General features: G+C 35.1%; 3 protein-coding genes across 3 annotated transcripts in view; all 3 read right to left on the bottom strand.

Moving 5' to 3' along the window:
• The window catches only part of LOC127842098 (uncharacterized), a 7,497-nt gene extending 526 nt beyond the window's left edge, over positions 1-6,971 (bottom strand). Inside the window, exons 1-6 of the mRNA XM_052371421.1 lie at positions 6,845-6,971; positions 5,282-5,497; positions 3,675-3,803; positions 862-3,000; positions 611-733; positions 1-36 (exon numbers count right to left, since the gene is read on the bottom strand). The exon at positions 1-36 is cut by the window's left edge and continues 70 nt beyond it. Coding sequence (XP_052227381.1) covers positions 1-36; positions 611-733; positions 862-3,000; positions 3,675-3,803; positions 5,282-5,497; positions 6,845-6,920 — 2,719 coding nt within the window. The 5' untranslated portion in view covers positions 6,921-6,971. The remainder of the gene's footprint in view (positions 37-610; positions 734-861; positions 3,001-3,674; positions 3,804-5,281; positions 5,498-6,844) is intronic.
• Positions 6,972-21,477: 14,506 nt separating this feature from the next.
• Positions 21,478-61,410, bottom strand: LOC127840517 (adhesion G-protein coupled receptor G6-like). Its single transcript, XM_052368932.1, has 19 exons — positions 61,213-61,410; positions 55,839-55,923; positions 52,612-52,737; positions 52,123-52,339; positions 51,575-51,774; positions 51,112-51,213; positions 47,171-47,316; positions 45,404-45,553; positions 40,575-40,669; positions 39,258-39,529; positions 38,598-38,770; positions 37,958-38,113; positions 37,452-37,576; positions 33,005-33,131; positions 28,416-28,551; positions 28,091-28,160; positions 26,760-26,959; positions 23,595-23,722; positions 21,478-22,910 (listed from the first exon to the last, which is right to left on the bottom strand). The coding sequence occupies exons 1-19, from the start codon at positions 61,408-61,410 to the stop codon at positions 22,755-22,757; spliced, it is 2,862 nt and encodes a 953-aa protein (XP_052224892.1). The 3' UTR covers positions 21,478-22,754.
• Positions 61,411-68,572: 7,162 nt separating this feature from the next.
• LOC127840515 (uncharacterized) lies at positions 68,573-70,320 on the bottom strand. Its single transcript, XM_052368931.1, has 3 exons — positions 70,266-70,320; positions 69,352-69,588; positions 68,573-68,796 (listed from the first exon to the last, which is right to left on the bottom strand). Exons 1-3 carry the CDS (start codon positions 70,318-70,320, stop codon positions 68,624-68,626), a joined length of 465 nt encoding a protein of 154 aa, XP_052224891.1. The 3' UTR covers positions 68,573-68,623.
• Between the last annotated feature and the right edge of the window lie 1,769 nt (positions 70,321-72,089).

Genomic DNA, 72,089 nt, shown 5'->3' with positions numbered 1-72,089 from the left:
GTATTACAACTTCAAGCTCAACACCTGTCTTCTTTTCTGTGAATGATTTGTAAACATGTATAACAGGTATGTTATTAGATTATAAAGAGCTTTAATGTTGTTTAAGAATATGCGCACCTTACAAAAAATGAATAAATACAATCGATTAACCATTTTGATTGCAATTTTGTTCTTTCTACATGTATTTATCTTTGTCCACTCAATAAGCATATCTGTACTCAGCACTTACATGTGTATAATACATTGTGTGTATAAGAGTAAAAATACGAACTAAAACACCAACTATGACATCGCAAATATTCCCGGTATGCCGTTTATAGACAATAAAAATGGATAATATGTACGTACTACATACATTGTATTATGGTGATATCGTTTAACTCGATTGATAGTGCTCGAAACACAATAACTGTGTTATGGTCAATTAGGAAAAGCAAACATTACGTGAAGCAAAGTAGTTTCTTTAGACAGATAATTGCACAATATGTATACTTTTGCATTCATAGTTATTTATCCATTAACATTCATATGGCGAATGAAAATCAATGTTGTTACTACGTATGAACAAGATTTGTACAAGAAAATAATGCTCTGTAATATGACTATATACCATTAGCATAGTCCATATTCACACTGTCATCTTGATCTTCAGATGTCTCATCGTCAACAATAACCGCTGTAGTAATGGTAGTGAAAAGCGTGGTTCTGTCGTCGGTATTGTAAAATACATTCTCTGAAGATGGTAACAGTGCATGTAAAAAACGAAGTAATAATAGACGAAGCCATAAAAAGCTTATTTTGCAGTTTATTTTTTTAACAAACTTAATAACAATACACATACGAAACCTAGTTATAACTTACCCAATACCGTCACGGATGCTTCGTCAAAAGAATAATTCGCAACCAGATTTCCAGCAACACAATGGTACGCCCCAGCGTCGTCGATCGTTGCATTTAAAATGGTCAAGGTCATTGAATGTTGATCTGACATAATATGTCTGTCCTTGTACCACCAAAACAGGGGCTTTGGGTCGCCTGTTGCATTACAAACTAGATATATTTTCTCGCTCGTCTTTACAGTTCGATTTTGAAGAGGCTGTAGCATTTCGGGAGCTTTTGAACAGAACACACCGTGTTCGTTTATCTGTCGCAGTGTTGTTAATAAAGTTATCGACATCGAATCTACATCTTCAATAGTATGGGAACTGTTGCCGACTAAAAGTATGAAAAGTTCTTCAAAGTTCGATATATAATCGAGGCTTTCAGTTTGGTTTGTGACATTTACAGCCATATACTGTTCGTACAATGTTGCTATGGCAAAATGAGCGCAGTCTAGAAATGAAGCGCACGTTTCATTGTCAAAATATTCCACCGTGACATTGTTCATGGCAGCAATCCATTGGTTAACAATCATAATTTTGTTCGCACCATCAGCTTCATTGTCCACAAACGTCCAAGCATCATCTGCAAATGCAGCTATGTTAGCCAAAAGTTGATTTGTTGCAATATTTTCTCTTGCTCCGTCAATAGCTTTCTCCATATCGGAAATGCTCATGTTGAATTCGTCTTGGGCAACCTTTTGGTCAATACCAATACTTGCGGACGATACATTGTCTGACATAGCGTGAGTATTAAAGGTTCGTAGGGATATTTTGAGTGAGGTCATATTCTTTATTGAAGCTGCAGTGTCGTGTACCAATTCCAACAGTGTGATTGTCGTGTCGTAGAAAAACCGATGAATACTTGAGAACATTATGCATTTTTCAGTAAACAACTGTTTCCTTAAATTATACTCAGCCGACTTATATTGGGGCTTTTCGTATCTTAAAAAAATTTCATTTAACGTTTTATTTGCAAAGATTTCAAAATGCGCATCGTCTACTTCTGAATTGCGAACGAATCGCATCGCTTTGTAAAGACCAGCAACTGTTTTATCCAGTATTTCACGCCTTTGTGTTCCAGTAAACAGGTTGTCCATCTTGTTTAGTGTCATTTCGATTGTTCCTTTTGCGGCATTCCAGATACTTTGTATGGGATCATTAAAATTAATGTTCATATGAATTGTTTCGAAACCAGCATTGAATGCATTCATTTCACACTGGACATAAAATATTGGAAAATCCTTCGTTGAACCTATTTCATAGCGGCAATTCCTGACCACAAACAACGATTGCAAACTGTATTTTATTACAAAATTCAGGGCCATAAATCCGAGTCGAACAACTGCCTTTACCGCTTCAAGAGCTATCTTTGCGTCTTCTAAAATAGTATTGGCACTTTCTAAAGCAACATTTGCCATAGACAGAGCAACCTTAGCAATGTCCAGAACAAAGCGAGATTTATCTACAAGTACCTGTGCAGCAGACACAGCCGTTTTTGCTGCATCGAGTACGAGCATCGGTACACGCAATGCAAGTTGAGCAACCTCTAGAGCTGCATAGGCTATTCCACGCAGTACATAACAAAAACCGTTTTCGGCAGCACATATCGGGTCAGGAATAGAAAACATACAGCTCGTAAATGAACAGCATGGATAGTATATTGTTACAAACCACACTTTCTTCGAGCAAATACTACAATGTATTCCTGGAACACATACATTGGCGCATGTTTTAATTTTACAAAGCCGATCGACATTTTGTTGAGCCTCTTCTAATGCATCAAGTGCATTTTGAAAAGGTTTTTTTGCTTCCTCAAGTTTTACTTTTGCAACTTCCAGTGCTCGCACTGCGTTGTCAAAAGCAGCATTTGCTGAACTTACGGCTGATTTTTTATTTTCAAGCCAGCTTTGAGCAGCAGATAAATCACGTTGAGCAGCCGTGAATCTGTTCTGTACTCCGCTTAAACGAATATTTGCGTCATATGCGAGGAGCTGTGTATACTGCGTTAGCGCCGAATGGTAATTGTTTGCAAAATCCTCGATACCGTCAACATCCGCAATAAAACGACTCATTTTGTTTAAACCTGTTCTTTCCAGGACAGGAATTGCGTTCTTGGTTTCTGGAAAAATAGTGTAAGAGTCTCTCGAGAATAAATTGTAATCTGTATTAAACCATTGTGATACGGTCTGACAAATCTCAATGTCTGTAAAATTTTAAAATATCAAACTGCACGCAGATTTGCCAAAGAATTTCATGGTGTATATAAACACAAATATAAACTAAAAATATTCATATTTTTAATTTTTGGTATTTCTGTTTGTGTACCTGGTAGAATGATTATTGTGGATAGATTGCTCGAAGACCGACGTTTATTTAAATTGATTAACGGGCGCAACTAACTTAAAACAAAATTACAAACCGTATTTCAGTGTTTGTTATTCACATGCTATCTGTGCCTTATTATTTAACACAGAACGGTTATTCCATTCACCACTTATTTAAGAATTCGTGTTTGACCCCATGTTATTAATTTTTATTTAAGCGTAGAATCTTAAGCGTTATTACTAACAGGGACCATCCAAATATCTTTACGCTTTTGAAAAATGTCTTAAAATGTATTTCAATGCAAATTTACTATTGGTCTTTAATAATGATAAGTACAAGAAAAACACTTTCTTTCACATGATTTAAACGCGGGATATCTGAAAGCAAACATCCCAACATATACCTCTTTATATTTACATTTATTAATTATTCTCAGCAAACTTTAAACAATACCAAATCCTACAATACCTATGCAGCCTTTTCCGTAACCACCAGGTATGTAGCCGTATTCACATTGGGTGCACCGGATTCTATCGGGGTAACCACCACATTCTTGTTTTCCGGGTAGACAGTGGTCGATTGCGATTGGGTTGCAGTCTTGAATCAAACAATCTGTATTTTATTTCTATTAAGTGCGATGCAATTTTGATTTTGTGTAACTTGCCTCTAGTAATGTGCGAAACCATCGTAAAATGGATTTTATAGTGGAAGCTTCAAATGATTGGTTAAAGCAAAACATGTGCAGACAGCCAAACAGGACGTTGCTCAAAGTGTTGAAACAACCCTAGAGCTTCTTAGTTTGGTTTCGTTTCCAAAAGTGACGGTGCTTTCTGAATAAGTTCCCAGAATATAAGTTATTGTGGCAGATAATCGTCGGAAATCTAAGCTGATGAAATTATCGTGTAATTTGTAAATATGTACATGTAACGTCTGTCAAGACGACCAGATTTTTTATCATTTCTTTTATCTGGCAAGATTATTGACTGAATACAGGAAAGGGCAGACAACTTCTTTCCTAAATGTCTTCAACCAAGCACGTGATTAATATGTTGTTTAAATCACTGACTTAAATTAAATGTATAGTTTAGTTGTCGCCCGAAAGAATGTATTTATTGTTGTTTAAAGACATTAGGGTCATTAATTTGTCATAGATGAATTTGAATAGACACAATGCATTATGATCTGTCTTTTTACAACCATCATCGTGGCCATTTCCTGATATTGCGAGACTATTTTCTGGCTATTTAACTATATGGTGTAATGTCTCTAAAGCATTTTAATCAAAGACACAATGCGATGACATATATTTTATTCATTTGTATGTGTGTTTAATGCCATTTCATTTTTCTTCTCATCTGACCGGATTTTGGTAATTTTCTTTTTAAAGAAAGGGCATCGTGTTATTTATAGTTCATGTATGCATTATAACTGGACATATCAAAGTCCCGTTTCCATCAGTGAATTAAGAACTTTGCTTGTTTAAATCGCATGCGTCTGGGTATTGATGGAATTCAACATTTCAATAATTATATCCTTTACATATTGTTACAAAATGTGGTTATACGGTAATGATATCAAATCAGATTTTCTATGCAGGTATCTGCAACAAAGCACCTTTTGTTAATTATAACATGTTTCCTTTAAATGTCTTACCAGATAACCAAAACGCGCTTGACCTCAACATTCTGAAATTTATTCCGATTAATCAAACGAACATACCCGGTTTATACTTATCCAAAGAACCATTACGATCGCTTTCCAATGACAGCATGTGTACAAATATTTGTAGATTCACCGGATAATAAAATCGGGTTATCGTTTATTGATGCTTGACTGATTGGGTACTTGGTCGATAATATTAATATGTGTAAGTGGGACATGATAATTTTCCATCTCACCTCGATCTAAACTGAACCAAAACTTAACTAAACGAAAGTACTTTATTATTGTGTACGCAATTGTTCTCGGGTATCAAAGCAGGAAGCCATTCTTATTTTTTTTATTAAATATTTTAAACAAGATGATATGACACATTGTTTTTCCCTGAAAATTATTTAAAGTCGAAAGGTACTCACGCTCACAGCAATCCCCTGATCGCCAAAGTTGACAATTGCACAATCCACGAAGAAGCTCGCCACCATTCAAACAAAAAGCATTGCATGTTTCACAGAAAGTTGTGTCATTTCCTCTGACACATGATGTGCATGTTCGGCATCTTTCACCACCGCCGCAACTCTTAGAACAACTTGGCCACGCCGGACAATCATAATAACTCCCCGATGAACATGCATCTGCCAAAATAAACACATTGTTTTTCACGTGATTCATTTCAAATCACAAAATGTTTGGTTTATTATTTTAATAAATCTCAATATGTTTATATGAAGTAACATGTTCTGATAAAAGAAAAGTGATGTTTTATATATTAAAGATTCCGAAGTCGTATTACAGTGAAAATTACTGCACCTTCTACTATGTAATGTCGTGTCGCTATCAATATTATTATGTTATTTATTAGTTAAATTCATATCGATCTTGTATTTGCGCTGAAGGCAACACTATGAGTTTTAGGCCGAATAATAATACGACTGTCTGAAGCTAAATAATACGTCCAATTTAAATTTAATAATTACTGAGAATGCTATTTACTGACTTTAAAATAATAAACCAAGTTTTATGCACGTGATAAGCGTCAAATTTTTAAAGTCGATTAATAATACACTTTTTTAATTGACGTAAATTTACAAATATTTAAATACTTAATTGGACTATATTACTGAAGAATTTTAATTTGACCGTATTTGTGATAATTGTAATTATTTTAATTAGTGTGATATTCAAAGCCATTTATGTATTATTGTATATAAAATATATTGTAGTAATTGCGGTAAATATATTTTGTTTCCTAACTGTGTCGACTATACACGCGGGTATTCCAGAAACATAATTACCTTTGAAAAAAAAAACACTTCTGCTGTGCTTAATTTTATGCGTGTATGGAAATAAGCAATATTTATGTAAATTAAATAAATAATCGATAAATATTTAATACCCGCAAATAATTACACGGATATACAAAAAAACAACTGCACAATGTATCGTATTAAATGTTGTCAATATTTGATTTGTCTCGATATGTTATAATATAATTTTGTATATGATTTGTTTTAGCTTCACGTCTTTGTCTCATGAGAGTTTCCTAATTTACGTGAGTCAATATGACACTGTAGTGCTCAAAATCAAGCTTCAGATTAATAATTAGTAAGTTTATTATTTATACACTATATTATGTACGTATTAAAAGTATGGACGTTAGTTAATTTGTTCTTATATTCGCATCGTCTCTGTATGCATTAGTCCGAGCCCTGGGTTAGTTAACTCATGTAATTGATATTTTTGATGTATTCGATCATCCGGGTACAGCAAAGAATACAATGTTGTCTGCATAATATTCAAAGGTTGAATAAAAGTAAGTAAATCACACTACAGTTTCATGATAAAATTAGATAAAAGCATAAATGACTGAAGCTCAAAAAGAATAATTGTCCAATACTAACAGTTCAATTATGAACCGAAATTATGGATATGCCAAGTTTATCAATTTCGTATTACCGTGAAGTAAACACATGTATACTTACCTGAAACAAAAAGTAAAACACATACGACTATTCCAGTCTGCCAGAATTTCGACGCATCCCTAAAAAAGGGTGCCATGCTTAACAGCTTTACTTCTCTCTTTAAGCGAACATGAATAACAAGTGTTAATCGAGCGGTCTTCTTTTATTTGATTTAGTACAAACACCGCCTTATATAGATCCGAAACTCTATGTTAACCACAAGAGGGGAAACACCGCTATTGTGATTTATATACTAGTAGTTTTTCAAATGTCAAGCAGTTTATTCAGGGGTTTGCATGCTTTGATACAACCTTTAAAGTTGATAAACCAAACAAGCAAAGACAAAAATTTATATACCAAAATTGTTCAAGTGTATAAACACGCATATTTATCAACTATAAACACAAAATTCAAATATTAAAATTAAAATGCAAATATGAAGTCAAATGTAGTAAAACAACATTAGTTTGTATAATATTATTACATATAAAACTACATATATTCAGTTTTATTTACGAATGTACAGTTCGAGGGATGAAAGCGAAAGGGTTCTAATTTACTTTTCTTCAGAAAATGAAAGTTTGGTATATATTTTTTAAACATCCATATCCGTCTTGAATACAAAACACTATATCAGGCAATCAATTTAAAACCAAAATCGGTTCATAGGTTCTTATAGACAAGTAGTTAAAAGTCTGAATGCGTAACAGAATTCGTTCGCATGTAAGAGATGTATGTAATGACAAATTGAACTTTAACTGTTTTGCTTGCAATTAATGAGGAATATAGTTAAAACATAGTGTCTATGCTTATTAAAGAAATCACCAGAAGACATAACATTTTGTAACAGGTGTCCAATTAGAAAACAATTTGACAAATTTAAGATCTTTTTCACACTGCAACTGAATGTGTTTTTTTCATTTATCATTTAATGCTTAGCTTGTGGTGCCGTTCCTTGTCAGGATGTATTAAAAGGTCCTTCATTTATATATTCATTACGTGTATGCTTGGTGAAAATTTTGGTAGAGAACCTGGTTGACTTTTTAAATAATTTCACATAACTCTGAAATAAAGGGACCAAATAATGTCTGGTTACTAACTTGGTCGTGTAATGTTTCAGCGTTTTTTTTCTAAACATGTTTTGAATTAAAATCATCACGAACAATGTGAATATATAAATATTTTGGAATATTAAATGGCTTCAAGACGCCGATAAAAATGCGGCGATGAACATGCGTTTGTTAGTCGTTTATGTTACCGCAAGCAAACATTTGTTTAATGTGGCCTTTTATTGTTTAAAATATATATCAGTATTACACAATTTGTTCTAAATTTTGATCATACAAGTTTCAGTTCAATTCAGTTATTATTTTGTATTACATGTTGATGACACACATTATAGGTTGATTCCTTTTTTTCCAAACAAACTTAAAAGTATACATAATATATTCGATTATTTTCTTCGGATTGTTTTTCTAAAATGTGTAAAGACCCAAACTACTGTGTCATCAGTATGTAACATGTATTACAAGATGTCTAAATACAACTTGTCTTCATCTTGTTATTTACTGCGGTAACATTTTGTGACCAAGAATTATTGCACCAGTTTTTTTAGTAAATTCTCATGATTGATAAGACATTGGTTATGTTCAACAAAAACGACGAGCAAGAAGAATCGTTATCTATTTTAACTCAAATCTTATTGGACATACCGCAAATGATCTTTAACCCTCTATACATATTTTGAAGTGCATACAAATACTCTTCTAATGTTTATTTATTCCGTCACTAATCCTTTGTTAAAATGAATTATTTGAAATGACACATTGATGTACAATCTTTTAAATCTTGAACATGCATTCAAACATAACTAATACTGATATAATAAAAAAAATAAAAAAAATATGTTGAGCTTCTTCTCAAAAAGTGTTTATATTGAAAACGGTGAAGACGTTTTAACAACATATATTTAAAAATACCAATGCAAGTTATTCTTCAAATCCATAAATCTTGGTTTAAAACAATAAAAATATATACGATTTAACTTGAAAATATACTCTGATCATGATTTATTTTACATCTTCTTGCACTGACTTGGTTATTTATGCTCAATGCACATACTCATACGTGCCATAATGCATTTAAGTTTAGGTTGTTTAAATATATAAATCTTTCTCCACAGGAGATCTAACATCCTGCAGGTGGTCGCCACAACCCGGCAGTGATTCAGGCAGCACGTTCATTTTAGGGAATCATTTCGTTAAACCAACCACGGACTGTTACAGGCGAACCCAGGTAGTAAATTGTAAGGAAGAGCGTATGCCCGATAAAATATCAGTTTAATTTAACTGACTTTGATTGTCCTATAAGCTATATATATTCATGTCACTATGCATTTGTACAGGCGTAAAATGTGCGTATGTAATTTCATGAAGTGCGAAAGGAAAAGTTCCAAAACATACAACTCCCGTCATGTTACAAATATAGAGACCGATCATCATGTAATGCATCTTGTAGTTCTATGCATGGACATGGATCCGAAATCTGAAATAAAAATCGATGATAGTAAATAGATTCCCTTTTCAACATGCTCTTTGTAGCGAAAGTAGACAACGATATAAAAAATTTATTACTTGTTTAGGTCATAGGTTCATACACGTTATATTAGAGTTCTTCGAGAAAAAATATGCGGAGTGTTTTGGCAGATGGTTTCTTCCGAAGCCATGTCTAACATTGCGAATGAACAAATGTGTCACTTGACCCCAAGTGCAAATGACCACTGCTTTTACTACCCGTTCCTTAAATACCTGCGACAATGCGATTGCAATTTCAAATTGTATTAACGACGTATGTATCGTATCGTAATTTGTGCGACTGGTGAGTATTTAATGAGTCTTTGAATAAACATAAAAAGAATCGCTTAGTAAACGAAAAGAATTCACGTTTGTATTTAAAAATTAGATTTTACTATCAAATGCTATATTTATAGCATCGGTAAAAAACATATTGAATCTTTTTCCTACTGCTTGTCGTACATAGCGAATACTATCATTAATTACTATAATAATTTATTAATTAACTTTATAATATTAGACGAGAATGCGTTCAATTTGTTCGCCTAATACAAGTTGAGCCTCGCCAATAAAGCTCGAAACTCGCCTTATACGAGAAAAAGGCGGCCAATATGGAAAAAAACGGCCAAATATACGGAAAAAGGTCGGCCAATACAAGATTCAGCCAATCAGAAACCTGGAAAAACTCGACCTTATATGAGAAACTAAAATTTCGACAATTGTGGACGCCATTTTGAAGTTGTATGCTTAGTTGTGGTGCAAAAGTTTAAACTTTTAAAAATATACTTAAAGTACTCAGCCCCTAATATTTTCAGCTCAAGGTTTCGATAATAAGAAGAGTGCAGTGTAACCAAAACAGTTAGGTTCAATATTTGAGCGTATATAAATAACAACGCTACAATCAACAATTATCAAGCGTCGGAAGCAAAACTAATTAGAAATCATGGAGGATTTATACATTACAAATGCAATTCCTAATGGCAATAAGTAAGTTTTCAATCCTTATTGTCTTTCTGAGTTGTAATAAAAACAACGGTAGTGGATCCAGTGTGGCTGGAATGTTATTCAGGTAAATTTTGCATAATTTCGCGACCTGTCAAATTGTGTTCCTGCATCATGTAATGTCTAGAAAGAATCTTTCGTCCATACTGATAAATATTATAAAGTTAATTAATAAAATTGTCATTAATTAGTTGAATTCATATTGGCTTTGTTATTGAGCTTCAGACAGCCGTATTGTCCTTTGGCCTGCGGCCTCAGGCCAATACGACTGTCTTCAGCTCAATAACAAAGCCAATATGAATTCAACTAATTAATAACATTATATTATAAACACCAAAGCAGGTTATTGTATTATCAAAGTAATGCGCGAATCAAGCTTTACAATGTTATATCAAAATGGCTTTTAACGTATTGTTTTTATAATTGTGTACATTCCAACTACATCCCCTCGGATAATTAGTTCTTTTGTTTCCATGACTTTCCTTTGACGGTCATGTTGACCCTATGACTTTGAGATTGTTACAAAAAATAATGAACAAGAAAGAAAAACAGCAAATAATCTGACCGACACTCATAGAGATTTGATCCTCAGGCTCAGTTTTGAAAGTCCCGTTGATGGTAAAGTGTTGTTGCATTTTTTAACAGTTTAACTCTGAAGTTCACAAACGTGTTCAAGTGCTATCAAGTATTCGTATTGCTTTACATGTTTGGGGCTACCATAAGTGATTTTCACAATATAAGTTGTTTGTCTGGGAAGTATAAGTTATAGTTATTTTGTTATAAAAATGTATAAATTAAAAATACAAAGTTTATTGTAACACCAAGTTATAGTCCTTGCTTACTTAAAAGGTACTGTGCACACATGTTTATTCATGTTCACATTATATTTAATGAAATTTGAAAAATTAAAGTTAGTATATTTGCTGTCAAAATATAAAAATAATGCGCAAGCTTGTGTTCTAAATTATAATTTGACGAACATATTTCATAAATCCTTTAATGGCTATTGATAACGCAAATAACGTTAAATTTGAACAATTCAATTCTATAAAAGGATATTCTTACATGAAATTGAATTAATAATAACAGTATATCAATAAATTGAAATTCACTGTGTTACAGCAGACAAGCACATATTGTTGTATCAACGTTTTTGAAACGAAGCGGCAGTTTTGTTTAACCCGCAACTACGCTTGCTACATTCTATATTTTCTAATGTTAAATGATATGTCGGAACCACATATTTCTCATGAAAGACGCAATATAGGCAATACAATCGAAATCGGACCACAACAACCTGCGACTTATCAAGGTTAAACTGCTATGCGTTTAATATTTTTTTCAAAATGTTTGTCAGTTTGGGCGAAGCTTGAGGCGTCATTTACGTGTAAATGGCCTCCCAGATTCTTTTGATACAAATACACCATAGTAATACTTTGAGTGTAAGTGCGTAACCAAGTTGTTCATGAACAGAACGAAAATAATACGTTAGCTAAAAACAACTTTTTTTTTCTATATTTTATACAACATAAATGCTGTAAAACCGTGCGTTTACTTCAATAACAGCTTTTAACTCATACTGGGTATAGTATATACTGAGGGACATATTGTTTTTGCCCTGTCTGTTGGTTTGTTGGTTTGTTGGTTTGTCTGCGTCAAACTTTAACATTTGCGATAACTTTTGCAAAATTGAAGATAGAAACTTCATATTTCGCACGCATGTGTATCTCGTGAAGCTGCACATTTTGAGTGGTGAAAGTTCAAGGTCATCCTTCAAGGTCAAAGGTCAAATATATGGGTCAAAATCGTCAAACTTTAACATTTGCCATAACTTTTGCAATATTGAAGATAGCAACTTCATATTTGGCATGCATGTGCATCTCATGGAGCTGCACATTGTGAGTGGTGAAAGATCAAGGTCAAATATATAGGGGGGGGGGGGGGACAAAGTGTTTCACAAACACATTTTTTTTAATTAATTTTATTTTTATAATAAACATAATAAGTATATAACGTTATCAAAAAGGAATTAAATTCATAATAAACTATTAATATGTTTTAAATTGTATAATACAATATTTAAAGTGTTACGATTTTAGAAGACAACACACCAAATCGATATTTCTTTGTTAGCCTACAACAAGTTAACTCATGTTAAGAAACATACAAGGGTTTCAAGACGGTTAAATGATTAATGCAATATAAGTACAATTACTTAGTTCAGTGCAACTCACATCTCTATACTAAGAACGACCGAGCATTAGAATATGTTTTAGAACATTATGTTGAACAAATACGTGGTTTACGACTGAATCAGCTTGCGGCACCTCTAAGAGGGATGCAAATTGGGAAACATCGAACATAATACTCGGGACTCATGATCAGATGGTGATTTACTAGATACATCTATCATACGGATGATCTGAAGACATTCGATGTATCACGATTGAATAATCGTAAACCGATGTTTCCTAACTCCGCCCATATAACTCGGATCAGTATTTAAGAACCTCTTTGAGCTTTCTGAGTATTTTCTTATATTTCTAACAAAATCAATGCTTGTACAGAATTCTAATGCTTTAAGTAACATTAAAAAGTAATAATTCACCGATTACTTAGAACAAATTGCTAACTTAACTTTAAAATGTAAAATCAGTATAGCCGGCTCGTTAACTTTGTAAAAACTATAATACAATAGAACACAAATTCTATGAGTTCCACACTTCACAGTTTCTTAGCATTAATGTACGCCCTTCTACAAAATACTATTACTGTAGCATTAGAAACTTCATTCAAGGTTATAAAGAATCAAACACTGATGCAATGAATACCCCGTTTATTTATGCAGCGCTATTTATACACAGTCAGAATATGTCGATTTTTAGACCTTCGATTAAGGTTGCAAAAGGTAACATGTATACAAATTCAAGCATCTGATAAATGTTCACAACATTGCCAAATATATCAATGTTTTTACTCAAAATGGAAATCTTTGCTGGAAGAAATAAAACGTCGGGTCTGTTACTTAGACATAAAGTTTTTTTTTACTATTGAAAATGCTTTTAATTGCTTCTTTATTATGTTCTTCCATCAAAAGATAAACAGTGTGTTCCCATCACCAAACAGACAAAAAAACAGGAATATCGCAATTAGTTAGACATTTATTTTCTTCAAATACACAAACCTATGTAGGTATATAAAAAAACTTTGAAAGTAAAAAAAATATTTTTTTATTCTATAATTTAACGTTAGATTACATATATTGCAAATAAATAAATGCTCTATGAAGATTTGTTAAAATAAGTATAATATGTGTAATTCCATTATACTGTACATAATGTTAAATGTTAATCATAATGAGTGTACACTGTATATTGTACTTAATATGGAGAAATACTATGTTTCGTTAAAAAACTCGTTATAAACAACAACAACAACAACAACAACAACAACATAAATATATGAAACAAAAATCACACATATTTAACATATTATTACCAACGAGCTTTGATAGGCCGCATAGGCCTTCACACCTCCTCTATGCGGTGACCAATCAGTGAGATTCCGTCTGTTAACACAAAAGAGAATGTTTGTTTTCCCTCCTAAATGAAGTAGATATGGACGTGCGCATATGCTGTGTCGACCGCGCGTAAGACGTGAAGCAACTGTAAGAATTCTTAACACTCGCACGATCTACGCACGTGTCAGAATGCTGTTCTTCAGTGAGGTCGATAGAGATGTGCACATTTTATTTTGTGCTGGAATGATTAAATAGATTGAGTCGATACAGATGCGTTAGAATGATTGATCATAATGCAACAGTATATTAGAGTCGGTCTGATTCGTAAGAATAAGAGCTCGAATGCTGGCTTGTAATGAAGAAAGTATAGTAGATGTGCCAGAATTAAGAAACATATAGGGAAATACGGACGATTTTAGTTCACATTCACTCGGTATGAGTTATGTGAAAATGTTAACGATCAAGTTTACGATTGTATTCTATCGGAGCTAGTTGAAATAGAATGCCCTGTCTTAGCAATTTGTGCTTTACCACATTATAAACATTTTTTTCAACAAAAATAAAAATTGACTGCATCTTCAGTTATCTCAACAAGATCAATAAAATCTATCTCGGCAGCTGCACTCATAGTAACAATAGCTGAACGCGCACATGCTATAGCAACCAGCTGTTACGTAACGAATTTTTGGGGCATTGTTGAATACATATAATAATCGAAATTTGTATCAACGCAATAATCAAAATTTCATACCACCTTCAAAGGGCAGTCACGCCTAGACCATCATTTCATTGCCTTGGGTATAAAACGTCAACAAATGTCGGACACTCATACAGGATGAATCTTTGTTTATTTAATTATTATAATAAGCATCAACACTTCGGTCAATTCAATAGGTATTCGTTATGTGTTCATTGCATACATCATATATGTACGTTGCAATTATTAGACATGTGACTTTGCACACGGCCCGTCATGATTTGCACACGTTACAATCGACTGTTTCATCGTTTATTTCTGCAGTTTGACAAAAGTAACTAGACAGTTACACAGGCACACAACTGGGCGAAGCGGACAAACAACTTCTTGTTTCACGAGGCCCTTCCGGGCCTCGGAAGGGCCTCGTTTTATCTTGTATTTCACAAACATTTGAAAACGTTGTGTTGAGTTTAATGATCAACAATAAAATGCAAACAGGACTGACATGGAGTTGTGTACGTTTATTATGTTTCAACGACTACGTGACACAGCGAAGTAAACACTGTAGCCTATTTCACTTGAATCTTCTTTATCTTGTCCCATTTAGACATTGTCCTTGTTGGAAATTCTTTCAGAAGACGCCACAGTATAACTCCAACAATGTACATACTTTCAAAGGAAAAAAAGATAAACGTTTGAGATTAGGAAGGTCTTACACCTCGTTTTTTTCCTGGTTCCGTAACAATAGCCGTTTCATATGCTCAACATTAAACTATAAATTAATTTCTCCAACGATACATTTTAAACAATACTAAGATTATGAAATTCAAAGATGTTCTAAAGATAATTTTTTTTCTTAATAACCAATTTTCCAAAATGTTTATCACAATTCTTTAAGCATGAATCCTGACTGACGGTTATTGCCTACATTCATAACAATTAATTTGAAAATATTTCTGAGCATGAATTTACACAATTCGCATACACAAACACCTGTCGCATTCAAATACGTTTACGTTTGACAACATATTTCATTCGAAAACATGTGGCACAAAATTTACTACTAACCTATTAAAAAGTTAATCAATTAAGAAAACACATGAAAAATGTGTGTGCGAAGCACAAACATAAACGTTTGTAAGGTATTAAACAACAAATAGCTGGAATGAATAAGCATGCCTATAAAAAAGTGTAAATAGCAAATTATGCAATGTCGAACATCGTTAACCATTTTGAATATGTATCTCGGATTCATCACGGAGACATGTGTGAATAATAAACAATTAAAAATCCATAATGAACAAAATTCAACCTTCCTCATAATTTGAATTTCTATTCGACACTAATAGTAAAAATAATTAAGACATAAGTATTTTACTTGTCTGTTAAATTATATAAAAACAGGCTTGAATAGATAAAAAAATCTCATGTTTATTTGGTACGAAAGTAAGGTATGTTTTGTGTTATTTTGTTCTCAGTTCATTTACTCGATAAATTAGTAATTAAATAGCGTTTGAAATAAAAAATGCATACGTTTCGTCATGGATGCGGTGTGTTTGAATCTTTTTGGCCTCTAAAAATAAATAGTTTATACACGATGTTTTGTTTGTTTTATCCAGGATATTTCCAAATCTTAAACATGTGATGTGTACTTTACCTACCATAAATGAAGCCATTAAGTGTTTTCGATCTAACACCTAACACAAAAACCATATCGGGTATTCAATTTGATGAAATATATAGTCAAAATACTAGTGTGCAATTATCGTTAATTAGCATTTCTTTTTCATTTTAGCTATTCCCTCAAACGTGTTTTTTAATCTTGAGTATGAAAACAACTATCTTTGACCATCTTGTTAATTGATACACCGGCCTCAATGCAAATTATAAAAAGTCATGCCCAGTAGATCTGCTTTGACAACGGATCATTTCAGAGCTAATTTAGAAATGTACACATGTAACATGTTTTGAGATGGCATATTTATTACTCACGTATATGCCTTGTCGATTTACGAGCTGTAACCATTTAATTGTTTAATAAACTTAACAATTTGTAAAATTACCCATCTGGTTATTTTCCAAATTAGATAGCATTTATGCTTCAATATTTTTTCAAATCAATTCAATTGCAATAACAATGATCATGATCAAACACAATACATCTTGATACGAGCAAAGTGATTACCGCTGAGAAATTACTGCCATATGCTTACCTGTAAAAATCAAATTTAACTTTTTTAAGACAATTAGGGGTTAAGCAATGACGTAAATATGTATCACGTTTTTATTTGGTATCCCAAATATAATGAGAACTGATTTAAATATAAACTAAAATGTGGTTTCCCAAAATTTCTGTTCAATAAAATAACATGAAGTCATCGATTTTTGTATTTTAAAACAAAAGAAAAATAAATTTAAATACTGTGAATAATAGAAGCGTTACTCATATTACACAATATATAACGGATGATAATTAATAAAACTGTTTCAGTGGTATGACTGTTTTATAAGTGTATACAGTCATTTCAATTCAGGATTCAAACGTGAAAAGGCCGAATAATTAAGCCGCCATATAAGGCGAATAAATAAGGTTGACAAATATTTATTATTTTAATATTACCCGTATTTTAGGATAGTATCACATACGGTAAAATAACGCAATGTGACAATGCTTTGTATTTAATCAAAATACAAAGATAATCCAGATATTGTGGAAAAAGAAACGTTACTTATATAATAAGGTATTCCCATATTTTATGGATAATATAAATACAAATGAATCAGTGATATTACTGATAAAACATTTGCAAAAAAAGTTAATACAGATTTGAATCTAAGAAGGGCGAACAATTCAGTCGTCACAACGTTGAACTGCTTATCTTAATTATTTTCCAACTACCATGCGTGTTAATAAGGATGTTATAGCATTATACAGAAGTGCAACAGCGACATAGTATTCAGCTGAATGGTGTTCCTTACTGAGTCCCTCTCTCCTATCTGTTCAAGAAAAATGACAGTCTGGACGATTGGATTCGTCATATGTGTGTCACCTTTATTTTCAAGTGAGTATTATTTTGTACTCAAATCTAACAGCTGAACGACTTGTCCTTCTATATATTTATTTTACCGACATTGTGTAACATATGGAAAAAGAAATGACATTTAAATAATTAAATATATAAGGTAGTTAAATAAAACAATATCAATACAAGTCCTATAAAGTCATGGGCATAGGGTTAAAATTGTAAATATTGACGATGCTCGTAGGTATTAATTTTTAATGCTTGTGGTCTCTTATCGCGACAGGTTTAACTGAAGTTATAGTATATAGTACTAACTTTAACTCTATTATTCATACATGTAAGAAGTAGGTGTATAGGCGATGATGACAGACAATATCGGTGAGCGCTTTATTTTCCAATAATCTGTATGCAAAATTGGTTGTTCATAGCATTTTTGGTTCAAGTGCAATATTAACTCAAAGGCATACAGATTGTCGAATCCGAAATTTAGTCTCAACTTCGGAGTTCGATATCCATTGAAATCCTTTCATACAGGATGCTGCATTTGTTGTACTCTACAGATATATGTTATATTTTATTTAAAACAGAAGCACACACACGGTTTACATCTATTCCATCATCATAAAAGCAATCCCATGCGAAACATGTTGCAATCATGCCAATAATACACTCACTAAGGCTCGATTTGTCCTTGTAAGCTCGGGTACTACTTAAATGTACCCCGGGTACGTGAAATATACTAACACGTAGCCGGTCAATTTAGACTGTAACCGAGTATTATTCAAAATCTGATGTCGTAAAACGCGCTACGTAATACGAAACCAAATTCTGTTTGAAAAAAAAAAAATTGAGCAGGAGTTTCGATAGTATAGAGGCCATTTTGCAGAATATAGACATAAATATTAGCCCAATTAATTTGACGAAAATAGCCGACAACGACCAATTTAGCGTTAGAATTCCGGGTACGTTTCAGTATATTTTCCGTACCCGGAGTACATTTAAGTATACTTAAGATTACCTGTGGTACATTTTAGTGGTACCCGAGCCGACAATGACCAATCGAGCCTCATTGAGTGTCTTTTTTATTATTGACACGGGATGACAATGATTTGAAAAGTCAGCTAGCTAGTTTTTCGCATGCATACAAATAAAAACTACCCATACACGAACTGGTTGAATTGATTGGAGACAAATTGTGAAAATAAATATTTTACACTTAAGTCAGTTACGAATTTAATTTTTGCCTAGTGTCTACTCATTTGGGTATATATTACTTTGGGCACTTTCTTGTAGACAGGGGTGATTTTAGCTGGTAATTGAAAAAGAAACACAGAATTTCAATGAGAAATGTACGTGTACGATTGAACAATTATGTATTTAACAAGCTATATGTTTATTTATGTACAAACCGTATTACCGGTCACTGTTAGGTTTGGTAACTAACAATCAGTCATTACTTTGGTTTCCCGTACATTAGTTACTGCACATGTACATTTCGGTGCTATTTCAGCTTGGCATTTTTTAAGACGTTACTAACAAATTATTATGACATGATTAACGTTTGTCATACATTATTTAAACTTTGAAACGTAAGGTGGGTTAAAATCCTGTTAAACGTAGCAATAGATTCAAAGGGTAACATATTTGAAAGATAATAAGATACCGAGATCTTTATTGTTCATCGGTTGCCGGCAATTGATTATAATTTAATGGAGTTAAGTGCATCTACAGTAGAACTGTTTGTAATGTATCATAATTGCATATATACATAGACAGTAGACAATATCACACACATATTAATATATTTTATTGTGTTCTATATTAAACAACTGCATTAAGATTAATGCTTATATTCGTATGTCTAAGATTGCTGTCCGCACATTATTGCTTATATTCATGATTCTACGATTGCAACCAACCCAATAACTCTAGTATTCATAGTTCTAAGATTGCAACTCAACACACATACATGTTAGTATGCAATGTCTAAGATTGCAGTCCAGTCTTTAATGCTATCATTCATAGTTCAACGTTTGCAGTCCGCACAATAATCCTAGTCTAAATGATCTACATTTAAAACTATGCTTATAATTATTGCAGAGTGCTATCTCGGTTTGAATGATTTGTTGTTTGTGAAGGCTTAGATGTCTAGCTCTTAATTTCGAATAGATTTCTCGCTTATGTTATCACATTCACTAACATTGGAATTAAACTTGGAGTAACTCTAACTCATCAAGCTACATAAGAAAGGCGACCTCAGTTTATGCTCCAACTATTGAGGGATAAAGCTGTTAGTATTCACAGTAAAGGTGTATAATTGCATCCTGCTGAAAAGAATGACAGACTCTGTAGACCAAAATATCCCGGACTAACAAGCCGACTTTGGAACGGATAGATCGTGCACGGATCGGATCGCAACCTTGCGCATCATTTTGCAATTATCCTTCGAGTGGAACTAACCACTCGACGTAAACTTTATCCACTATGAGAATGCGTTTGAAAGCGTTGACAGGGAGTCCCTCTGCAGACTACAAGACATTAAAGAGCGCCAGAAAAGATCAACAACACCATGAGATTTTATAAAGGGATGATCTGCAGCCTCGTTAAAGTCAGAAAGCACACCGACGCGTTCGAAGTAAGAAGTGAGGCATTGCTGCTTACATCCACCTTTCCTGTTTCTGCTTGTCATAAACCCAGTTAAGAAGACAACGACGGAAAAAAGGGGAGCACATCCATTGAACACTTTGGAAGCTGTTGGACGATCTCTTCTTTGCCGAATGTTTTGGCTCTTCTCTCTAACACATAAAAACAGATGCAGGAAAAGACAAACATCGTTGCGGACAAATCAGCTAGACTGGGCCTCACCACCGATAGAAGGAAGAGCAAGGTGTTCAAGACCAACGCATGTATTGTTTGATGACATGACTGTTTTCCTATGAATTAGCTAAATGTGGAGTCGCATATAAAGAATTATATATAAATTAAATGGCCCGTAATATTAATAAAAAGCATAAAAGATACGGTGATATAAACAAAATATCCAGCATTAGGTTAAGTCATGCGCAACTAATAATCATTGTATTTGGCATATTCTTTAAAAGGCATATAATCAGGCATACTCTTTAAAAGGCATATAATCAGTGTCACTATATCAGATTACTATAAGTATACTTAAGAGTATATGTTAAATAGCGAATAACCCTTTTTCTTTGTGTGTGGTTCATCGATGTATGTTAAACGTACACAAGGTCTTTAAGATACGTGTTTTAGTTCGTCTGTTAACGTTAGTATTTCAAAAAGATGTATCATCTCCAAGAAGAGTGTAGCACGTACATACAGCCAATGGAATTTTTGAAATAATATATATGCTAAATTAATCAATTTTTAAATATAGTAATTTACTATCATCTGCACATAGCGGCATATGTACACTTAAATGAAAATGGAAGGGAACAGCTTCAAATTAAATATAAACAGGAGGATCCCTAGGATCTTTGAACGCTTACCTGAAAAACTGTTATAAGTCACAGGTATAATTCTCGAGATCCCTGGTCATGGAATACTTTTTACAACAGACGCATAGATTTGACAAACTTAGATTATACTGTAAAATCATTAAATTTCGTGTGGTACGAATTTTCGTTGGTCCACTGAGCCACGAATTCAAGTACCAACGATTATTTATACATTTTTAATCCGAAATCGGTCATTTCCGACATTTTCTTGTGTTGTCAATTATCCGAGATATTGTTTTTTGTAATAGTTTCTTCACTTCAGTTGGTCACATTACACTATATCTATCAGTTTTTCTTTTTTTATTCATCATCGTTCATGTACGTTTTATTAATCATGGTAAATAAATATAATAAATAGCCTTACCAATTGTGGAGAAAAACAAATTTCTTTAACGTGACGTCGTAAAATTAACAGTTTGAAGATTAATCATATATGTCAATATGCGCAAATCAAATTTAAAAGAGACATACATGTATTTTGGGGACCTTTTTACTCAAGTGTTTCTTCTAGGGGACCGATTGCGCTGAGAATTGCAAATATTGTCAAAACAACATCGATGGCAATTAGCGAGCAGGGACCCACAAGTGCGCCGCTTTATCGCTCTTATCGACAATTATCGGCAACACTTTCATGCTTCAGTGCACATTAACCTGAAGTCTTGCTGTCAACACAGATTAGCAGATTATGCTTCGTTATTACTCTGGTTGTTTAAATAAAACTTTAATGATTATGACGGTCAGTCTTCCCCAAAGATTTGAAATCCACGAAATAACGTGTCAACGAATTAGTTGTTTTTTATTAAGCCACGAAATTTCATACCGACGAATTTCTCTACATTTACAGTAATTGAATCACTTTACGATATAACTTCCCAAAATATGTACACCTTAAGGACAATATATATATTTTGCCATATAAGCTTAAATCAATCATGTAACTTAATGGGTGTGTCAACGTTTGATCCTAGAGGCATGAACATGTAACAGACTTCGAAAAAAATCACTATTTGATATGAGATAATTAATTTCAAAGCCTTGGTCCTTGTTGTTTTAGAGATTACCTACATATTTTTGTTCATTAATGCTCATATTATAAATGTGACCTCTTAGCATGGTCAGTTTACCAGTAGCGACATGATTTGAATAAATATAATATGGGACCTCTAGCAATTCTTTATATAAGAGTCGAGGGCACTGTTTGGCAACTAAAATAACTGTTTTGTAAAATTATTCATCGCGGTTCAGGTGAATATTTCATTTGAAGAAAAGATGACGGCACAGACGCGCGGTATCCAGATACCCCACCATGACAAGTTATGCTAAGATGAGCTAAAACACATTTGCAAAGTTTCAAAAAAACATAGGTAATAAACATTTTTAAATTTGCTTACACTAAAGGTAACTCCGAAAGCAGAAAAATGATGGTCCAATCCTTTGTACATCTAATTGATATGATCTACTCAGGCTTCATAACAGAATACTCGCGCTCATAGTCACTTTGAATCCGTTCTTGGCAAATATACACTAATTTATGAAGAATTTATTAACGGCGTTTTTTTCAAGCGACCGCTTTGTCAAATACACCGGTGGGCGTTTCTTTATTAGATCCCAGACATATCAAGTTCCTTGTCAGACATGCTGTGCAGATTGCTGTTGCTTTCGTCACTGCTGCATTTACGCCTGGCGTCCTCCGAGCCCGAGGTGGTCGACTTGTACTTCGACCTGCCGCAGCATAATCTCCGCCAACTGTCCCTTATCTGTAATGAGTGAAAGGTATGTAAAGGATCTCAAATAATACTGTTTTGTTCGTTTTGTTTTTGTTTCCGTTGATGGTTCATTGTACAAACGTAAGTAATTAAATACAGATGCTGCAAATTCTGAATAATTTATAAACTTGACATACTTTCCGAATTTGATAAATCCGTTTATCAACATTAATATAAATTATTTTTTACGAAGCGACATTCCGATTTTACGTTTTGGTTCAGACGTGAAGCCTATCATTAAGCATCCTTAAACTCATCATGGCTAAACACGGCTGCTCCCAAAAAAGTTAACACAAAATTGGCGTAAGGTAAGACTTAAAAGTTTATCGATCTCTTTAAATCAAGTTTAGACTTATCCCACCCACAAATGTCTTATTGTTGTCATATATTTACTGATATCCATCCGAAAAAACTAATACGTTTACATATGTACGTTTGACACATGTGTTTATATACAAATTTAACAATTAACACCATAAAGAGTCAACGGAATGCCTCGGAAATATTGAAACAAACACGTGAAAGGAACTTGATAATAGATTCGCCAAAATAACTTTATTCTTAATATATAATTATACTATTTTACAATCGTATTAGTAAACACATTAAATGGCATTGTTTAACATGCGAAAATCCATAAACACGTTCCATAAAATAACAATACAACCACTGTACCTGTTTCTCCCTGGCAGTGAAAAGAAGAAAAACAAACATTCCCTGGAAGGCGTTGAAGATGGCAAACAGGTAGTGGAAGGCGATACGGGTATCGTCCACTGTCAGGAACCCGAACACCCAGGTAAGTCCTGGAATAAATTTACATACAATAGTATCAAATTATGATCGCACTTAAAGATCGCGTGTTGATCGGGCGACCTATTTTCTATTTTTATCTCACCTCGTATTTACTCGTATTTAAAGGGCTAAGCCAAGTCACATACGTTGCTTTTCACATCAGGTAGATAATGTAAAATGACTTAACATAATTAAAAACAATGCAGAAACGCATGAGGACTAAAATAAGCTTGCTGAGCTCTCCTTTATCGAGAATTAGATTTTTACGATATAGAAAACCGTTTTATAGCTCCTTTAAGAGGCGATTTGGAGTGTAAAAACAGCGGTGTTGGAAATGAGCGGACTGTGTCCGCTATGCCACCTGACCTTATCCACTATGCCAACGGACTCTTCCCACTATGCAAGCGGACCTTTTCTGCTATGCAAATGGACTGTGTCCACAATGCCACCGGACGTTGTCAAATATGCAAACGAAACATGTCCACTATGCAAACGAAGCTTGTCCACTATTCCAACGGATGATCTCCACTATGCAAATGGACTTTGTACACTATGTCAACGAACCATGTCCACTATACCAACGGACCATGTGCAATATGTCACCGGACCCTTTCCACATTGCCAAAAAACCCGTCCACAATGCCAACTGACTCTGCTCACTATGCCAACAGACCATGTTCACTATGAAAACATGCTGTATCCACTATGCCAACGGACCATGTTCACTATGAAAACGTTCTGTATCCACTATGCCAACGGACCATGTCCACTATAAAAACGTGCTGTATCCACTATGCCAACGGACCATGTCCACTATGAAAACGTTCTGTATCCACTATGCCAACGGACCATGTCCACTATAAAAACGTGCTGTATCCACTATGCCAACGGACCATGTTCACTATGACAACGTGCTGTATCCACTATGACAACGGACCATGTTCACTATGACAACGTGCTGTATCCACTATGCCAACGGACCATGTCCACTATGACAACGTGCTGTATCCACTATGCCAACGGACCATGTTTACTATAACAACGTTCTGTATCCACTAAGCCAACGGACTATGTCCACTATGACAACGTGCTGTATCCACTAAGCCAACCGACCATGTCCACTATGACAACGTGCTGTTACCACTATGCCAACGGACGATGTTCACTATGACAACGTGCTGTATCCACGATGCAAACGGACCATGTTCAATATGACAACGTGCTGTATCCACTATGCCAACGGACCATGTCCACTATGATAAAATGCTGTATCCACTACGCCAACGGACCATGTTTACTATGACAACGTTCTGTATCCACTATTCCAACGGACCATCTCCACTATTAAAACGTGCTGTATCCACTATGCAAACGGACCATGTTCACTATGCCAACGTGCTGTATCTACTATGCCAACGGACCATGTCCACTATGACAACGTGCTGTATCCACTATGCCAACGGACCATGTCCACTATGATAACGTGCTGTATCCACTATGCCAACGGCACATGTTTACTATGACAACGTTTTGTATCCACTATGCCAACAGACCATGTCCACTATGACAACGTTCTGTATCCACTATGCCTACGGACCATGTTCACTATGACAACGTTCTGTATCCACTAAGCAAACGGACCATGTCCACTATGACAACGTGCTGTATCCACTAAGCCAACGGACCATGTCCACTATGACAACGTGCTGTATCCACTTTGCCAACGGACCATGTTCACTATGCCAACGTGCTGTATCCACTATGCAAACGGACCATGTTCAATATGACAACGTGCTGTATCCACTATGCCAACGGATCATGTCCACTATGATAAAATGCTGTATCCACTATGCCAACGGACCATGTTTACTATGACAACGTTCTGTATCCACTATTCCAACGGACCATGTCCACTATGACAACGTGCTGTATCCACTATGACAACGGACCATGTTCAATATGACAACGTGCTGTATCAACTATGCCAACGGACCATGTCCACTATGATAAAATGCTGTATCCACTATGCCAACGGACCATGTTTACTATGACAACGTTCTGTATCCACTATTCCAACGGACCATGTCCACTATGACAACGTGCTGTATCCACTATGACAACGGACCATGTTCACTATGACAACGTGCTGCATCCACTATGCCAACGGACCATGTCCTCTATGACAACGTGCTGTATCCACTATGCCAACGGACCATGTCCACTATGATAACGTGCTGTATCCACTATGCCAACGGACCATGTCCACTATGACAACGTGCTGTATCCATTATGCCAACGGACCATGTCCACTATAACAACGTTATGTATCCACTATGCCAACGGACCATGTCCACTATGACAACGTTCTGTATCCACTATGCCAACGGACCATGTTCACTATGACAACGTTCTGTATCCACTATTCCAACGGACCATGTCCACAATGACAACGTTCTGTATCCACTATGCCAACGGAAAATGTCCACTATGACAACGTGCTGTATCCACCATGCCAACGGACCATGTTAACTATGAAAACGTGCTGTATCCACTATGCCAACGGACCATGTTCAATATGAAAACGTGCTGTATCCACTATGCCAACGGACCATGTCCACTATGACAACGTGCTGTATCCACTATGCCAACGGACCATGTTCACTATGACAACGTTCTGTATCCACTATGCCAACGGACCATGTTCACTATGACAACGTGCTGTATCCACTATGCCAACGGACCATGTCCACTATGACAACGTGCTGTATCCACTATGCCTACGGACCATGTCCACTATGACAACGTGCTGTATCCACTATGCCAACGGACCATGTCCACTATGACAACGTGCTGTATCCACTATGCCAACGGACCATGTCCACTATGCAAACGGACTCCGTCCACGGGCAGTGACATCTATGTCGACGCAATTGCAGAGGATTCACACTTACTTTCATATATAGAACCAACAATTAGATGGGATTTAAAACATTAAAATGAAGAAAATAAAGGATATAGATATTAAATATTCAGACAAATGACACTCACCTAAAATGAAAAAAATTGACACGGCTGCCCGGAAATGCAGTAAGGCCATCTTTCTTTCGGACTGGTTAGACACCATACTTTTGTTCTTCCGACAAAATAGGTTGAACATCACCATTGTGAAGACTATGATATTACCAAGAATGATGACCGCTACTGGTATAATGAAGCCATATATCATTGGGTTTCGAGACAACCAACAACTGAAACATTACCGAAATAGAATAAGAATACTAGCATAAGCAAATATTGTCAAATATCTAAATACTTGCCTTGTCGTATAGTTCATGGACAAATACATTCTGATTTCATTTAATGTAAAAGAGCTTGTTCATTGACGTAATTGCAACGAGTTTCTTAAACCTCGTTCAAGAACGTTTTTGTACCAATTGCCCAACGAAGTTACTAAAATAACGTACATATTCCCCATATGGGCCTCAATGCATACTCCAATGCTCATTTATTTTGCATAATTAGTTTTTGGAGAGGCACAGGATTCAAATTTTAGTTTTAAGTTATTGATGTTACCATAGCAACAAGCATGTTTGACTGACAAAAAATACACAAACATAAAGGACATATTCCACAAACCGAGTTTCGTCATTCCAGCTTAGGTACGTTTAGGTTATTGCATTATCTGATTTGTGTTCTACTTATTTCTATTCCATATTAACTGAATTTTTTTGTCGACGATAAAAGAACTGAAATGAGGTGCAACATCAATATAAACCCATCTATCCACAAACCGAATTTCGTTAAAATAAGTACTTATTGAGTTATGGCAGGATCCAGATTTTATATCGTAACTATTACATGTATGTAACTTGAGAAATTACAATTTTTGTATGAGGAACAATATGAAAATTGAGCATTTTCTCCATTTGGCCCTTTGTTAATATAGATAGTTGAATCAATATAGTTTTAGTACTTGTTAAGTAATCACAAGATCTAGAGTGTTACTGACGAATGGATAAACGATTGCTTGCACGCCCGAACGGACGGAAAAAACGTCATATGTGTAACATTCCTAAGCCTTTAGGTAGGAGATAATTTTCCACATGCCTTAAAAAATACAAGCGGATGGTAAAACACATTAATCGTTTAATCAGGTATGTAGTGTTTCATTTTACCAATATGTATACAAAGGATTATCATATGAAGCATTTGTAAAATATTGCATGGTTGTATGTTTACAGTGTACACAAGAGATAACATAAGAACACGTTGTTATCATAATCAAATTAAGTTAGTGATTTTAGCTTGAAGCAAACACACGATAGATGTAATTCTGTCATTTGCACATTTCCAGTTCATTAAAACACCAAGTTACTTACTAGCCTTTTGCTCCATAATACATATCATAATCAACAGCCAGAATGACGGTAACTGGAATGAGTGGAATGCCTGAAAAGAATGCGATGAGAATTATACCTAATCTAAGCACAATTCTGGGTGAAAATCAATATCAGGACATACAGTAAGGTGTGATAGCTCGACAGTAAATGACGCAAAATGAGTGCACATGTTTTATATAGTCCATTAAAGAAGTCACTAACAATATGTTACCACTAAAACACAGTAGTTATTGTTATATATAGGAGTTCATAAGTATCAGCCAATATACTTTTATTAATTACTTAAGGATATAAATGTGCTCACCCCATGCTGGTATCATGGCCTTCATCATGAAATTGGGAATATAGGTCCCTAGGATCTTTATGAACCGGAGGTACTGTAGGACACCTTCCACTAACATCCACATAAATGAGACCAGGATAAAATAGTGCAGCAACACCTGCCAAGAAAATGGTAAATGCAATATTTTAGAGCACGAAATACTTCAAAAACTTGTATTGAGGTCACTTTATCAAAGTATGATTGGTTTAACTAGCTTTGTAATAATATCCTAAGTAACTTTTTTCAAATTAACTCAAATGGCAAATCAAACATTTTTAAGGAATCGAATTTAAAGTGCATTGAGTTATCATATATCTGTTTCTCTATGCGTTTCGGATTACATCGATCTTTTGAATTTGCAATCATTCTCGATCATGCCTTAGGACCATAAAGCTAGTATGACACAATATGCAATTTAAAATTTAAAAAAAAACAACACTGGTGATCCGAAAGCATCAGGAAGTGCAAAATGATAATGATTATCCAAACAGTTTAAACAAGAATGTTTAAAAATATGCCGACGATGTCACCCTTAAATTGTATGCGATCGACAACACATTCAATCGACACAGTAGCAATAAATCATAATGTACATGTACTAACATAATATATAATCCAATAACAATTCATATGGTGATTAGCATTCCCATCGGAATATCTGTAATCAGTTATTTGGTCAAGAATCTAGCAAACAAGATGCCATAACATCATGAAATCAACAACACATGGACATGGAGGGATACTCTTGCTATAATATAGTTTATAAGAGGACAAATCAGAACACCAATACATTTATTCTGAAAATCATATGTGGTTAATTTTCGACAAAACGAGTGAAGTTATATCTCTGAATCTTATTTTCCGAATATAGTTTTTATTTAACTTTTTATTTGTACGTGATGTAAAAAAATGTCGAAAGGCTATACAAATTATGAAATTAAATCACATTTTCCGACGCTGATCGTATCCAACTAACATTCATCTAAAAATAACTTGTCAGCGGTTGTTTGTTTAGATTAACTTTTGGTTTAAGTACGATCAAGTGTACGAGAACGGGAAGAGCGCACAAGTGGCCGCAGAGATAATAAAGTTCAACCTCACCATTTTGGGAATCAATGAATCATGTTAGACTGGTTCATGGCAGAAGCGACTGACATCCGGTGTGTTACTGTTGTTCTCTGGGCATGAATAAGGATGCAATTCACACCCATAGATAGGCCCTGACGCTTTCAAGGCCATTGGGTGAGAGGCGCACGGACTACGAATCCTGAAAGGCCTCTTTCCATACAAAAAAGAAGATGATCAACGTTGACATCATCCGGAGCTACGCCACGACGGACGACGGTTAAAAGGTGGAGAAGGATAACTTTTACAACATACTTTCAACCGTCATACAATACAGACCAAAGATAAACATCATTCTAATCGGTGACTTAAACGCCAAGATCGGCAGTGACAACCGAGGATATAGGGGGATATTGAAGAAGCAAGGGTTAGGTGAGATGAACAACAACGGTGAGAAAGTCTGACCTGTGCACTACAAGTAACCTGGTCATCAGAAGAAGTTTCTTTTCACAGAAGGCAACTTGGATATCACCAGACAGGTCAACGGAAAAACAGATCGACCACTTATTAATCGTGAGGAAGTGCCGAAGCTCCCTTCATGATTTACGTGTTAAGCGAAGAGCAGACCTGGCTTCCGATTATCATCTCCTTGTCGCTTGATTGAAACTTAAGCTCGATAAGAGTTTGACAGGTGGGCCCAGCAAACGTCAACATAACAACAATGCTACGCTGAAAGACACATGGAAGCAAGAAGATTTCAATGTCAATCGCTCCAACAAGTATAAGGTCCTAGAGGAGCTGTTTAAAGAGAAAACGATAGAGAAGAAGTGGTAGACATTGAAAGTAGCGGTGACCTCAAGTGCAAAGAATTACTGTCGATTTAAGCAGACACGCTTCAGAAAGTTGAAGAAATACGAGACAATAAGGCTAGTGTCAACAACAGCATAACACGAGCTTCAAAAAAGAAAGCACAGCAAAAGTGCACCGACGAAAATAGGATAGTAAAGCAAAGTATTAGAACAGACAAGCGGGACTACATAGAGACGCTTGCAACAGAGAATTCACCAAGAATTAGCAGGAAAGTTTGCCAGAGAGGCCAGTAAGAGACAAACATGTATGAGCGATAACAGATGATGAAGGGCAGAGGTACATTGATCATTTCCATGAGCTACTCAACAGGCCAGCCCCCTGCGAATCCACCGGAGATTCCGCCAGCTAAAAGCGATATGGTAATCAAATTCGCATATCCCACAAGAGAAGAGCACCACCATCAAGCAATTATAGTACGGCAGACTGCAGAACCTGACAGCATGAAGCAGAAGCGCTTAAGGCTGTCGTCGAAACCAGTGTGGTGCTACTCTAAATAAATTTGTTTCCATCAGAGTGGAAATATGGATACCTCTCCTAGCTCACCAGCAAAGGCGACCTCTGTTCCTACTCTTACTACCGATGCATCCCGCTGTTGTCCATCCAAAAAAAGGTGTATAATCGTATCCTGATTAACCGAATAAAAGACGCAGTAAACCCGCATCTCCTTGACCAACAAGCCGGTTTTCGACATGAGACATCGTGCACGGATCAGATCGCAATCCCGCAATCATTCTGGAACAATCCGCGGAGTCCATCTGGCATATGTGGGCACGACCTTTCCGTCGATCTGGCTCGTCTCGCCCACACCAAACAACAGATGCAGGAAAAGAAAAACATAGTAGAGGACAACTCATCTAGACTGGACCTCATCATTAACATAAGGAAGTGTAAGGTGTTCAAAACAAACGCAACCTACGACACACCCATCACAGTCTAAGGTGAGGCGCGCGCTGGAGGAGGGGGATATCTTAACCTATCTCGACGATATTCTGTTAAACCATGGAGGTACGGAGGCAGACGTCAGAACACTCGTCGGTAAGGTACAAGCAGCTTTCCATGAGCTGATGAACATATGTTGATCCAGCGCAATCGGCATCACCCCAAGATTAAGGTATTCAATACCATCGTGACGCCAATACACCTCTATGGAGCAGAGACCAGGAGAACCACTGTCACCGTTATACAGAAAATAAGGTCTCCATCAACAACTACCTCAGGAAATTCCGCTAGCAAGAAAAGATCTCCAACGAAGAATTATGGCGAAGAACAAGGCAGTAGCCCGTTGAAGAAGACTTCCGTAATAGACGTAGGCGATGGACAGGCCACACCCTCCGCATGCCTGCATTCAATATGACAAGGTAATCTCCCACCTGGAACCCCCGAGATAAAAGGAAGAGAGGGCGTCCTTGAAATACCTGGCGCCTCGACCTGGATACAGATGCTAAGCAGATGGGCAAAACCTAAGGGCAGCTGAAAAGACCCGCTCAGAACCGAGACGCCTTGGGGAAGCTAGTTTGCCGCCCAGACGGGTACAAAAGGAGAAGATAAAGAGGACAATCAAGTGTTGATACGCGTTCATGAGCTTGTATGTTGCTTTGCTTAATTTGTAATATAATCGGGTACACCATATATTTTATATCAATAAAAATGAGTATAATTTTAGAAGTAATAGTTCACTTATCATTTCTATTCACACTATTTGTGTAGATGTCGATCACATGGAGGCGACGAAAATCATATTATTTTTACGAAATGCAGTAATTTCCTTCCAGATCTTTGAAACTTTGACAAACAAGTTTAATTTACGTGTACGTGGGTTTTATTGTGCAGAGAACGAAACGGCCTAGAATTAATAATTTGAATAATTGTCAAATAGCTGCTTGTGTGACTGATCTTGCAAAGGACATCTATGTTATTTTCCTGACACAATTGTAAAGCTTAGAGACAAATTTAACCATGTTGTTTATGACACTGTTGACGTGATACATGATTGTAACAACAATGTAATCTTTGAACAATTTTGGGCTAGCGATCAAGTGGACAAGTAAGCATAATAAAGAAATAAAAACAAAAACCCTCTAAAATTGGCTCGATTACGACAGCAAAAGTTATGTATAATGTAAACGGTTTGCTATCACTTATTACGGAAATTGTAAGCAGATCATCGGATTCAAATGCAAAATCACACAAATGGAAGACCGTTGTGATTAAAATATTGCTCCATTTATGGACACAATATGTTGTCGTTAACATACAATTTCAGAGTGTGGTCATTCGCCTATTAAAAAAAACTTAACTATTCCATATTATATGATGATTTTGCTTCTGGATTTGATCAAACGTTTAATTTTTCAGTTATTTGTATAGTTAATCTGCTCTCGAATGGAATTTTGTCTCCGAATGTTCTCAGAAAGTATAATACATAGGAACACAAACATTATCCCGAAAGAAAGACAAATGATCCTAGACTAAGTCTAGGATCATTTGTCTTTCAATCGGGATACTGTTTGTGTTGTGTATTTTCTTGAATGTTCAAATTGTTAAAGGTACAAAATATGAATATGAATAACGAGATTATGACTCGACTTTATTGTGTCCAAATAATTTGAAGACACTTATACATAAAGTGAACGTACCGAAACCGTTATGCAGCCGCCATATGATGAAGTCCGATCAATTCCGACTAAAAACAAAATAGCGGAACACAGCATGGAGACGCTGAGGTTAAAAAGCACCTGTTGACCACGCCCTTTGCGGAGATGTCTGCAGTAAATGACGTCTTTTGTAAACATCACTTTTGTAAACATGTTTATTTTTTTTGTAAACATCACTCCAAATTGACGAATAAACTTATCTTTAATTCAGTATTGTCGAAATAAAGGTGACGCACAGAACTATGATGTCATATTATTTATAAGCGGGAAGTCATTTGATAATTATCGTGTTGTTTCTTTTAAATTATTTCATTTGTAATGTTTTTTTAACCCATACACTTTTGAAAACAAAGTACAGAATAAATAGAATACTAGGTAAGTGTCGATAACAGATAAGTATAATTGCTTTGCGCGGAAACATGAACCACTCGCAAACGTTCATGATGACAGCTTTGTTTCGGCTCGCTAAATAAACTTATCTCCATTCGACACTTACCTTAGTAGAATTCTCTGTTTCTCTACATTGCTTGTATATCAATAAAAGAACTGTCACGTGGTACAATAAGGTAGATACCACTATACCAAAGAGCATAAGGTAATGTAATGCAATTTTAATTATCCTGTTTTACTACATTTTCATCCATGCATATACAATTGTCAAGCCCATATTTGGAAAGTATTATATATTTCAGATGAAGCTTCAATACTTGATCTTTCTTTAGCATATTCTATCACATACACATTGTTTTTCGGTTCAATATGTTTGACATATTTAAATTTTGAAAATATACAACTTTATGGAATATATATATTTATATCTAAATTTGCTACCCATTTTGTGTAACAGCCTAATACTTTGGCAATAATCACCTTAAAACAGATGGTTGGTTTTAATTATTCTTATTAAAATATTTATTTAATGATTTATATTAGAAGCATTACACAACCTGTGCGTGCGTGTTTTCCTATCAAAATGATGACTGAACAGATTTATAATAATATAAAGATGTAAACAAGTTAGGATTGGAAGAGTGCCTTCCTTAAATGGGCATGCTACTAAGAAAATATCCGATATGTAAATTATTTGACATTATTTTGTTGTTAATGCTCACAAATAACAAAATGTCTCACTTGTGTTGAATTTGTTTTGTTCGGTACAGATCATTCTAAAATGTATAATTAGACCGCCGCCATTTTGTCAGTCACGTGATTGTCCGCCATTACACTTTTGTCAACTTCTGCGAGTCTGCGATTACAAAAGCCAAAGACGTTGAGAATACCCGCTTCGCCGATGTCGGATAAATAAATTACTTATTGAATTGTTTTCAGGCGATTATCACATTTTTTGTTGTTAAAATGATTATTTGAAGTTGAGATTGATTGTTACAAATAAAATGTTTAAAATGCTTTCGTGTATTTGATTTGTATGTGTGTAAACAAGTGGTAATCATTGGCGAAAACTTGCCGGTTCAGTCGCTCATATTATGTAGTTGATTGGACGATTTACTTTTAACTTTTTACAAACAATTCACGCATGTATTGTTGTGTTGTTTTTAATAGCCGCAACATCAAGCAGATTATATTTTAATAAATAATTATTAAAGATTCTCGCGAAATTAATTACCGCTTATTGGTTGTAATTGGTCTCAATTGGTAAAACTCTATATTCTAAAATCATAACATATTATATTTAGTATGATATTTTTGATACGCATTCCATTATTTTTCTTGTTCTAACTGAAATCAGAGATAAAAAATTGTTGGATTTAAATTAAATTTTGTGAGCTGGAATTATGTCACGAAAACAACCCGAACTTTTTATCATGGGAGAGTGTTATTGATCTTGACGATCTTTTAGGTGATTATACGGAAGATGAAGAGAATGTGAATATATCTAGTGGAATAGATTTTCATCTTTGGAATCATTTAACAGCTATAATGTTTAAAATCATAAAAATGTATTTTATAGGCAGTAACGCAAAACATATGGATAACGACACTTGTTTAGTCAATTAATCGAAAAGAAACTCGGAAAAACAACAACTAAATAATATTTCAAAAATATATTATTTAGTGCCAAACGAATTTATTAATACATATATTTGCATCTTTAAAAAACGCGTCATTAGCATCAAAGTATAGATTATCTGAAGACGGAAAGGCCGACAATTTGACACAACAAAAAGCTCTATGCATCAGCAGTATTATTTAATGCAGAAAAGCTTCAATAAATTAAAATAAATATACATCTAACAAGAGATTGCCAAGCAATATTGTCCCCTACCGGTGAAACTCCACCATTGTCAGTATTTTTGTATATTTGTTGCCATAGCAACCAGAATTCGTGACGTAGGAACAAAATGAAATGACGTGCATAATCACCATATTGCCATCTATCCATGTTTCAAGTTTCATGAAAAATATGAAGAAATTTTAAAGTTATCGCAGGATCCAGAAAAGTGTGACTGAATGACAAACAGACAGACTGACAGACAGACATAGCGCAAACCATAAGTCCCCTCCGGTTTCACCGGTAGGGGACAATTATAAAAATATAATTATCAATGGCATGAGTACGCACGCTAGTGAGATAAACAAATGAGTGATAGAAAGTGTAGGGGGTGCATTGAAAATAAACGTACTACAAAGCCCTATTCAAGGCGAAGTGCATGGCGATATTTACATTTAATTTTAATTTGATGGGTTTTGTACTGAGAATGACGCTATTGAGGAAAATTAACATATCACTGAAAAACACAACTTCGCATGAGGCAAATTGAACTGTGTATCCATGTATATTCAAAACTCGTTACTAGTGAGTATGAGTGACAAATATCTAACATTTTAACACACATGTATCTATAAACATATATTATTTTTTGAAAACATTATTTAGCCTCGTTGGTGTCAAATGTAATTTCTTATTTTTATGATGTCGTTCGTGCATTGCCGTAACATTAAATCTTCATACGGAATGACGTGGTTTTGATTAACCGATACCCGCTAAATACGTTAAATGTTTTTACGTAAATTTTCTTATTATTAAAAACTTTATTTTTTCATACATTAAACGGGCTAGTATTTTTACGGTGTACAATTTCTGATATTCTATATTGGACATTTTAATTGGTACAATATGTAACATATCTAATGTACGCAACTGTTAAGTATGTCGGGGGTAAATTATTTAACAAAATGACTGCTTAATACTACCAGAAAGAGAAGACATATTGGCATCATCAATTGTGTTTAATGACCAGACTGTCATCGCCACCCGATGTGATTTATGACACCATGTTGTTAGTTAAGTCTGGACAATATCTGATCAAAACGAGATAATCGGTTTATGCAGAACAAAAGGCAATTAAACACTGGAATGCAAAATCTAACACGATATTAAGATTGATGTAAATAATCAAAATGAAAAATATTGCATTTAATTTAATTTAATGTTTTTTTAATGTGTCAACGTGTTGGTTTTCCTAAACAAATACCTTAAAAAATGCATGTTTTCAAACATTTTTTTGTTATAACACTAGCGTAACATCTCCCCTAGCAGAAAAACTTTATTTCATACAATTTGCTGGACAAACAAAAAGTTTTACAAAAAAAAACCAAGGCCATGTCATGAAGGCCTTAGAATTTTGAAAGAAATTCATCCGTTGAATAATCGGTGCTCTCTTATATATGTAACCGGTTGTTAGGCAGCAGTGTAATTGCGGACGCGGAGAGTATTATTATTATTATTATTATTATTGCTATTGATATTATTATTATTATTATTATTATTATCATTGCCGTGGTTGGTATTATAATTACTTTTTTCACTATCATTACATACATTATTTTTGTAAACATATGCTCATTTCATCTTTACCGTAATACGAATTAAAAACTATAAAATATCGAAGCATCTATTAAAACTGCTTATCGATTCACATTGATTGATTATATGACTTCCCCCCTACACCAACATGTACCACACTTAAACCAGAAACATGATATGTATTTTGTAACTTGTATATTATACATGTATGTACCCCATGTTGTATCTATTTATACCTGGGAGAAATAAAGTATTGTTCTGTTCTGTTCAGTATTCAGGGGAGATAATTGGGTAATGACTAAATTCTGGAATGGTCTATTAAAGTCAATTTAACTCTTAAATTTCGAAATGAAAACCCTTTAAGTTGCTAAATCAATAGCTCAATCTGTATGACCATTTACAAATCCAAGAATACTACACACGAATTTTCTATTAAGCTTATTAGACAGAGAAAAATAAAAATCATAGCTTACCATCGTTAAGGTGCATTTATGTTGCATAGTAAATATAAACGCATTCATGGCGAATGACACTCTCAAAACTAAATTACGAAATAAATATTGTGACCATACTCTAGTTTGTTTAATCATGATACGCACTTACCTAAATATCAGGAAGTTCAAAATCGTCAGCCCGAGTCCAATTATGGAGAGAATGAGACCAACTTTTGTCATGATGCCCAGGGCGATTTTGTCAGTCTGAGACAGCTCACGGTTAGCTTTGAGATCCTGGAAACGTACATGCAATTATAAAAAAACAATTTAAATTAATGGATGAGGACATTTTTCATGAAAGCCCAGCTAACCAAAATAATAGGCAACGGAATGTATATTCGGGCCGCCGCGATGTAAAATTACAAAGTGTAATCATATTAAAATCCACTCCAGCAACCGTCAGAAGATAGTAAAGTATTCAATATTGCCAGACAGGGTCGAAGGCGTTTGCTTATTGTAAAATTGAACATATAAATATAATACATAGAATATTTCACGCACTCGTTGTATCTCATATAACAAGTATAGAAAACATAATAATAGTGTTCTCATACATATTCTCAGAGTTATACACATTTAAATAGATGATAAGGTAACACATATCCCTTTACTAACAACAAGAACTGCGAAGTTAGTCAGATGGTTGCACTTGCAGACAATTACATCCCCGCCATCGTCGACACGTGTGAGGTTACATCCGTCGGTCCTCCAACCACCGGCAGCATTGTTGGTGTTGTAATCCCAGTAGGCGCACACCAAGTTGGCGTGTGTCTGGAGAAAGAACAATGATGGTAGGATTAAATGATAAATACAGTTACCAAGAACATTTTAAGACAATAAATCTGTAATATGTGTTATTTTAACTATCTCAATGCCAAAAAACACACACAAAGTCATGTCCAGGCCAATTGTACAATATCATTCTAATTGGAGAAACGCGAAAAAACACCTGAAAAAACACATAATTGCTATTTATCCCAATTGCAGCTTTTCGGAATTTCACCATAGATACCTACCAACCTTGGTAATAATGCACACAATGTTGAAGAACTCACTGCCTAGCGTACATTCTACCTCGGATATTTGGAACAAATAACTGATGAACTTATTGCCTAGATGTTAACCTATTGCTTTTATTCCTACTTACCTTAGTACTATTGAACACAGAGGAGATTAACTCATTGTCTAGATGCCTACCTACCTCGAATATATCGAACACATAGCTTATTGCCCAACTGCCTTCATTTCTACCTACCTCGGATAAATGGAAAACCGCCGTAACGAACTCGTTTCCCAGATCCCGGACCTCCTTGTTTTTCCTGGTGAGCCTGGCGGCGACAACGCTGCTCTGGACGTCAAACCTGTTACTGCTGTCCGAGAACAGATACGTCCTGCTGTACACGTGGAACGCCAGCTTTGTAAGATCACCTTAAAACAAGAGTTTAACAATATTTACAAACGATAGCGAGTGCAGGATCTTACATATATGTGTTTTTCCCCAAACTTTTTAGGATTACGTTCATATTGAATAACACAAGTATTTTTTGGAAAGAATGTGTAAATGGTTTACGAGTTTTATCCTTCTGTTAGTTGTAGTGGTAATTCATTAAGACAAAATAAAAACAAAGATTCTTAATAATGGCTCATGATTTGTCGTACAGATTAAACACAAACAGTATTATATGATATTGAAAGCGGATATCTAATAGATATGCCAACAATCTACTTTCCACATAAGGAGGACAAAATACAGAAAAGAAACATGGCCGTCTTACTAGCATTTCATATTGCGGACAACGTTCCTTTTTTATCAAACCGTCTACATATCGGTTGTTTATCGACAGCAGGTAGAAGCAATAAAACCATTTCAACAGTACACACACCCGCGCGCACGCGCACACACAAACACACACACCTTTTACCAGATTTTCTGTAAGATATATCGCAGCATCTGCCTTGTTCAATTGTACTTCTGATTCCCCGACTAATGATGTAAGTGAATAAGGTTCGATCTTTTTGTCGCTGTCGCTCTCGACACTGATACCAATCACCACACGCCCATCTCCTCTTTGCAACCACACTTCGCTCGCAACGTAGTCTTCCACAAACGATGCCGACTTATTATTCTGATTAATGAGGGGCGGAAATTCTATTCGGCTGGTGATTTCGTCCACTGATTGTATAATTCTGAAATAGTTTTTATTCAGTGTTTTAATAGTCAGTACCATGTAAAAATATAGCAAAAATAAAAGGAACAAGTTAAAAAAAATAATTTGTGTTTTTGATCAAATATGGACCTTCTTTAGTTCGGCGCAATCTGAGGACGATTTAGGATTATGTTTTTTCTACGAAAGCAAAACTTTTCAAGGAAGCGGAAACTGACGCGAATGTATATCATCTTTCTACTCAAAATGACGATGAAATGTATATTAGGGTATAGCGCTTAATACCACATTCGGTAATCGCATACTCGCAGTTCCATTTGTTCGTTTGTTCGTGTATACTGACGATGTGTAATAACGACTTTGTATTTTCTTACAAAGGCGAAATTTATTATTTAAGTAACAAAGAGGTCTTGAAAACTTACACACTTATGCAATTCTTTTCTTTCACAAAGGAAAATAATGCTATCGTATTTATCATTGTATTTAAAATGAAATTGCTCTTAGGCTCGCTATTAATGACATCGTTATAAAAAAAAGTGTTTATTGTGACCTCTCAACGTATATTATTCGAGTTTAGATAGGGAAGCGGTCAACTTGGGTAAGGGTTAGCCTTACCCTTACCCTAACTCTAACAATAACCCAGGGTTATCTCCCCTATACAAGGCCTCGCTCGTTGTCGTTGTCCGCTTCCCGTTTAGATATGCCAATTTAATGAACCAATTAACCAATTCATGACCTTTGGTTCTGTTTGACTCACCTGTTGTCCGCATTCATGTTCTATGGTTCTTTTGACTCACCTGTCGGCCGCATTAATGATCTATGGTTCTGTTTGACACACCTTTTGGCAGCATTCGTGATCTACGAATATTTTGAACCATCTGTTTATTTTTCGGTGCGACCCTCCTTATGGCTGCGTAAGTAAACTATGTTTATGTTTTATCCACCTACGAGTCGCACCCATGATCTGTAATTATAGTTGACCCACCTGTTGGCTGCATTAGGCATATAAGGTTCTATTTGACTCACCTGTTTGCCGCATCAATGATCTATTGTAATGTTTGAATCACCTGTTAGCCGCGTTTGTAATCTTCTGTGCGTTGTTGATGGTATCTCTGTTCGTGAAGAGAATGTTGTTCGTTATTTTCAAGACCGAGCCCAATACCTGAAATATAATCAATCAGTTGTTTAATCAAACTTATGAAGTTAATTAAATGTAATTTGAAATCACGTTTGTAATATTTAAAAAGGGCATGCACTTAATATAAATATAATTTAGTTTTGTTATTATGAGTTGCGTCACAGCACAGAATGACGTGTAATGAAACTCTTGGAGAAACGGCCACACGTTAAGATCATTCTTAGGCATTTTCTATAACGTTTAAGGTGTCGAAATCCACACCAAATCTGATCGGTTGTTTGCCGGATTTTGTCCCGAAATTATTTGTGAAAGCTATGAAAGAATTTTGTCATCAATCTCAGCAAAGTCAATAACAACTACAATGTATTTTAAGGTATATTTATATTTGCTAGCTTGAAATTTTCACGTAATGTTTTTTGATGTTCTATATAAACCAAATCCAATTGCCATGGTGCATATATTATAACAATTGCGTCGACATATTCTATTCAGAAGCAGTGGCAACAAATCAAAAGCAAAAATATTTAACTCAATATTCTAAAGAAATAGTTGACAATGATTCTTCGTTTAAGACACGACCAAACAGCTTAACACGCCCATTGTCTACAATCATCAGTTTTACGGAAAATAACCATTAAATATCGTAACAAATGTAGGCATTAACAAATGCAGTATAAAAACGCTCAACAAAAACAAAAATCGATTGTGCGGAAAATGAACATCGCGGGCGAAATTTGAATTTGAAAATTCAGATATGGTTATTTGATTTCATGAATTTCCGTTGCGGCAAATCCTTCTAATATCCTGTTATAATTTTTAGTTTGTGGTGTCAAATGGTTAGTTAAAAAAAAAAAATACACGGTTCTGAGGTATACTTCATGTTCATTCAGTACACTTTAAGCTTTAAAAACCGTACTTATATCTGGACGACAAAAAGTTGCATAGGCAATTTATCATTAAAATTAACCAGTGTTCGCGTGTTCGCTGTAAACGTATCTAATTACGCAATCATTTTGCGAAGGACGCAAGCATTCATTCAGTGTCGCATATGTGGGACGCTTAAAAAATTGTAGAGTTTATTAGTCAAAACTAACTTAAAATGAACATGATCCCAATTCACTCTCAAACAATATGATCCTGGGGTTTCTTAAACGTCCACTCACTGAAAATTAAGCTAAGTGGTATAATACTAAAGACCCACGGTGTGGGGCTACTTTTGACAAGGTTATAATTTGAAAATATGCTTCTAACTAAACCACTATTTTTAAATATCGCACCGTTACACAATTGTGTTAAATTTCGAAACCTGATTTTGAATTTGAACAATTTTAGTAGAGGACCATTTTCTGATATTGCATACAAAATATTACATCTATGAGATATGTTCTTTTATTTCGCTAATAATATGATATAAAGTCTATATACACATGCAAGCTTCGGGTGGAGCAAATTAAGACCACATGAGCATGGTTTTATCTAACTTGGTGAGAACCACTATACGATTAATAGTACATACATACCAGACCTCTGGACCTGGCAATATCAGAGAAGACTTTCCAAGTTGTCACTTTATACGTATAAGAAAAACCAGTTTCCTCAATGGCTTGTGCATGATTAGAACAAACTTAGAAGAGGATCATTCTACGTTGTTATATAATAAAAACCAAACCATCGGCACGTGCGAATACACTGATGTTTCTAAAAGAGTTCAGTATACACATATATAAGGAAAACAAGTTATCCCAAGGGTGGGGCTACATTTAACGCATTTGGCATGCTTTAAACAAGCTTGGAAGATGATCAATATACAATAATATATAATAAATAAGAAACTACCGGTCCATGCGGTTTCAAATGAGAAGATTTTGACATAATTTATTATATACACATATAAAGGCGGTGCTTAATTTCACCCCAAGGGCATGATTTAAGCTAAACATGGCATAGGATCACTATACGATGTTTTGAAATAGCTATAAACAAACGTTCCTGGCAGTTTCGCTGAAGAAGATTTGACATATAAGTTTCCTCCTTGGCGGGGCGCACGTTGACCCGATATGATGATTTAAACAAACTTTTAAGAGGACTACATAACAGTGTCGCATTCCATACATTTAACCTCTGGGTAATGGGCTTTCAGATGATATCTTTAAACGTTTTCATTTTTTAAATGAATGTTTGGCCCTGTGACCTTAAACAATGGTAAAAAGGTTCACACAAGGACAATTCCTTTTAAGATCAATGGAAATATGTCAAGCAGTTAAGGAAAAGATGTCTTGTGAAGGAAACGTTTACACGCAAGCACGCACTCAATAACAGACGAATGTCAATACGGTATTCCAATAGCTAACCAAGAGCACATTGTGGCTAGAATAGTTGTCCAAGACATTGTCTTATTTGAAAGGTGACCTCTATAACTGCTACATGATATAATAACAACCATATAATAATTTATCATTATTTTAAAAGAAATTGTTCAGAGCTTGGCACAATATTGATTCCAAATAATGTTCTGGATTCAAAATACAATGCATGAATAAATTCAAGAAAAGGAAAAACAACACTTCCGACTAAGATAAATGTTTGACATATCTGTTAATTTATGTGTGATCATTAATCGAAGTCGAAATAATTATAAAGCCTTTGTAACGCTGGTAATACCAAATAGAGTTATACTCAATTCCATGCCTGCGTGGTGTTGTGGTAACGTGCTTACTTTTGTATTTTGAGGGCGGGGTTCGAACATCAGGGATATATATCATATTTGTTCCAAATCATAATCATAATTGTGTTTTCTTTTATTTACAGTTGTGTTAGTCAATTCATATAATGAAGTTTTTCTCCAAAATACGAAAATCTATAAACACGTCATTTTAAGGACTATTTACACCGGATAGCATATCTTATGTAAAAAAACGTAGTTCTGGTCATTCTTGTTGATGATAATTAAAAAAAATACATGTTTCTATTCGTTTGTTTTCAAAATGCGACCCTGGCCTTTTCAACTTTGACCGAACCAAAGTTAGCTTTGAACGAAGTGGCACAATTTTAACGTAACTTCTAGATGATTAAACATACAAAATATAAAAGCATCGCTGGCTACACCACCTTAATCTATTTAAAACTGGTGACCCCCATGAGAGCTCAGTTTTTACCCGAGGGGAAAAATAAGAACAAATTTTGTTAAGGACCTCCATATGACGCTCTTTACCCAACGTAACAGTGTTTACATTGCGGAATAAACAAGATGTACCAAGACATTCCATATATCAGTCTATGTAAAACTGATTATTTACTGGGCGAGCCAAGTTTTTATCTCAGGGGCACTATTTGAACACACTTTGCATATGACCTCTAGATGATGTTACGCACCGAAATAGAAAGAATTGGGCTTTTGGGTCTCAGAAAATACTTTACCTTAACGTTTTTCCTAATGCAAGTCAATTGAAAACTGGTAACCCACAGGGCGGGCAAGTTTTGACTCAAGGAGAATAATCAAATAAAAATATGAGGAAAACTACTAGTTGATGCTACATACCAGATTTAAAAAACTTTAGCTGTGTAGTGCCAGGCATTTATATCTAAGAGATCGAAAAGTATTTCATATGTAAATCAATATTAAAATAGTGACCCCGAAGCGGAGCCAGGTTGGTCCAAGGGGCTTTACTTTAACAAAATGTGTAGATGATCTCTAAATGATACCACAAACCGAATATGAAAGCTTTGGGCTTTGTGGTATCATAGAATGAGATCTTTACAGGTATTGCCTATAACAGTAGCCAGTTTAGACCCCTGTTAATTATTTTAACAAACTTTGTAGAGCACCTACAGCAGATGATGTAATATACCAAACATGACAGCATTGAGCATTGTGGTTTTAGACAAGAACATGATGAAAGGTTTTCCCTATATACGGATATGTAAAACTAGTGCCTCCGGGGCGGGGCCAGATTTGATACCAGGGTAAAATTAGATTTAACATGATAGAAGACATCCTAATAAAGCCCTTGGCTTGGCTTTGCGGTTTCCTATAAGAAGATATTTAACGGTATTCCCCCATATATATCTGTTTCAAACTGATGACGCACAAAACAGGTCCAGTTTTAAACAGAGTAGCATAATTGAAACAATGCGATGGTTCTTGCCGAAACATTAACATTTGGGCCTTGTGGTTTCCGAGAAGAATATTGTTTATGTTTTCATCACCATTTCATGTTTAAAACCCTTATTGGTCCCCATAAATCAAATTATCAATGGACCGAAACAAGCTGATTTTTTTATAGCGGAGAACCCAAGAAACATTCCTGTGAAATTTCGGTCAATTGAATATCGTTTGAGGAAAAAAGTCAGAAGACGCACGCATGTCATGTCACGGAGGGACGGACACCTGACAAAATTGTCCCATTAATTCACCGTGAGGTGAGCTGAACAGTAAGCTATCATTAATGAAAACGACTCAGCCATTGCAAAGTGGAAGTTAAAATAAGGTGACATCTGCATTTTTTTGAATAACTTCTACTAACTTTTGATGTATTAAGTATATTAATTTATTAGGTAGTTGATCAAATACATAAAACAACATAACTTAATGTAAATAATTTGATCGAAGTATCGGAGTCAACACTATCTGTTTGGGACATAACATATTTTTAGGCACCGAATTCTACGGACTTAATGCAATTTTATGGTAACCCGAACACTGCATAAACCACATACGCAATATCACAGAAACGAAGAACAACGTAGTATCAACATTACCGTTTCGTTCCTCTTTAAGGTTGTATCCAGGAAGTTACTCAGTATGTCCGCCGTGTATATAACGTCAGCCTCCGTGACGTTGACATCGGGAAACGTAAGATTGACGGTGCTCCGTAGAATGTCTACGTAGTTACTATCGTCCATTGTGGTCTGAAACAAATGCAGTGGTAAGTATGATAATTTGAATGAATGAGTCGACTGCAGTAGTTTTTCATTTGCTCAATATAACGTGCAATATATTAGTTGTACTGAATGACATTTAAAGGGGTCTTTTCACGTTTTGGTAAATTGACACAATTAAAAACCAATTGTGTCAGATTCGCGCATTTTCGTTGTAGTTATGATATTTGTGAGGAAACAGTAATACTGAACATTTACCATGCTCTAAAATATCTATTTTATGCATTTTTGACGATTTTAAATCCTGAAAATTATAAAGCGGTGCAACACGAAACAATTGAATAATTTGGAGAGTTCTGTTGTTGCCGTTATATTTTGTGATCCTACGAGGATTGCTTATATAAAGTATAAAATTCATCTCTCTCTATATAAGCACGGATGGTCGAGTGGTTTAAGCGATAGACTTTTACTCCCGGTGTCAGTGGTTCGAGCCAAGTTGAGTGTTACTTTTTCTATCTTTAATTTTATTCTTGTTTTTTACTGGAGCATTTTAGATCAAACGTTTACATTTATCAATATTAAGCATTTACTGACAAATTTCAATACTTGCCAAAATGTGTGAAAAGGCTTTAAGGCTTTGCAAAAACATATGACACTTAATATTAACAAATTGATGTTTCACCAATCTAATACGTTTCTAATTTGAACATTTCCGTTAACATTTGTGCAAACACACGCTAAAACAGAAAATTATGCCAGTAATAACACAACTTATTGGGCCACATCATGCAACAATGAGTCTTATGTCATAAGCAGCCAGGGTATCTCCAGACCAACCTGCGCATTCGCGAACTCTGTACAGGTGCTACGCTGACCGCTACTGAGACCACGAAAACTTGCATGACTGTGGATCTTATAGTGGACAGGGTGGTTTCTGACCAGAATGGGCTTATTCTCAGGTTGGTCTGGAGCTACCCTGGGCTCATATGGCAAAGCACCCATCATTTTTATAACGTGGCTCATTTAAAGAGTGCCTAAATACACGACTAAGATAATGGGCTATTGACAGTTCTCAGAGAATAGTACAAAATAAAATTCGCAAACTTAATTATGACGCACGTGTTGTCACGTTTATGGGCTCGACAAAATAAAATTTAATTATTTCTAAAATAGTATAAATACTATGCAAACACAGTTTTTATCGAAGAAATATGCACACAAAAAAAGAAAAAGAAATTCACTATAAATCAAAGAGTTTAGGGAACCACATGGATTATTCGACATGCCTAAATACACATTAATCAGTTACATTGACACTATATTTGGTAAACTCTTGTCGTTGTCATGTTTCTCGTAATGTATTTAACTGTCATATTATGAACATGCTTTTTTATAAATATATTTATATATAAAGTCTTACGTTAAGAATTATTTGTATATACATATAAATATTTTGTGAATACATCTGGGAAAAAAATCAGGTAAGGGACACGAAAACAGGATAAAACCCTAGATGTTAGGGGTTGCATTTACAAAAATGCCCTTCGTTTTATACAATTCATTAAATAGTGAAGTAGTTCGCCCCACAAGCCATAACCTTTTATGCGGACCTTGTGCTCCGTATAAACAAAATGCAAACAGTTGTACCTTGGAGAGCTCATGAAGGCTATTGGTGCTACTAGACTGATTGTATTCTGGCACGGTCCCGCAGGCAGGGGACAGCAGGATATTCTGCCAGACGGCCCCTGTCTCGTAACTACCGGTGCAGTCAGCAGTCGCCAGGGCTTGGTTGTCTGCAAGTCATTTGAGAAAATGGGTTTATGCCTTTTGCGGCCAGCGTAGCTCCAGGCAAGCCTGTGCATTCGCTAGACTAGTTAGGAGCTACCATGCCCGTTTATGACATAAAAGAAAATTGCCGACCTTATTGCGGAAAACGTAGCTTCTCACAAAAGTGCGTGTTTGTGCGGACTAGACTAGGGATACGCTGGCCCAATTTTCGCATACGGCGGCTCATACATATCATTAAAGTGTTCTTATTTCTAATTAATACTGTATGATACGTAATAAACATAGATTTCTTGGCCTTAACATTTTTTAGGAATGGGAATGAATATTTGAATATTCGAAAATCGATCGAATCAAAATTGATATTAGAGTATTCAATTTAAATGCAAACAAAATAATCCAAAATTGGTTAAGCGCAAAGTCGCACTTTTGGATAAAAGCAGACGATATTCGTGTATCATGATTTGGAAAACAGCTTTCCTTAATTGACGAGATTCGAACAGGCATACGGGAGGGTGCCATGGTTTGATCACGGGGTTTATACTTGTGTTCATACGCCGTGTTTAACCTCTTGTCTAAAATCATTAAAAAAAAATTCATACATCAGCGTCTCTACAATAAAACAATAGAAACAACCCGGCTTACGTACCTTCGAATGGCCAATAATATTTCTTGCTATATCAATGTATTAAGTCAATGATTATAGAATCAGAATTCAGTTATTCAAATTATAACCAATTATTTTTTAAATAAATATCAATTAATTAAAGCCGGATTAATTTCAAACTCGCTATGTGTTTAAGATACATCTACATTTTAAATTAGAAACACTATTAGGTTAAAGCAATGCACAGTGTCACCCTGTCGTGTTTGGAATTATTTCTGGGCTATGGGGATAAAACGATCTCAACATGCAATTTGTGTACACTTAAGAAATATATAGAGAATATTATGTGAGTTTGTTATAAAGATCAAGTTTATCATGCGAGGCTTAGAACCATGGTAGCGCGAGACTGGTATTTTTTTAGCGTTTTCTTTCATAATTTGTTCAAAATCGGGGACGTAGAGGTTTGATAAACAGAAAAACAGGTTCCTGCCTGATCTTTTTGGAATATATCAGGCTCAGCACGAATAAATTAACGGCTCGGTAAGCCTTGCGCCGTTATATTATTAGCCTTGCCTGATATATTACAAAAAGTATGCACAATTTCTGCAATCAACCAATTGTTCATCCACGGTACTTCAATATACATTTTTTGTACGCATTCAAATGTGTTGCCGCGTGTTTGCTGCGCGTTTACATGCTGATATATCAATACCAACCAAATGTGATGTTGACGATGCACATTGTGCACTTCAAATAAAAGGTCTGTCTATTTTCTATGAAAATATGTTCAAAATGAAATACGGTCTGGCTTGAATATTGATCATATTGTTCAGATAGTCTTGTTTGTTGATGATATGTCTGTTGAAGGAAAGACAAAGGAATTAATAGTAACTCGACTCAATTGCTTACATAAGCGCTGTACTTAAGTTTTTGGAATTCCATAACCTTGTGTGATTGCTCCTTACGCACCATTGGATCTTCAATAGCCAACCCACAATAAATGTGAACGAATGTTGCGTTTTTTTTAAATATTTGAAACCTATATTGTAATATATAATATCGTAATGTAAACATGTTAGCAGCTTTAAATGCATAGTTGTGTGAATGCAGTTCATTTGACTTCAAAGCTAAACTCTTGAGTCACTCATTTGAGTCTTTTGTGACTCCTATTTTGCATTCCCCTGTTTAAGTATTTTGATATACATCTTAAGGTCTGTAAGCGTGAATTGCAGGTTAGGATTAACATATGCATAGCCGGAATATATGGCGAACATTATAGATTCCCCTTACTAATGAAAAATTATGTAAATTGAAAAAAATGGCTGAAGGTTGCATACAGTGATAACATAACTTTGCAAACAGTGTTTAAAGAAGCATACACTGATTTGCGGAAGGGAAATAAAAACAATGTATCAAACATACAGACGATTTTATATAACTATGTGTCCATGAAAAATAGCGACTTTAAAAATAGAGTAATTAATGGTTTTAAACAAGTATGTGTAAGGTCATTATAAAGTCCTGCTCGTTGGATATAAAAATACCACAAATGTATACATTTGAATTATTATTTAGAAGTTTAAGTATGTTTATTTCTTGACTTAGAATCTCAGTGCTTCATTTAAGAATCCAAACCGAGCAGAATGGTTGATATCGCAATTGACAAGAAGAAATGCCTTGTTTATTCTGCGACTAAAATGGTATATAAGGCGAACACTATTTATTCTTATTTGAATATGTTTTTTCCTTAAGCAGAAAACGCTTTAACTCAAAATATTACCCACGTCCATTGGTATTTAGATTTTAAGAACCTATGAACTCATGCAAAAAACGATCATTACCGGTTTACATGTATCTTAAATAAGCTCTGCGTTAAACAATGAATGTTGAACGTTAATAAGGCTTCACAGAAGGTAATTTTTCATTAACACTTTTTTTTTTAACTTTATGTTAATTGATTCGATTTTATAAATAATTTTACAATGGTAAATCATTACTATGCGTCAGTTACTTGTGATCATATGATCTTTGTTGTAGAACTATTTTCATAACGAAGACAATGTACTATGTTCAAGTCTCAATGCAATTTCTGTTATTTTCTGTTATGTCTGATTAGAAAATCACGACGGTGTCCGGACAAAAGCTGTCCCGAATTTGAGCTCAACCATGAAATTAGAGGGAGCATACAACAGCTCCCATGCGGTTTTACTACCCTGGATATAAACTCTTCAGTGATTCTACTAGTCCGGATATTAAATCTCAAGTAATTTTACTACCCCGATATTAGTTCTAACATTGCTGTTCTACCCCGCAAAATAGCTGTCATGTGATTAAAATACCCCGGACAAAAGCTCGCCTTCGATTTCACTACCTTGGGGAAAATATTTTCCTTCATTTTATCACCCCGGGCAAAAGCTCCTTCGTGATTGTACTACCCTTCTTTCCAGAACAAAAGTTCTCCAATTATCTAACAACTCCGGAGAAAAGCTCTCCCGTGATTTTACCAACTGTGACAAACGCTCTACCGAAATTTGAAAGCGGCAATACAACGGCTTAGACACGATTTCATTATTTATGTCCTTATTAAAACTGACAATTTTAATTTGACTCTCCATTTTAATTAGCGGTAATATAAGGCTAATATCTTACTGGCTTGATTTTTTGAGAAACGTGCCATCGCCGGCGACGTGTTTACATGTGAGCTTATGTCCGGGTGAGCTTTTGCAGGTGTCTCGAATTAGAAGTTAAGTATTTCAATCGCTACAGAGCTTTTGTATAGAGTGATAAAATCGCGTATGAGTTTGTGTTTGAAACCTCCAATTAGACGGTTGAGCCTATGTCTAAAAAAGTGTTTGTCCTACCGAGCCATGACCGGAAATGTTATGTTAACTCTCTTCTACCCTCTACCTGGAAAACACCTCTCCCGACTGTATCCCATATCTCGTATGCTTGTAACCGGGCATTTCATCTGGAAGCCTTATGTTAATTCTCCCATACCCTCTACCTGGATAACACGTCTCATTTCTTTATCCTCTCTCTCCTATGCGTGTATCGGGAATTTTATCTGAATTCTTATGTTAGATCTCTCCTACACTCTACTTGGATAACACGTCTCATTTCTGTATCCTCTCTTTCTTAAACTTGTAACCGTGAATTTTATCTATAAGCTTTAGGTTAAAAGTCCCCTACACTCTACCTAGATAACATCTCTCCCGGCTGTATCCCATCACTCCTATGCGTGTAACCGAGAATGTTAACACCTTCGAGTCCACTTCTACCTCAAGCCTCGAACATGCGACTGAAAATATTTATTAAAAAAACCAGCGAAGTACTAAGAGTTTTAATGAACGACAAACAATTACCAAAGCTGCATATAAGTTTGTAAGCTACAAATACATTGTTAGAATACCGATAAAACTTAATAATGAAATGTGGAAATTCAGAGCTCATCGAACAATACACATTGTTTATGTTGAAATAAATCAAACTTGTTAACATAATCTTATACTCCGAACGTAACCACGTTTTGAAAATTAATAGTAGTCGGCAGTAATTATATAATCATCGCGTACTTTAAAGAAATACAGTCTCCAACGGATGTCGGATTTAACTAATCCGCCTTTTAAGATTTTTTCTAAATACATGAAAACAAAGCTTACTGGTGCTTCGTAGGACTAAAGATGTGTTGTTCCATAAAATGTATGATGAACCTTCGAAAAATATATATTGAGATCGAAACACGATGGCGTTCAGCAATGATATATTAAGGCTTCGCAGCACAGTTTGGTACATCTCCAATGTTGATACCAGCCGGGAGGACGGCGGCCATACGAACAAACGGAACTTCACTGTGCCGTTGCTGTGTCATGGAAGAAACATTTGATATTTTCTTAGTTTTGGGATACAATATTTAACTTGTTCAGGAAAGCAAAAAAAAAAAAAAATTTCATGCACCTAAGAAGTGGAAAAAATATGTTTGTTACTGTAGAAGACTGATATTTTAATTCAGGAGTGATCTGATAAATTATTTGTTTTCATGATTGCGCTCCAACCATGTGCCCCCTCCTCCAAAAAGCAATAACCAAAAATAACAACAAAACTAATTAACAAAAAATACACAAAGAATAAAAAACAACACCAACACCACACAAAAAATGATTGGTTATTAAACCATCGTGTATCTCGTGAAAGTAATTGAACTTATTACCTAATTGATTCTATTTTCCCGGCATATTGTTTCCAACGATAGTTAAGTCCACAGTCGGATAAGATGCAATTTGCGGCATGACTAATTAACTTTAGTTTTAGAGTGCCTAGCATCAGGTTAAATTCGTTCACATCTTCAGGAATCACCCGAAATTCACCAGTTGGATCGGTTTTCATGTAAAAATTGAGGTTGAAGACGTAAATAAACAGATCGGCTTCTGTAATATATCATGTAAGAAATTGTGTTTGAATAGAACGTTTCGTCTAAAAAATATAACATCAATACTGACGGATGCAATGACAGAAAGATTATCGCCCAACAGGAAAAGAACGGCAAACACACAAACGGAATTATTAAATGTTGCATACACAAACATACTTAAACTCGACCAAACAAACAGGATGATACCGACACAAAGAGGATGTTGCAAATTTCTTTATACAAAATAAGTTAACAAACAACTAAATATTTTATTTAATTACGCCTTACCTGAATATCTTACAAGAACTGGTGGGCTCGCTTTGTACGGTACAGGGGGATTAATGTTGTACACTCCGAAACTATAGTAGCCAGTAGTCCATCTGAATTTATCGCTATGATCATAAGCATCGGGTACTGGCAGAGAAATATTGAACACTTAGTTAATAAATTCACAAAGACCATATGCACATAATAATATAATACTTGCTACAACTACGTTTTGACATTATGTGGTCACTATGTATTAACCTCATCCTCGTGACATTTTCACGTAAACATATATTTCATTCTTTTGTAAATTGTTCTTTCTTATTAATTATTTATGTTATGTTATTTATTGAAACGTATGCTGTTATTGCGATGAACTGTATTTATGCATAAGTCGAAACTTTTCTGATCTTTTCTGTTAAAAGTTTATACAACGTTCTAACCAAGTAGGGATTTTAAATCGATTTTTTAAAATCTCAATTGGCTGTCTAAGGTCAATTTAATGTAACTGAGTGTTTTCGTTTACTTTAAAAAAAAACATTAAACGTTTATCGATACTTGGTAAACGTTCATAAACAACAAGTGTTACTGACTGCACGAACCCTGGTGTTTACATTAAGGCTAAGCTATATCTCCCGTAAGATAAGTTCAACCACTGACATTTTACTGTCTTGATTTGAATAGATGAAATAGTTAAAATCGTATACATCCCCAATTTGTGTAAGTAGTAAAATATACTGCAGCGAGAATTTTATACAAAAGAACTAATTAATTAAACAAACTGCCTTATTAATAATTATTAATTAATTTCATTAATTAAATATATACATACAGCACCACTATCTTACAAGAAAACGAAACTCCTCAAAGGCAATCAATTAAGCATCGTTGTATATAATAGTAATACAAACATTACCCGACTAAACGACTCTTTACAAAAAGCCCCTCGATGATTTGACTGCGATTTGACTGCGAATGTTTGCTTACAGATTGGATTATTGCTATTCCTATAACTTATAAAACAGTAAGAGTATTAATATTTATAAATATGTATTCGTTTGTGTGTATAATTGACTTTTAATCTAACTTGAAATAAATTGGGAAAATTACTGCAAATCTTAAATAGCATTAAAAATGTTAGTTCGTTTTGGGATTGAACCCGGACTTTCCGCACGCGTTTCATCCGGATACAAACATTTTGAATATGAATCAATATGAATAGACAAGCGCGACACAAGGGACAATAATGCATAACTTATTTTACCAAGACATGTGAAATATAACCAATGGTGTTGTTTGTTTTCAAACATGAATTTACTATTCAACATACTTATTTCTGTGGAGCAATTGCAGTTTTAGCTGTTTAAGATTTCATGACATGCTATCTAATAAATGATCTTAGTACCTTCATAAATAAATAATGATGCATTCTTTATAGGAACCGCTTCGCTCCCAATAACGTAATTTAAAATGGTTGATGCTCGTATATTATGCGTGGATTAGGCAGTGCCTCGAAAGCAATTATTATTGCGCAAAATATGGTCATATAGACTGAGCTCATCTGATAGATTGAATTATTTATCACAATTAGTTTTCCCATGTATATAAGGTCAAAATACTTTTCCCTTTTCCCAATCGAGCTCTCAAGCAACCGTTCTGGATCAAATACACTAAAGCGTTGCAGGAGGTGTACTGACATGAAGTAACAACAAACAATTCCATCAATGAGTTGAAACGGTTTCTCCTGGTAACTCATAATGTACTGGTGTAATAAAATAATGCCTTGTCTAAAAAACGTTGCATATCTATTTTTGTTATAATGAAGACGTTTTTGTTCGTTATGTTATTCTTAAGAATGACACTCATGTTTTGCGTTGATTTTTTTTATATCTTTAATAGGTGGCTGTTGGTACTTGAACGTGCTTCCGCCGGTGTAAAAATAAATTAAGTATGACACATACACGCACACGCGCACACGAACACGCGCGCGCGCACACACACATAATATATCGAAAAATCACACTTATATGGTCAGATGTTCAACCCCCAGATAACATAACTTAATTTAATATACCTCGACAAACAAAATCATAACCATATTCGAAGGGATAAAAAAATGAAGCAAATTTTCGTTGATTTGTTTTAATTTCCGCCAATACAGAAATTGTTATGTATTGCAAGCTAACTACATGTATAACAGCATTCAACAGCGAATTTTGCATTTTTGATTGAGTAAAAAATAGTGTATTAAATCTGTAAAAAAGTGTCTGGAACAGTAGTGCCATTGTTATTGAGATGATCAGTTAAAGAAGTGTCCATGAAAATGTAGCATCCGACTCTTTGAATATTTGAGGTTTTTCGAATAAATGTGTGAACTACATGTTTAACATGTTGCAAAGTTAGTATACATATTTATTTTTTAATTCGAGAAGTAAAACGTTGTTAGTTTATTTCTAAGAATTTATTTTGTTGAAATATGTACTGATTATCCACTTTATGCTGGTTTTTGATGGAAATTATTGTTTATTTTACTTAAAAACCACCGTTCTTCAGCGATTTTCTTTCTGTGCAATATCGAGTGCTGTACAATTTATCGGCAAAACAATACTTCGTTACTGAAAACCTGATGAACAAAATATAAATGCAAAAAAAAAATAAACTGAAGAACTCACCTCTCGCGTGTGGATTAGTTTTTATTACTGTTATCGAAGTGCCATCCGTATATCGAAGTATTCGGCGTTCTACCGCTTGACAAGATGGTTCTGTATCCACCACACTAAACTCATTCTCAATCGATTGGTTTGCATTTTGAATATGTCATTTTGTTAGTGAGTGGACGCCGGAAGTGAAATAGCTAGGATAGTTTCGCCACGTGGTAATTGTATAACAATAATAAAAGGGTCATGAAGAGCTAAAAGCTTTTGAAACTGACTTAACAAGACTTCATAGGGGAGTTTTGAATTTTAATAATGTTTAAACGGTGTATTTTACTATTAAATAGTATTATATTTTTGTAAATTGCAAACACTACTTTTCCTTTTTCATTTTCCCAATCTGTTTCGTGGCAGCTTTAAGCGGTATTGGCGATAAGCTGTGCAAGCGGGCCGGCCCGGTTAGCTCACCCTGAAGAGCACTCGCCCTGATAGCGAGAAGTCCCGAACTCGAGTTCATGCGGTGAAAAACTTATCACCAATCCGGCTTAAGTTTAGTACTGTAAAATGTATCATAAAAAATGTATCTTGACTTACCATGTCCGAGCGAAAGGCTGACGTAATACGGATCGTCAGACGTCGTGATGTGGTCGAAAACATCCGGCGTAAAAAGATGGTACATCTGTAACATAAAATGATTAAAGAGCCACTTACATTCAAAAGGTTCAAATAAAATTATTGGTCCGAATGAAATGCGTTATAATAATTGTGATGTTTACGCCACTACAAAAGCAGGAAACCAGCATTACCTTCATGCGATCTTTAATTGCAGGGAAGGGACCAACATAACATGAATCAAAGCGCTGAAGGCACTGAAGTTGTTCGCTATTGCATAATCTTAGACGCAACTCATTAAAAAAAATGTATAGTTTTTTAAATGGCAAGTTTGAAATGAACACAATCCTTTCACATGTATAAAGAGTGTGTATTAACGCACAGGTCGAGATGTGTGTGCACTGTTCATCATCATATTTATGCTATAGTGATAAAGAAGCAGTTAATATAAAGTAAAATTTGAAATCAGCATCATATTAAATGAATATTGCTGGAATATCCAATACCTATCACACTAAGAATATAATTTCATTCTGGAAATTCCCTTTTCAAAACAGTTGACACCATATACGATTCAAAATAAACAATAAGATAATTGATGGAAATAAAAAATAAATAAATCTGCGAGCAGCACTTTTTACTCATGAATTAGGTAGTCATAAAGACAGCGCTCTTGACCTATACTTTGTTGTTTATGCATTACTTGTTACCCTAGTAGTTCACACGGTGTCAACCAGTCGCTGACCTTAACATCGGTATAAAACACTCATGCGCTTTTTCAGTGTAGGTGTTTTACCTAGCTTTTCACCCTAAATGACCTATACATAATACCAACAGGCACTAATTAATACATTTGAATATGTTATAGGCTGGTTCGGGAGAAATCCCCTGAAATTTGGCTGCATCACTGTGCACAGCGTAAAGGATGTAACACTGTTCAATGTATGGAATTCCGGACTAATCTCTGCATGTTCAAACGACACATAGACACAAATTGTGGCCCAGTTACAATTACGCGTTAAAATTCTTATCGCAGAATGGTTGGGTCTGTACTCGGTCACTAAATCGTCAGGGAAGACATAAATGACTATCGATAAAAATAGTATTGCTTTCAAGAAAAAAACACTACCGAAATAGCATAGTATCACATTAAGAGGAAAATTGTTTAATTCTCAAGCCACACATGTTTGTCGTACTCGGTCAGCACGTTTGAAAATCGTTCCTGAACGCCTGAATAGGCATCCTTTATTTGCCAGTTTGCTGTATTTGCTTTTTTGAATTCAATTTTACATCGAAATGAATTGTGCTAAAACATATCTTTTACAACTCGCAATGAGATTTAAAAACACTCGCGTCATGCGAAAATGGGTCTTATGCCATATGCGCCCATCATAGCTTTAGCCCATCCAGCCTTCGCATGTCTCAGTGTGGTAAGAAGATACATAATGAAACCAGAAAACCTTGAGTGTTTTTATAGCGGACAGCAGCGCCTCTGATCAGACTACGCAAATGCACAGGCTGTGCTTGAGCTACGTTGGCCAAAACGCAATAAGACCCATTTTCGCATGACGCGGTTATGAAAGTGTGATTTGAATGTTTTAAAAGAAAAACTGCGTGATCAAGCAAACCACATTAATTTTCTTCATAATAATTTTCGAAAGAAATTAAATGCTTCATTTAATTTCTTTCCATTTCATCTTTATTAATTTTCATGTATTGACATTAACGTGTAACTCCTCTACCCGTCTCAATTATTTGTACTAAAAATAAAGTTTTTTTAATAACTTAATTTATAAAAAGGTTGAAATTCTTGTTGTTGTTGTCACTTGATAGTCGCATATTCACGGCATAAAATGTATGTTATGCGGATATGGATAATTTATTTCCGATTGTCACGATTTTTCTCAATTAACAGCGTATTACGTATCATTATGAATCATAATGAAATATAATGTATATGCATATTACAATAAAACATTTTCCTTTTAACATTTTGCTTTACATAATGAAATAATGGTTCTATTGATCACTTAGTAAATTGGTATTGAGTTTTTTTTGTTTTCTCCCGTTGATCAGAAAAGGAATCGGCTGTGTGTGTGTTTATAATCCTTTCAAAAACACGCACCGTATCAACCGCTTTTATTTAATTCAAGCTATCATTGGTTGATAAAATGGACCGGCGTTGTTTGTACGATAAGCACACCGTATTACGCGTCATGTTGATGACTTAGTGTGCCGTCGAGACAGGCATTTGGACTCGACCGAAAACAACAGGTAGGTTATAAATTCGGTCGGTATAATTATATCAAACAAAATAACAAACACAAAATAAGTCTGTTCTCCCGTCTTTTTTTGGAGACGGGAAAACACAATCGCTATATTGTGCGCACAAGATAATCGGCCAATCAAGGACGCGGATTATAATAGTAGTATCTTATGTTATATAAGAGCCTTGCATTTAGGACGTTTTCATTGGCGGATTAATTTGAGGGAACAAGATAGTATCATGTTCCCTCCATATAATCCGCGTCTGTGATTGTCCGATTATCTTGTGAGCACAATATATCGATTGTGTTTTTCCGTCTCCAAAAAAAGACGGTAAAACAGACTTATTTTGTGTTTTACCGAGTTTTTTTTTGGAGCGGAAAATACAAGTTCTGTTTTCCCGTCTCTTTGGAGCGGTGATGTCACCTTAGTGACACCGTATATTATAGCCGTTATATATATTATATAGGTATCACAATCAAGGTTATTGAACATATATTCATACACCTACAGCATACATAACCTTCCTGTCTTGAGAATATATTACAAAGGACAGTTTCGCTTCTTAATAGTGCATACAAGTAAAAAAAGAAGAGAGAAATAAATAAAATAGTTATTTTGACAATCTGTCATCTTCGTTAACATCTTCTACAGCGTTTCTGCCATCATTGGTATCATTTAAAATACATATCTGCCTACTACGGCATCATTTTTTTTCGACGGGGTCAGTTTGGACGCCTGTGACATGTTCATGAAACAACTCAAGGGGCGGATATTTGGCTTACGTATTCCCAAAGGATAAATGCGTAAGTATATAACGCGAAATCCAGTCATTTATTTCAAACTTGAGATATTTTGAACAAAAACTAGTCATTTTCAATTATGTTTCGGAAACTGTCACTTTTCACTCGTTCACATTTCTTTAAAAGCTTGAACAACGATTCCAAAATTACCTGGTGGCGTCCTCAGTTAATGGACAATATATTCGTAGCAATGATTTTGGCCTTACTTGCGTGATATAATTATACCGACCGAATTTATAACCTACCTGTTGGTCGCGGTCGAGTCCAACTGTCTGTCTTCGACGGCACACACTGTCATCGACGTGACGCGTAATACGGTGTGATAAGTGGCATTTTCTAAACTCGAGCAAATTCCTGGATCAGTCTATTGCGAACCTCCGAACATTTCCCAGCCATATCCGATCCCCCCTCCCGCTGTACTACCAGAAATCAGTCAAGCGCTATCAAAGAGTTTACGCAAAAGACGCATGATAGTGTATTGCAATCTCCACATCACATTATTATTCAGCAGTCGTCTATTAAAGGCCTAAAATTTGGAATGAACTGTGCTGCGCAAAAATACCACTTGCCTGACGTAGCACATAGTGGACTTTTTTTAATCATTCATAAACTTACTCTTCCGCGACACCTATATCTAAAAGCTTTTTTATTTACATTTTATTTAAACGATCCTTACAAAATTATTACATTTAACACGATAATCATATTATGTTGCAATTTGTAACTGAGTTCAGTTCAACAACTGAAACAATGCCGCGAGTAATTTCTCGGCGCGTATTCAGGCAGTGATCAGGTTTCGAGTTACGATCAAATCTGGCTTGCAAAACTAGTTCTTAACCTTAGTTTCTCGCAAGCGAACAACTCAAAATTATGGTAAAAGGCTGATGTAATAAAACATTTTAACGTTGGTTGTATATATGTTCGCATATATTCATCAAAGTAGGCTATGTGAAAACAAGCTATGTTTTAACATATTATTTCTTAATTATCATCACGTAGTCGTCCCACGTACGTTTGGCACATGCAAATATTCCCGACTTACTGTTTAATCTTAATCCGAAAACATCATGTGACTAGCAGTGTTCGTGGAAAGGGAAATCTGCAATATTTGTTATTCCGACAAACACACAGTATTAGACAATTCTTAACGTGACACTTGGCTGTTATCCTAAAATAACAACGGCTAATTTCTACCTTTTATTCTGATGTACCGTATGTAAATGGGAAACCTGGTTAGTGATTTAAAAATTAATTGCCGGTTGACTTAACTTAACATGGGATTTGCGCGAATTATAAGCCCTTTTAGCGAGGCTTCTTTGACCTATAGTGCGCCACATTACCTCACTCATTTAACAAACATTTCAGACATCACCACACTTTCAAGAATTGTATTTGTCTGTCATTACATGATGTAGAACGTAACCAGTAAACCTCAAGATCAATATGAAGAAAACGCACTGAACCCTTAAGCATCGGGACGCGGTACGATCTTGATTTTTTTAAGTATGTTTTATCTGGATTAGATTATGCTCTTTTTTCACATTGCATTATGAATTGCAAAAACTTTATTGTTTAAATATTAAAAGATTTAATTATGAGTTTTATGTGAAAACAACAATATAACTAATATTTTGTTCTACACCACTAACGTTTAATATGATACAATCAGATAACTTAATAAAGCAAGTTTTTTTATGCTTTCCGGCGGTTTATAGAGAAATATAAGTGAATTAAACCTGATAATTTCACTGTTTCAAACAGTGAAAATAAACAGTGAAAATTATCGATAATTTTCACTGTCTACTGTGAAATGACGTCATTTTTTGACGAAATGACGTCATTATCCCAGCGAAATTCTTAAGTTAAACTCTTAAACAATGTAAATAAACGGTGAAAAAAAGCATAAAATATAAAGACAATTTGTTGGATTCGGTGGAATATCGGTTTTAAATCACTCGTGATCATAGAAAATATTTATTTTCACTCGTGGCTGCGCCACTCGTGAAAATATTATTTTATATGATCACTCGTGAGTTAAAATCGATAATTCACCGAATCCAACAAATATCCTCTATTTATCCTTCAAACATCATAAACCTTGAAGTGTAATATGAATTAATCAAATAAATGAATTCCATAAATTAAGCTAGTTTTATTAAAAACAGTCTTAAGGCTGTTTGATAAATCCAGGCATGGAACTTTGCCCCAAACAAAACTCTATCAACTATTATGCTTACCGGACAGCCCGATAACTTAAAAACGTTCTTTTTATCAAAGCAACAAACTACCATTTCATATTTGTTGGTCGAATTTAGTATCACTGTAGGGGTTTCCAGGAAGGCTATTTCCCCATCCTTGAGCGCACGGTTCAACTTGCATGTCAGTGGCAACTGTTCGAATGGTTCAAAGTCTAACAAAGCGTCCTGATTTAGGAAAGGCCCTATTATTTCAGCGTTCGCATCGTCTGGACGAATTGCAGAAGTCATTGCAGAACGTCTATATCTAACAGGACTTTATTATGCAACCGTTCATGTGGAATTATTTGCATTACTTAAAAGTATGAATTTTCTGTCCACTAAATCTAATATTAATTAAATTAGAAAATCGTCTTTAGGATATGAATAACGCCGCTTATAAAAAAATCACTACATACAGAAATTGGTTTTGTGTGACAGTCATGAATTGTCAAAAACATTTCCCACAACATCTTGATAGCACTTTAATTAAGGCCCATTTATTTTGAAATTAAATAATGAGTGGAGAAGTTGTATACATTAAGCTATGTAACGGGCATTAACATCTACCTTCATATCCATAACTGTCTCCATATACAGAGTTTACACACGCTTTAGATTTTCAGTCTGCACTTTGGCCTTGACCTTTTAGCTATAGCCATGCTTTTGCACGTGACACGTCGTTTTGATGCGATGAATACTCTTAAATACGCGGACAAACTAAAGTCATTAGTTTTATGACATTCAACAATTATCATTTAATGGGATATAAGACAGATTCCCAATAAGAACATGCAAATCCTACCTAAGTATCGTGTTGGTTTCGAACATATGAATAAATTAGGGGACAAGCAATCGTCCATGGGGAATGAAGACCGCATCAACACGTTAAAAGTGGAACAGTGTAACTTTGGATTTGGTAAATCCACCCACAGGTTCTCCACTTTCTTGTTAGAAAAGTCTGAAAAAAGTGTTATCATCATCATAATCATGATCATGATCATGATCATCATCATCATCATCATTATCATCATCATCATCATCATCATCATCATCATCATCATCATCATCATCATCATCATCATCATCGTCATTATCACCATCATCACCCTCCTCATCCTCCTCCTCCTCCTCCTCCTCCTCATCATCATTATCATTAGAATGAAAAACTCTTCGATCACGGACAGACTTGCACAATATCAATTTGATGACAACGTAAAATTCCAGCTTTAAATGAAATTATTGCATGTTAACCTGGTTACTAAAGATCAAGAACACTCACACTGGCCCGATGGGGAGTGGTAGGCAGCATATTTATTATTCCAATAATAACGTTATCGAATCTTGAGTTTGGGTCTTAGGCCAATATTATGTCTCTTTCCACTATCATCTTTAAAAATATGGTCCGCAAATCTTTTTTAATTGTGCATTTGATTTTTCTGTCAGTAATCTTTATTAACATTCTGTTGTTGTAAAATTTTGTTTAGCTAATATAATTGAATAAAGCAAGAATGAAAGAAAATTCAACCTTTATGAATACCCTAACCAACTTTAAAGCCATTTAAAAAGGTCGGTCGAAAAAGGTAAAACACCATAATTTTTTAACACCTTACACTGGTCAGTTGCGTTGAAGAACTCGAAAGCCTTTGCAACGATAGAGGATTCATTGACAGTCCGGGCGACAGCTAGTCTGGCATCGTTGCCAAGACATCTTTGAAAGGCGTCCTCGTAGGACACGGCGTCTGTGAATAGCCGATAACAGAGAGGCAAGAACTGGTTCCCGATCCAATTAGTCTCGCAAAAGGAAGCTGTAAATATCAGTCGCGGCTATTAAAGCATTTTTATAACGCCACATACCTTACTGTTTCGAATCGTCAACCAAGTTTGTTTTAAATCCATGTAAAAATTGAATGTCTAATCGATACGGACGGTAATAGGAATAACCTAGTGAAAAAAATTTCTATAATAATCAGACATATAACTGTTTTATCTTATTTAAGGGGCCTTTTCACAGATTTTGCCATGTATTTAAGTTTGTCATTAAATGCTTAATATAAATAAATGTAATATAAAGAAGTGAAACTCCAGCTGCTGGAGCAGTATTGAATTTTCATTAAAAACAATTAGTTGGTCCTTTATCATTGGATCTAAGAAGTTCCAGTAAAAAACAAGAATAAAATTGAATAAAGAAAAATAAAGTTACCCTCAGCTGGGCTCGAACCACTGACCCATGGAGTAAAAGTATATCACTTAAACGACTCGGCCATCCGTGCTCATGCAATGAGTTATGTATTTAACACTTAATATAAGCAATCCTCGTAGTATCACAAAATATAACAACAACAGAAATCTCCAAATTATTCAATCGTTTCGCGTTGCAACGATTTATAATTTGCAGGTTTTTAAATCGTCAAAATATGCATATAATATGTATTTTAGAGGTTGGTAAAACGCACACCGATGTAACCATTCCAATTACGCTTCGTGGTTCTCGTGGGAAAAAAACAATTAGAAATAATTGTTTCATTCAAAATTCTGTAAATACCATTTTTCAGCTCTAATCTCAATGGGTTCTTCTGGCATATAAACGGCAACTTGATGGAGCAGTCGTGGAGGCCGACAGTGGTCCGATTGTTGAAGAACTCACTTCCATTCGTAACGGTGGTGTTGGCGGTGACCTTCCCACATTTACCGACGGAGGGATCCGGTTGGCTGACCTCTCATTCCCAGGGACTTGAAAAAGTTAATGATTTCAATAAGTTTTCATAAGTTGTTCTTAATGATCATCGTGAATTCGGGACCAGATAATTACATTAATTAACCATGTAGTTGTTTGACTCATACTGATACACTTATATGAGTAATAGTTAAGAACGTGTTTCGAAACAGCTGAAATAGCAATACAATTAAAAACAAACTCTCTACATACTCTTCCGGTCGAGTGCGCGGTTAACTGAGTTTTTTTCAAGCAATGTGAAAAATTTAAAACAACGAAAAACAATGTAATAAACATTTAATGGTGATATGTAACTGTGTAAGACTATAAGTTACAGCATTTTCACAACATGGAACACCGAAACTCCACGATCTATCACAATTCGCCACTAATAAATACTTTGGTGTGCTGGACAATGAGACTTTAAGCCAAATGGCGAGTCGTGGTCGACGGCCGCAAGGGAGAAGAAGTGACCTCGAGCAAACACAGGCAGCAACAGTGAGTACGAACTGTCTAAAACACTGTCGGACTACGAGAATATCTCCCGTGATAATAAGCTATCTATGTAGTTCCAGGAAATGAAAGGCGTATCTAACAGAGTGACAGTTGCCTGAACTTAAAAATCAAAGTTAATTCAATAGAAACAACAATGTCTGACCGTGATCGGCGAATTAAACTTCTTGAATATAAGTCAGTAGACAGTAGATCTTGAATCTTGATGCCGCCGAAATAACCTCCTTATATGTTGCATCCCGGAAGAAAGGAACAAAAATTGTTTTCACAAAATATCGGTTTTCCTAAGTGAGAAGCTCGAGATCGACCCATGTCCTCCTATCCCTCGATTTCACAGGCTAGGAAAATTCCGGCACGGCTCCTCAAGACCAATCATTATTTACTGCTCAGACTTTCGTGACACTGAATACATCCTGTCGAACGCCAGAAAGCTCCGTGGTACACTTTTCCATATAAACAGAGACTACCCACGCGAGCTCGTAGATGCATGTAAGATATTATGGCCCCAGTACAAGACCTTACGACAAGAGAACCCGACCAGCAAGGTGAGCATCGTATACCCTGCCAAAATAATCCAGGATGGACGCGTTGTCACCGATGCCTTTCCCAACTGGGATACAATCATGAAAGGCAGCCGTGTAACAAGTCATAAACTTTTATTTACAAACACACAGAATGCCTCAGCTAGCAATGTAAACAAACCAAATACACAGCAAGCAATATCACGAGTTCCTTGTGCCCAGTCCGACAACTCAAACAAAGCTGCATCGCAGGATTGTAGCCAGCGAAATCCATCCCCTGTATTTGAGCACAGGACACCGCGGAAACAATAGTCGCCATCGCCTTCCAGGAAGAGGAATCCTCGCCCACATACACCTCACAGGGAACTCCCACACCGCCAGCAGGAAACAGCCCAACAAATTAGTTCATCGCAGCCTCAACCGATTATACAGCGCCCCTGGGACACATCTGGATCCAGAAACACGCCTAACCCGGGGAGAGCTTACTAGGCCCCCGGTGGCAGACATTGTGCCTCTAACCTGAAAAACAGTAATATTAAGTAAGTTGCTTAAACGAAAGTGGCCTAAAGAAAAGACTATTTATACCTGAAATTCAAAACTTTATACAAAATGATGATTTATTTTGTGTCTCTGAAACCCATGCTAATGAAACAGACATTCAAGACATTCCAAATTGTACATTTGGTCATAAGCACCGTTTTAAAGAATATAAGAGAAAATCCGGAGGCATTGGTGTTTATGTAAGAGATTTCCCAACATGTAAAAGTCCTACCAAATTCCACAGACTATGTTCTATGGCTCAATATTGATAACACATTAACCGGTTTTGACCAAGACCTCATCCTAGGTTCGATATATATATACCCCCTGAAAACACGAGTATCTGCTCTCTTGATGAATTTAAGATTATTGAGGACGAACTATCCTCATTTTGTTATAACAATAAATATATCTTCATAGCTGGAGATGCCAATAGTAGAGTAGGGACACTAAAAGACTTCATTCTTCCTGATCACCACACTAATGAACTTTTCGGAATAGACATATAACTCGAAAACGACCTCTACAAGCATACTATACTTTTACAAACACTTTACAGAGGTTACTCTTGCGCAGACCATATCTTCACCCTCCATGCATTTATAGAGATTCTTAAAAAACGCAAACAAAACCTCTTTTGTGCCTTCATTGATTTTTCTCAGGCGTTCGATAAAGTTTGGAGAGCTGGTCTCTGGCACAAAATAATTGGCACTCAAATTAATGGAAACTTTTTTCGAGTCCTTTTAAATATGTACAGAAACATAAAATCATGCATTTCCTTTAATGGAGAATACTCCCAGTACTTCTTGTCAGAAATAGGTGTCAGACAAGGAGAAAATCTATCCCCAGTCCTATTCGCACTTTTCTTAAATGACCTTCACTCACACCTGCATATAAATGGATCTGTTGGGGGTGAACTAATCAACTCAGATACTGCAATATCGTGGCTTAAGCTTCTGGTCCTGTTGTTTGCAGATGACACCGTCATTGCCGCGAATGGTGCATCTGACCGGCAAAACAGTCTTAACACATAATAATAGCAAAAACTGGTACCTCAATGTAAATATTGCAAAAACAAAAGTTGTAATTTTTGGTGCAAGACAAACAAGAAACTTAAATTTTAAATTTGGCAATAATCAACTTGAAATTACAAGCACTTATCATTACCTTGGCGTTACATTCTCAAGCAATGGTTCTTTTTTAAACGCGCGCAAACATGTTAAAGAACAAGCCTCAAAAGCCATGCACCTACTCTGGAATCGTGTCAACAATGCAAATCTACCCATTGACCTAGCTATTAAACTATTTGATCATACTGTCCTACATATACTTACTTATGGCTCGGAAATATTTGGATATGAAAATTTAGAAATATTCGAACAAGTTCACAAAGATTTCATGAGACAAATCACTAAAGCCCGCCGATCCACATCAATCAACTTTCTATATGGTGAATTAGGTCGCTACCCTTTAAGCATTAATGTTAACACAACAATGACCTCTTTCTGGAATAGACTCATCACAGACAAAGAAAGCAAAATATCTCAACTTATTTATAAATACATGCTTGCACAACCAAATCTAAACTTCAAATAGATACATAAGATAAAAGATATCCTAACATCTGTTGGAAGACCAGACATCTGGCAAAACCAAACACAAATTACACAAAACAACATCCACATACAAATCAAACAAACACTTATTGATCAAGTTAAGCAATCATGAAACGCTGAACTACACATAAGCAACACAGGGCGCATATATAGCAGTTTTAAAAGAAACCATGAGTTCGAGCCATACCTGATCAAAATTTACCCTGATGAGTCCTAAAATATCTTCAAATTCCGTACTGCCAATCACTTCCTTCCTGTAGAAACTGGCAGCTATGAAGGCACGCCATTCCATGCATGCCTTTGCAACCTATGTCACACAAACGAAATAGTTACTGAAAGACTCTTTTTAATGACATGCCCTTATTTTGATAAAGAACAGCATCAATATAAAGAAAACCTACTAAAAAGGCGCATGACATTTAATGAAATAATTACGCCGTCATCAATATCAGAAATGAAACAGCTTTCGAGATTTTACAAAAGTAATAATGTAGAAATATACCAGGCATTAGAATAGGCTGTAAAGGCCGAACACTTATTTCTTAATACTTCTCAAAACAATAACAATAAACACCAATGCCTCAACTCTCACTTACTTGTCTTTTTCACAATTCACTTCTATCGAACACCTTTAACCCTTATGTATGTACTTTGTAATATCACTTACTTTCCAACTGTAAATTGCCCTACCTTAATCTGTCGAGCAGTATCCAATTAACTTTGAACATGTACGCTGTAGAACACACGCGTCTGCCATAACCGATAATCTTCACACGAGGCAATGTACAATTCTAACTGCTTACGGTCTCAAACGAGGTCGCAAAGACCCGTATGTAAATAGCGCAGCGGCGTAGCAACCTGTAGCTTATATTATTATAGTACGTTGTTTAACTGCGAGATGTTTTTACACTTATATACAATATATAACATATCTGTATTCATTTTTGTTAAATAAGCTTTTTTTAAAAAGAGTTTACTTTGAAAAACATCGTCCTCTCTGTACTATTGGTTGACGCGCGTGCGCAAAATAAACACATTATAATTGCTATGAGCGCAACCTTCACTGTAACACTTTTTAAATATGTGCTTGATTAATGCTCGCGAAAATCATTCCTTATCCTGATGTTTTTGTCACTTGAAATTGTGCCATTATTATAATTCTAATTATGATTGTTATGATTATGATATTGATGTTGATTCTTCGTCTTCATCTTATTATTAGTAGTAGTATTATTTATTAATAGTATTATTATTATTTTTATTATTATTATTGTTATTATTATCTTTGCCATTGTTGTGATTATTATTACATGTCTTACTATTATTACATGCTTTTTTACTATTATTTCAAACGTTCTTTTTGTAAACATATGCTTATTTCATCTTCACCGTATTAAGAATTAATAGCTATAAAATATCAAAGCATCTATATATAAAAGCTGCAAATTGATTCACATTGCTTATATGACTTCCCCCATACAACAAAACGTATCACACTTGAACCGGAAACATGATATGTATTTTTGTAACGTTTATATTATATGTCCCCTATGTTGTATCTATGTATACTTGGGAGGAATATAGTATTCCTTTGTTCTGTTCTGTTCTTCGCCAGTGACTCTCATGGCCATCCGATACCGATCATTGTGGACGTATTGAGGCCCATAGTCGTCCCACATGAGTCTCCCGTGCTGAACGTTCATGCCCGACCAGAACTCCTTCATCTGCAAAGCTGTACAAAACAGTCACGTAATTAAAATTTTGTCAGGCCTGACATTTCATGCTCATGCACCTGGGCTTGAAACTTAAAACATCGCATGTTTTGATAATGAAGATGGTGATGGTTATAAACGTAATGTGAATGGAAGTGATGATAATCATTATCATTTGATTATTATTATTATTATTATTATTTTTTCATAATGATGAGGTTGATGTTGCTATGACGATTATGACTGCGATGATGATGATGACGATTATGATACAATTATCATGCGGATGACAATGCTGCTGGTGTTGCTGTTGTTACTGATGATGCTTCTGATTATGATAATTTTGCTTGTAAATGATCAACACACATACATTTCTGAAAATGAATATAATTTTGTTATTACATAACATGTCTTCATTTATTTTGTGAAAGGAAAATGTCCCGTTCTTTTGGTAACTATCGATTCCTTGATATAATTCCTAATCAGCTGAACTTAAAACCGATGTGAAATCAAAAACTTGAAATTAAGTAGCATTTCTAAATTGATAAACATTGCTGGTACAAAAGCTAACATACTTTCTACTAAGACATTTCCTATTCCGGTTTGTTCTCCGACTTCCGTGATAGTAAAGTAATGGTATATCAGATCCAGCTGCATCAAATTCGCAATATTTTCTCCACAGTGTTTCTCGGCATCTTGCCATGACCGCGCTTCCGTGTTGAATTGAAGGCATATTTTACCAGTTCCTGTATCCAAGAAGAACTGAGTCCACCCGTCTTCGCAAAATACCGCGACCGGAAGTTCCCCATGGACTGAAATTGATATGGACACATAATCGCTATGCGTAACATTTCGAGTACAAAGTGCATGTGTTATAGTTGGGAATATGAACTATTGTAATACGATTTATATATCAAGGACATACTGTCCATACCCAGGTATAAGAAAGAAATATCATGTTTTAACTAGTAGTATGTTTTCCGACGCAAGAGAACTAAATGTGATAACCTCGTTTACACATCCCATTCCCTTTACATAAAACAACGAATAACAAGAAAAATCTTGTGCATATGAAAACCGAGTGATGGTTTTAAAATAAACTCATCTGATTCATAAAAACTATAGCAATTTGAACGCACTCTGGCCAGCTGGGCATTTCTAAATGATAATTGAGCAATGATTTGGCGCAACAATGCAGCCATAGACCAATCAAACAATCAAAAAAGCCGAAAAAGCATAGTCATATTCCTTTTATTTTTTATATAGCAGTTAAATGTTAAATATATGCTTCTATTAATAATTATACGTCATGATTTAATACTCTTTTTCCTTTGGATTATGTTCGTATTGTTTCTTCATTTTTTTTTCACAATATTTCTCTATCTGCAAAATATTCTTTAGTGCCATATAGAAGAAAAATATTACTTAAAGTTTACTGTAACCCAAATCGGGCGTCTACACTTAGAATACAATGGATTATGAAGGCTACCTGGTGCTATTAAAAAGGCCAGCTTGAACAAAACCAAGACCGCTCTCAACATCATAGCTTGGAAAACTGAAAATTAAAAAAGCAAACAAATAAATTACGGTTTGGTGTAACAATAAGTTCATGTGCAACATATGCCGCATATACATTTTAAATTTGTTCCTTAAATAAGTGTCTGATATGTTACGCGAATTTGCTGATGCGAAATGACCACTAGATAATATGCGCACGCTCAGCCCATAAGATTACCGATTATAAATAACCATCAAACACGAATCATTAGGTCCTGAGATCTAGCGTGGAAACATATAACGAAAGGAGAAAATATATTATTATAAACGAACGGGCAATACATCTCTGCAAAATCATTGGGGCGGAACGACATGACAATTTGCGCATGTTCTACATAGATTGCTGCTGCATATGACGGTTCGTCAGATTCGGATAATTTGTGTTCGAGATCTTGTATGTATACGATTTATTATTGAAGAGGCACGAACTCCCTATACAAGTATTGAAGCGGAACAAAATACATGCTCATCCAATACGTATGCTGCATTTAAACTATCACATCATACAGGCATAGCGACTATGACAGTCTTGATTTTAGTAGAAGAAACGGAAACCATGTGTACATTATATTTACATTTACAACAACAAAAGCCAAAAAAGATCAAGATCACACCATCATGGAAACACAGATGTGCTTTAGTAAACTGATTGAGCAAGTAGATCAATGTTCCTCAAAAGGCAAAGCTGTCGAATATGTACATTGGAAGCGTGTTCTGAAAGAGATTATTTATACGGATTACATGTTGTTTTCTTTTTGTATTTCGAAATGGCAACGCAAAAGATTTGGAAAGGTGTCAAGTGAAACAACATCATTGCGAACTTTAATTATTATTATATTTACATTCCATTTTATATTATTTTAATTTAAGAACTAACAGCGCATATATCTGTTAAAATCAAAAACTGTCCACATAACGAAAAGCGATTAAAAACGACTATTATATCACGCATATGTTTACTACTTTCCTTACTTGAAGTTTCGTTGAAAAGAAAAAAAACAAAGACCAATTAAGGCTATACCATTAACAATGACATGCTAAGAAATACAATTGTTTTCACCTAACAGGCATAATAAAACAGTAATCTACCTGCACATTGTTTTGAGAATTATCCCAGTCCGTAAAACACCTTTCTGTCATAGCCGCCGTCTGTTAACTGAATATAGCAATGCAGTCACCTTAAAGGCACACCGTTCTCTAAAGGTTAAGCTATTAATCTTTAAATGAGTCATGAACAGTGGTGCAGAATTGTAACGAAAAATCAAGATTCCAGTAGATTTAGCAGCGTATGCTCACATAAAAGAAACCAACACATAAACCATGTCAAAATAGCGATGTAGGAACACAAGCGTTACTAAACAATTTGGAAGATACGAGCTCTACGGTTCGTTTTTTGTTAACACAGTTGCATATTTTGGTATTGTGTCGCAAATATTCCTTAAAATAATCTACAAAAACATTTAGCCAATCAAAATATGATCGCACGCTTAAATACATATACACGCTAAAATAGACATCGTCGCAATGATATGTGTAAAAATCAATAGATCGTTCTCTCTTTATCATTGTTTATCGCCCAATAAACAATTATCGAGGCGTTAACAATAGCGGGCTAATCGCCATGCGGCAGAATAACGCAGTTTTAGTTTTATTGTTTTTAAGAAACGATGAATAAAAGACAAATTCCATTTTAAATCATCTTAATCTATGTTTTCTTAATTGTAATATGAATAAGAACGTTTCTGCTTTGCTAAAA

This window comes from Dreissena polymorpha, chromosome 8 (assembly GCF_020536995.1).
Source record: "Dreissena polymorpha isolate Duluth1 chromosome 8, UMN_Dpol_1.0, whole genome shotgun sequence".
NCBI classification, from domain to species: domain Eukaryota; kingdom Metazoa; phylum Mollusca; class Bivalvia; order Myida; family Dreissenidae; genus Dreissena; species Dreissena polymorpha.
The sequence above is the reverse complement of the archived record's forward strand: the minus strand, read 5'-3'. Positions and strand labels throughout refer to the sequence as shown.

Coding starts and splice junctions, on each gene's coding strand:
- LOC127840517 (XM_052368932.1), bottom strand. CDS start 61,410: ATGACTTCTGCAATTCGTCCAGACGATGCGAACGCTGAAATAATAGGG. Junction 40,670..45,403: donor CCTTAAAGAGGAACGAAACG/GTAATGTTGATA, acceptor ATTATATTTCAG/GTATTGGGCTCGGTCTTGAA. Junction 38,114..38,597: donor CGGTTTTCCATTTATCCGAG/GTAGGTAGAAAT, acceptor TTCTTTCTCCAG/ACACACGCCAACTTGGTGTG.
- LOC127840515 (XM_052368931.1), bottom strand. CDS start 70,320: ATGATGTTGAGAGCGGTCTTGGTTTTGTTCAAGCTGGCCTTTTTAATA. Junction 69,589..70,265: donor GGCCTTTTTAATAGCACCAG/GTAGCCTTCATA, acceptor TATCAATTTCAG/TCCATGGGGAACTTCCGGTC. Junction 68,797..69,351: donor AGGAAATGTCTTAGTAGAAA/GTATGTTAGCTT, acceptor TGTTTTGTACAG/CTTTGCAGATGAAGGAGTTC.